Source organism: Falco peregrinus, chromosome 8, assembly GCF_023634155.1.
Source record: "Falco peregrinus isolate bFalPer1 chromosome 8, bFalPer1.pri, whole genome shotgun sequence".
NCBI classification, from domain to species: domain Eukaryota; kingdom Metazoa; phylum Chordata; class Aves; order Falconiformes; family Falconidae; genus Falco; species Falco peregrinus.
In genome coordinates, this window is record NC_073728.1 from 63846749 (window position 1) to 63903269 (window position 56521).

General features: G+C 49.6%; 1 protein-coding gene across 1 annotated transcript; it reads left to right on the forward strand.

Annotated features, from left to right (window-relative positions):
• Positions 1–1327: 1327 nt before the first annotated feature.
• Positions 1328–55491, forward strand: PDLIM4 (PDZ and LIM domain 4). Its single transcript, XM_055812816.1, has 7 exons — positions 1328–1519; positions 16338–16489; positions 27580–27664; positions 43726–43904; positions 46327–46484; positions 50531–50651; positions 51612–55491. The coding sequence occupies exons 1-7, from the start codon at positions 1427–1429 to the stop codon at positions 51814–51816; spliced, it is 993 nt and encodes a 330-aa protein (XP_055668791.1). The 5' UTR covers positions 1328–1426; the 3' UTR covers positions 51817–55491.
• Positions 55492–56521: the final 1030 nt, after the last annotated feature.

The following is a 56521-nucleotide window of genomic DNA, read 5'->3' on the forward strand; positions in this document are numbered from 1 at the left end:
AAGGATGCTCTGCCATGCCTGGTGCTGCCCCAGAGACCGCTGCAAAGCCGCAGTGATGCTGGGGTGCATTGGCCAAGTGATTTCCAAACTGCTTTAAACCCAACTTGATTATGTTCTTGAAATATTGTCTTTTGTCCTTCAGCATACTGCTTGTGATGAATAAAAGAGTCATGACTACATGTGTACCAACCTATAGCATCACCTTCCTCCCACTCCAGAGGATGAAGGTGCAGTAAACAGAGGCTTTGGTCACACCAAATGCATATACTTTACTACTGGGAGCAGTCAGAATCACAGAGTCACAGCAAGGCCAGGGCGGCAAGGGGCCGCTGGAGCTCACCCCGTCCCCCCCGCTGCAGCAGCTCTCCTAGAGCAGGACCCACCACGTCCAGGCGGGTTTGAATGTCTCCAGAGAAGGAGACCCCCCCGCCTCGCTGGGCAGCCTGTGCCAGGGCTCCGTCACCCGCAGGGCAGGGAAGTTCTTCCTCACGTGGAGCTGGAACTTCTCGTGGTGCGGTTTGTGCCCGTTGCCCCTTGTCCTGTCGCTGGGCGCCACTGGAAGGGGCCTGGCCCCATCCTGCTGGCACTTGCCCTGAAGATATTTGTATGGGTGGATAAGATCCTCTCTCAGCCTTCTCCTCTCCAGGCTAAACAGGTGTAAATTTGTAAAAATGTGTTAGTGCTAAGCAGATGCATTGTCTCCATGTTAGTTATCTTTGCTATAGATTCTGAAGATTCTGAACTTTGCAATCCCTCTATTTCACCTAAACAATATACGCTTGTGAAAACACACCACCCGGGGGCATGCTGGGTGTGTAGCGACAGGGTATGGTATAAAAGCCTTAGTTTTGCTCCCAAACCGTTAAAAGGCAACAGCTCTATCCTTAAGGACAAGCCGCCTGCCAAAGTTCATCGACAGGGTGACGTTCTCTGCTGTGCACGCTGAGCTGTGCCCAGGTGCCACCCCAGTCCCAGTCCCCTGCCGCCAGAGCCACCCTGGTGGTGCCACCGTCGAGCGCCCGCGGTGGCTCCCAGGAAGGGTCTGGAAGAGCGAGGGGACGTTCCAAGCTCGACAGCGCGTCGCCTTGGCGCTTGTCGCACCCCGACCCCTCCCCAGCCTGCAGAGCAGGGGTCCGCGTGCAGGCCCAGCTCGGCCCCGCTCACCCCCCAGCCCCAGCCCCAGCCCCAGCCCCAGCCCCAGGCAGGACTTGCCCGAGGCGGCCGCTCCGGACCCCACTGCTGACCGCGCCGGGGAAAACCCCAGCTCAGGCTCCCCCCGCGCCGGCCGGGCGGCTCGGTCCCGCCCCCGCCCCGCCCCTGTGCCGAGCCGAGCCGTGCCGTGCCGAGGAGAAGGGGTTCGGCCGGCGGTGGCGAGTGGGAGCCGGAGCCGCAGCCGCCCGCGGGCAGGGAGCGTCGCGCCGCCGCCATGTCCCACTCGGTGGTCCTGCGCGGCCCCTCGCCGTGGGGCTTTCGCCTGGTGGGCGGCAAAGACTTCAGCGCCCCGCTGACCATCTCCAGGGTGAGCCGGAGCGGGGCCGGAGCGGGGCGCGGCGGCAGGTGATGGGCGGCAGGGCCGGAGCGAGGGGCAGCGCTGGGGGTCCCCCCCCCTAACACCCGGGTTCCCCCCTAACACCCGGGTTCCCCCCCTTACACCCGGGTCCCCGCACCCGCCCCGCTCCCGGCCGGTGCCCCCCACGGCGGGCAGCGCCGGCTGCTCCTCCCCGCGCTAGTGCGGAGCCTGCTCCGTGCGGGATTTCTCTGGATGTTAATTCATAAAGATCTGCTCTCCGAGTTCTCAGTGCTCAGCGCTGCAGAACGCTTGGACTCGTGCCCTGGACTGAGTTCACAGGCTGCTGGGTCTGGGGTTTTTGTAGGAAGGCATAAGTAAAGTCAGCAAGAAGTTTCTCCGCACGGGCTGCTGTGTTATGGGGTCCCTGTGGGCTGGTAGTAATTACCGTGAAAGTGTGCTCACACTTGCATTTAATCTCACAACGATATTTTCTGGAAACTTCTTTGGTAAGACAGCGCAGCTAGTTTGGGATCAGCTTTGTGGGTAGACCTATGTGAAAACAAACCCGTTGGCTGTGCGGGAGGGAGTGGGGCGAGGGGTGCGATGGGCTGCGTGATGGATGAGGCGCTGGGCACGTTCCTGTGGGTGCTGGTGGTCCCGTCACCGTCGGGCTGCCCTGGGGAGGCTGCTCTGCTTCCCCGGCATGTCGAGGCCATGTGGGATGCTGGGCTTTCCTGGGCTGCGGCTGCCGGAGCACTGGAGCAAGCGCCGAGGGTATTGATAGAGCTATAACTTCAAAATATTGTCGTAACACATACAAGCTGTTTGCTATCTTCTCTTCTTCTCTTCGTTCTTCTGCCAAAGCCATGACAGAAAAGGGAAAACATGTGCCCTGAGTTTTAAATATGGAAGAGAGCATGTTTTAAAGAGATTCGGTTTGTATTTCAGTTTGAACACGCCTGTTACGCAGCTTTATGTCTCTGTTTTTCTTTTGGACTGTCCCTTACCAAGTGTGCCAGCAAGGGCTCATTTTTGGAGGCGCAGCAGGAGGTGGATGGTGAGGGAAGCCCCACAGCAGGGAGGCCGGGGCCGTACGCAGCAGCCAGGGGGTCTGCGCTGCAGGGGGAGGCGCTCGGCTTTGTGGGCTCAGCGGCACCTCCCGGGCGCGGGGAAGTCCTCTTTCTCCCCCAGTAACATGGATCTACTGCAGCAAAACACAAAACCGCCTCTTGGTGACTGTAAAAATGTTCCTGTTGTGAAAATGAACATTTGAATTTAGCGCAGGGAGCCTGTTTTCCTGTTACTTTGGGGAAAAAAAATGGTTTAATTTTAAACAAGAAAAAACAAAGTCTGCTTTTGCCTAGACAGGTGGCCTGCCAAATTCCTTGTTTGATTCAGCGAACCTGGGAGGTGTGAGGATAATTCTCATCAGGCCAGTCTGGCTTTGGATCACAACTAGCTGTAACACAAGGAGCAGCTGTAGGATGATACTTTGTATTACTGAGTGTTGCAGCCTTTTAAATTGGATACTTTTAAAATTCTGCTCTCCCTGAAGAGAGGGGTGATGCTCTGATGTGCTGTATGCCAACCGCTGCTCCCAAAGGGTGATAAACAACTTGCTGGGATGTAAATATGGGTGTAGGGTGCTCTGCTTGGGCTCTAGTCTCTTAACGCAGGAAAAGACCTCACTGGCTCCGCCAATAGCACCTGGAAATGTTAAAACTGGGGAAGAATTAGCTTCTGCGGCAGCTTTCAGCCATGGGGTGTGGGAAGGGGCTGCTGGAGGGCTTCCCAGGGAGCTGGGGCTTTGCTTGGTGGTGGGTCTGTTCAACCCTGTCTGTTTGCAGAAGACTGAACGTGGCCAGTGTGGTGCCATATTTGCTTTTATTCTGTAATTAGTTTAATTGTCTCACCAGGAAATCTGTTCTTTTGAGCTTGAAGCCCGGGCAAGGGGGCTGGATTGCTGCAGGAGGGAGGGAGCCTCTTGCTATAGCCTAATTGTGGAGTCTCTTGGCTGACTTCTGCTTCCTTCAAAGTGCTTTGCGCTTTTTTTGCCTTTTTTTTTTAAAAAAAAAGACTTATTTGTTTTTATACCGAAATGCCATTAAATTACAAACATATTTTTACAAGCAGAAATTCTGCTGGGAGGTGGGACCAGACTCTGAGACTGCCACATCCAGCTGTGAGCCCAAGATGCTGACATGCCCTGGGTGTGATGGACTGTCCGAAGGATGCGGGTTTGCCCTGTTTCTGTGCCTGAGGGGGGCTGAGAACCGATATGCTACCAGGGGTTTGGGCTGTACAGCTCTACAAGCATCCTTCCTGGATTGGTTAGATTGGGAATTCATAGATCTGGGATTTGAGGCACCCAAAGGCCACCCACATTCAGTTCTGGGTGCCAGAGGTTGGCTGCCTACTTATAAAACACAAATTCATCTGCATAGGGATTGAAAAAAAATTATTCAGTCATTAACATGTTGGTTTTCTCTACTCTTTGCTAAGCTACTGCAGGAAACATTTTCTCCCCAGACCTCTCACCAGCTGTAACAGAGCAGATGTGTCGTTGCCACAGCAAGCGATGCTTTGCCATCTGCTGGGGCAACCCTGTAAAGGTGCGGCTCCTTCTCTGAAGCTTGTCTGAGTGTTGTTGCTTCAGGTTCAGTGAAGGCAGAATTCCTTGATGTTGCATTAGTGGGACCTGAAGTCAAAGTGCCACTGCTAGAGCAGAAATAATGAAGCAGCTGGTGTGAGAGAAGCTGCCGGACCAGGCTGAGCGGCACAGCAGTGTGGCCCAACACCAGGCAGGGAGAGGTGCCTGGCGTCGGGCAGGGAGGAAGGCTGAAGGTAGTCACCAAAAGTGGCTTGTGACAGTATTGTCAAGGGATAACCTTGAAAAAACAGGGATTCTTCAGCAAGGAAAACAACGATCACACAGTCCTGCTTTGCAATAGAACTGGACTCGCTCACCAGGGCTTGCCTTAGCCTGCAGCCCCCTGCAAGGCCACTGCATTTGTGCAGGTGCAGCTGATGGTGTTGAGCCCATCCTTGCAGCTCTTTCAAACATGCTGCTGAAATCAAGCGAAGATCTTTTTTTTTTTTTTTTTTTTTTTTTTTGAGAGAGAGCAGGTCACTTCCTTCTGTGGTTTGAGATCTGATCGCTGAAGTGACCAGTAACAGCTGATGCTGAGCACTACCCTAGAGAGGCCAGGGCTCCAGTTGGGATGTTAAGTTCTTTGGTATTAAAGGTAAGGAAAGATAAATGCAAGTCCAGATGGGTGTGCTTAGGGCATCTTTCTTAGGTGGTCGTGTAAAAAGCCAAGTGTGCTAGCCACCTTTTTTCCCCCTTGTTTCATCTTGCATTTTCTGCAGGACCCAGATGAGCAAGGCTGGTGCTTGCTGGCTGGTTTGGGTGCCGCAGCAGCTATGCGCTGTCAGCGTGGTGCTGAGAAGGGAACTGTAGCCCAGGGCTGTGCTCTGGGGAAGAAACCTGGCTGGGTTTGTACCCACACTTATAGCAAGTGAAGGCCGGGGGTATTACATCATGTAATTAATGGTTCCCCTTCCTAATGATGTTTATAGGGGTATGGGAGTGACCCCAAACATCTTTTAGACTTGGCCTTAATGACTTGATGGAAAGTCGTTTTAAGGCTTAATTAAGTTTCTGGTAGCGCATAGCTGCTTTTTCTTGGTTGAGCAGGTCAGTAAGTGGATGCTGTGTTCGCCCTTGGTGGGAAGGGGAGCCTACTGAGCCTTTACTCAGGGTAGCAACCAGATTGCCTTTGACCAGCAGCCATGGCTCAGGAACAGGAATGGAATAACTTACTCGGCTGCTCCCAGTGTTGTGCTTGTAACCACATCAGTGAGTGCTGCAGTTCTCTGTGGGATCACAGCTGATCTACCCCTTGCCTGGGATTAAAAGATAATCGGTCATTAGCGTAACTAGAGGAGCTGAATGCATTTAATCACTTGAACTTGCTTGTCCAGCTTCTAGAGCAGTCAATGTCATCGTCTACCAACTCTGCTGGTGTTAATCCACTTGCTGCTCTTAGAATCATAGAAAAATTACTTGGCTGAACAGATAATTGACAAATGGACCCATTCCAGTATCTTTTAAAAGAAGTTTTTAATACAACTTTTCCTTTATCTGCTGGCTTCAGCATCCATTTACCCACTAGTCTCTAACAAAGCAGCAAAAATGCATTTTTCAGTGTTGGCTTGGAACTGTAATACAAGAAGGGTGGGAAATAATTGGTCTGCAATCCATTATCCAGGTATTGTTTGAGTTAAGGTTGACTTTTAAACTTAAGCAGCTTTTGTATTTGAGCAAATACGTGCCCTGTTAAAGTATAGGATACGCAAGAAGGAATTCTGCTGAGGGAGGAATTCCACTAAAAGTCATCTTGTTGACTCCATCGGGGCAGCAGCAAATGCCCGAGTGCTTCACTGTGATTCCACTTGAACAGAGAGTATCCACTCATAGTAGTAACTTCTGGGGTGGCCTGTGAGGCTTGCTCGGGGATGTCGGAGCACAAAGGGCTTGGCAGACCTCTGGCTGGGGCGTCCGGGTTTGGTTACCCCAGGAACTCCGTGTATGTTGGTGGGGAAGGCAGGAACCAGAGATGCCAGCAAAGGGAAACGGGGCTTTTTTCTTTGCATTCCATAAGGCTTTTTTCCTGGTTTTACATGTAACTTCTTAAGTATTTGATTGTTTATTAAACGGGAATGATGTACTTTCGGTTTAGAGCTCCCAAATGGACTGAAGTTGTTGCTCTGTGTTGATGAATCCCAAAACTAGGACCCCGGCTGATTTCTGCTGACCCTTGGTGTTTTCATTGCCTGCACAAGCCAAGCCATGCTAACAGTTCCTCAGTTGGTTACATATTAATGTTTGCTATAACATAATAGTTCAAGTGGGTTGATTTTTTTTTTTTTCTTCTTCTTCCGATGACTGTTTGTTGTAAGGGCTGGAGTAAGAGACCTGGGCAGTTACGCTTGAAGCCGTAGTGGTACTTAACGGTTAATCTGAACTCAGATGAGAGCTAATGAAAGTATGTAACAAATATATTTGCTGCTGAAGTTATTTTATCACTGAGGCTTTATTAAATAAACTGAGAGAGAAGACTAAATGCTTGTGCTGATTCAGGAGACAGTAATGGTGTGGAATGAAAGCCTAATGTTAATTACCGTAATCAAGCACACTGATAATCCAGAGTGGGAAAGCAGGCGGAAAGAATGATTCATGTAGGTCCATTCGTGCAAGGTCTGACCTTGGGGCGAGTTTAGCAAAATAAACCCAGCACACCCTTGAAAACACTCCCGGCCTCTGCCAGGCTGAACAAAGCAGAATGGGTTGGAGTGAGGGGGTTTGTGGGTTTGGGGTGGGGTTTTTCCCCTTTTTTTTTTTTTTTTTTTTTTCTTCTCTTCTCTTTAAATGATGGTGATGTCAATTTTCTGACTTGAAGATTGAAAGATTGCCTGTTGGGACAGGTATTCAGAGTTACTTTGGAAAAGTGCATGGTTGTAGCCCACTTGATAAAGGGATAAAAGAGAATGAGGTTAGATAGCAGACTCAATAACATGACTCTGTTAGTGTAGGAAGCATACAAGGGGAAATATGTGGAATTATTCTTTTTTTCTTAAACACTTTGCTGCTGTATAGCAGAATAGATGGTCCTGGTCCTGCTGAGGGTAGATCAGTTCTTTAATTTTAATACACAATTCTTAATGGTGTATTTGTGGAATTAGTGCAGACTACTGCAATCTAATTTTTTTTTTTTTGGTAGTAGGGGAAAATGCATATCACAAGTCTGCAGAAGTTACATAGCAAACCCTATAAGGCACAAGTTCTCTTAAATACAGTATTTCTAACCTAATTTGTTGTTTGATTTCTGAGCTCTTTAAAATGCATTGACTCATGGTTCTTAGATACCCAAACACTTAGCGAAAACGTTTTTATTTTTTTAAGTCATCTGTGACCACAGGTGCTAGAGTGTGAAAGAAAACAGTAGATCTCTCAAGATCTGGTAGTGTTGATAAAAAAGCTAAACCAAACATGTTCACAGAAAATACTCTGCTTGATTTGTTGTCAGTGCAGCACTGCCAGATGTGTACCGAAGCAAAAGGCAGCGTATCTAGCCAGAGCTTGTTAATGTAGTGGATTTGTAGGCAGCCGTTAACACCCCACTTGCCCCCAAGCCCTGGAAGATAAGGTTATGTTTGGTTTCTACTTCAGGACTTACACAAAAACTTCAAGCAAAACCAGGATTCATTGGGTTACAGGGAGGAATTGCAAAGATGTCGAGGCACAGCGTGGCATTTAAGGAGCTTGTACAGCCAGCAGAGACCTAAAATAAACCCCGCACTCTCACTGTGGAGAGCAGAGCTCTATTTAAAAAAAAACAACAAACCCACAACACAATTTGCTGTGCAAGAGTATTGCAGCCAATGAATTTTCCAAACATCGTAAAGATGCCTCAAAGCCCATGCCACACTCAATCTTTCTTGTCAACCAGGGCAACTTAAATTTATGCTCATTAAACCTGAGGTTGTTTTATGTGTTGTGTGGACTGATACCAGAGTACGTGCGAATGACATTTTACAGTACAAGCTTCAGAAGGCAAAATACACCAGATCATAGAAGATTATTAAGAGTAATTACGTTAAAAAATCAGGTATGGGCAATGCACAGCTGAAAGAGAAACTGTCTTGAACAACTGAATCCAGGACTGTTCAGCAACAGGCACCACAGAGTAGATGCTCAGCTGGGAAGTTTACAGGACATTGGCTCTGAATGCTGTCCTTCACCGGGAGCCACAAAACGCTTCCCAGAAGCCTTTAGCACACATCAAGTTTCTGGTACAGAAGACCAAGCCCCACAAAATACCTGGTGTTCACAACTGAACTTGGGGAAAGCAGCCACGCTGCAAAGGCAGAGAACCCTGCAGGCTGCGCGAGACCCACACGTTTCTTGAGAGTGAAGCTTCAGGTTTGCTCAGCAGCTGGATTCAAACATTTTGTGTTGGAGAATTATCTTCTGTTTGGAGATACCTTTGTGGCTACTTTCCTTTTTGATAGGAAAGAAAGTATTGACCCATCTTCCCAGCCAAGAAGGCTGGGGATTTGGAAGGGAGAGCTCCAGGCAGCTCCCGTGTGTCTTCTGCCAAGCACCCAGGGCTTTCTCCGAACAAGAGAGCTGGGAGAGGAGGCTTCACAGGAGAGCTGAGCACTAAACCTCTAAACAGATGAACCAGTGGTGATCACAAACACTTTCTCTGATGCTGCTGAATCCAGTTTGCCATGTGGTGTGCAGCTATGTCTGGAGGACCGCAGTGATGCTCCAAGCGCACCTACACCAAGGTTAGTCAGTGTCGCCCAGGGCAGGCTGTCCTACCCTGGCCTTGCTCCCTGGCATAGCAAAGGATAAAGCAGATGTAAGTGTAGTAGCAGCCGTAGTGGTTAACAGTGGGTCACTCCGTGTAGTAAAGCAGCATATCTGCAACTTGTGCTCGGAGGAAGGGGTGACTGTGGGCACAGGAGGCAGCATGGCATGCTGCTGCGAGTGCTGCTGGAGTCTGGGTGCCCTTGGGCTGGGCAGGGCAAGCTTTCCGCAAAACAAGCCAGATGGGAGCGTTTGAACGACCTGTGTCTTTCTCCATCAGCCTTTTGAGGTTTGCACGCAGGTTGTGTGGTTGGTCGCTCTAAAATTTGTGTCTGGTTTCATTGATTCTCAGCCCTTTCTTTGTACAAAGACCTCAGCCCTTGAGGTGAATTGGGATCTGCACCACAAATCTGATTCTAAATTTGGATTTGGATCCATCAGTATTTGGATTCAAAAGGATTTTCAAGTGTCTTGCCTTTTGTAATACTCATACTCTGGTTCTTTCCCTTTTATGCTCTTAAGCTTCTTATTTTCTTCAGTAGTTAAATGAATTAATGTTGCATAAAAAGTGCTCTTCATTCACTGGCCTGTGCAGCATACCTAAATAATGTCCTGATATTTTGGACTTTTATATAACCGTTTAGCAAAATGCAAATGGATTGGCGAGAAATGTATGTCAGTTCAAGGCACAATGCTTTGAAAAGCTGGAGAGAATCCCTGGAAGGAGTGCTTAAAGGATTTGGGGAATTTATCTTCATTAGTTAGTCATTTAACTCTCAGTTCTTCCTGTTTTAAAAGATATTGCTACCTCAAGATCCTCTGCTGCCTCGTAGCATGCCTTCTGATAATAGAATAGGCTTCCTTTGTTTAAAAGCTGAGAATTTTGTCACGCTATCTTGAAAGCCTCTCAAAGACTTTAATCAGACCCTTTTGATCATGCTTGCAGAACCGAAAATTTCCCCAGACTTGCCTGCAACAAACTGCTATTGATTTAAGAGAAGAGTGGTGTGGTCTGTGTAGGCTTGGATGGGCTCACACGTTTTAACCCATTACATTCTGGGAAGATGGCCTCATTAATTGGTGATGCATTTTATTCCGGTCGTTTTGGGGGTGTGTGGGTGTGTTTGTTTTTTAAAGACAGAGAGAAAGCTGCCTTTATTATGTAGGGGTGATTGGCCTGAAATTGACCTTTTTTAATTTGAATAACAACTACTGGGAGAATAAATAGTAAGTTCTTCTTTCCAATGGCTGTACTGAGACTGTGCAGGCAGCAAGGAGGAACCTCATCCCTGGGCTCTGACACAGGTGACATTACAGAGGCAGGTTTCTGGGGAAAAGAATTTTTTTTAAAAAAAAGGTGGTTGAGTTAATATAACAAATTAACCTTTCACTGAAGTGTTCATCATTTCAGCTTGTGGTGTTGGCCCAATTCTGGCTTGATCAAAGCTGCTTGTGAGCTGAGCCGTCCCCGCGGCGTGCAGGACTACCCCCACGTGGGCAGGGGGATGCATACAGCGATGCACGGGGGGCTTTGCCCTGTCAGACCTGCTCTGCCCTGCCTGGTCTCACAGCCCTGGCACGCTCCTGTAGTTGATCTCCAGGGGGGAAAGTGTAATGCTGTGTGCGTTTCAAGAGTAAACCCCTCTCGGTGCAAATAATCTTACTTTACTAAATTAGGCTGCACAGCTTCCAACACCAACTGGCTTAGTACAACAGTTGCCTTAATGTGCTTTATTTTATTGGCCTGATGTCAGATGCTAGCACTTAGTAAATCCTAACGAGGCTCCAGTGGCCAGATAAGATAGCTGCTGCCGGCTTGGGGATTTTTCCAATCTATTCCATAGCATCAGAGTATCCACTTGGCTGGGGAGGCAGCTGCTTGAGGCTGGTCCCCTTGGAGAGGCGAGTGGCAGTCTTGGGAAAGGTGATGGGGAAAATAATTGGAAAAGCTTTTCGAAAAAGGTGGTTTGTAATCGTGCAGATCCAGTTCACTGGTTGACAACTTGGCAAAAGGAGAGGTGAACCTGCAGGGTGTTGGCCTGGTGCTACAGATGTGGGTCACGTTTCCCCTCATCATCCTCAGCATGGGGGTGATGCTCGCAGTGCTGTGACTGAGCCTCCTGTAGTGGCAGAGGACAGTGAGAGAGGGGCTACTTACTGGAGTCTTGTCTTTAAAATTCCCCTTGTCCTGCTGGAATAATACAAAAGGGCTGACACAGGCAGTGATATTGGACCTCTCATGTTTTTTGAAGCACAGTGCTATGTGGAGGACATACAAAGGCATCACAAATGAGACTTGTCCTGAGGGGTTTAGGGACAATAATATACTTTGTAGAAAAGGGGAAAAGAAATATGTTCTGGTGTCCTACTGGAGTGAATCCCTGCAGGAGGCATGGTCTGCAGGCATTGCTGCACAGCGAGGCCGATCTCAGAGCCTGGAGCTACTTACCAGGGCCACTTACACTGCAAACCTCCACGTGCCCTGCTGCTACAATATTGTTAGCTGCGCATGTTTTTTGTTTCTTTTACTAGTTTCTGTTTATAAATATTCTTCTGCATCTGCACTTTTTGGAAAGAAGTGAAGCAGCTTTTGCTTGTTTTTGTGGGGGGGTTAAATGCAGAACATTCTCTTGGCTTTAATTTTGGGAAAGCACTAAAACCGACACGTGTTTATGCTGTGTTCCCAGAGCAGATGCTGTGCTGTGCGTGCGCGATCACCTCCGGCAGAGTGTGCATGAATGTGCTTCTGTGGGCATAAAAGGAGCTGTGAAAACATGAGTGCCAGTGACCTCCCCAGCATGCTGGCTGATCCTGCACCCATTTCATGCTCAGTTCCTTCCTGCTGAAGATGCAGCAGTGATTAGGTGATGGCTAGTAGGTAGTACACCCATAGCGCTGTGTGGGATCTGCTTAATCATCTCATGAAGAGCTCATCACCAGCTAACTCCATCCCTGCCTGGCTCACAGATTACAGGTCCAGTGCAGTGGACCCATTACTCAGAGTTGCTTTGATTCACTCTTAGAAAACCACACCAGGGGAGGTTTAGATGGGATATTGGGAAAAATTTCTTCACAGAAAGGATGGTCAAGCATTGGAACAGGCTGCCCAGGGAGGTGGTGGAGTCACCATCCCTGGAGGTGTTTAAAAAACACACAGGTGCAGTGCTTGGGGCCGTGGGTTAGTGGCGGGCTTGGCAGTGCTGGGTTAGTGGCTGGACTGATCTCAAAGGTCTTTTCCAACCTCAATGATTCTGTGATTCTATTGCATTCCAGGCTGTGCTTCAACCTGCTGAGCACCAGGGCTGGCACCCAGGAGCAGGAAGGTGCAGAAAGTCCTCTACCCTCTCGTGGGCAAGCTATGGGGTTGCCTAGGCTGTCTTGTGCAACTTCACCCCAAGTCTCCCATCAGCTGGCTTTGAATTTATATTGGTGTGAAAGTATCTTCAAGTGCAGGGCAACAATAACTAGCAGTGTAAGTTAGCTGATGGCCAGGAGTTCACATCAGTGCTGCTTCGTTGCTGTGTAAATTTGTAGCTTTGCGAGCTCAGAGCTTCCAAATGAGGCAGGATTCTTGTCTAGTTGAAAAAAGAAAAACCTTTAGGGGAACCTTAATAAAAATATTTATGTTTCTTCAAGCCTGTGGTGTTTGCGGTGGGTTTGGCTCTCAGTGCTATACGCTTGACTGCTCTGAACGTGTACTGAGGTTGCTGTCACCCCACAGCATGAGCAGGGCCCTTTGGGAGCTGCGTGGCCTCACAGGGAGTGATATCTGTAGGGGCTCAGACCACCCCATCCACCCATGTAATTCTCCACCAGCACCTTGCTCCATCCCTGAAACACCGGCAGCCGCGTGGGGTTAGCCCCCGGGGTTAGCAGGGTGTGAGGGACCGGGCTGGCTCCTTGCTAGCATGTAATTGCCCCACTTGAGCTCTTCACTGGAGAAAAGCAAACAAACAGCCCAGATCCTGGCAGGTGCCCAGCGTGGGCAAGACGAGGCATGGCACATGCAGGGTGCAGCAGGAGCCCGTGTTCAGCCCCAGCGCGTGAGCTGGGACACTGCTTTAGGGTACTCGGCATTGCCCGTAGAAAGAAAGTGTGGCGTGGGGAGACAAGGCTTGTCCTTGTCCCGGGGAGATCGCTCGCACCACCCTGGGTTACGTATCCCTTGGTCTGGTCTTGGTCTATGTTCATTCAGCCTTGATTTTTAAAACTGTTTGTTCCTAGTGCTGATGGCTAATGTCAAAACCAAGCAAACAAAAAATCTTATGGCTGTTTTTCTTAAGCCTATCCTATCCTCAAACCTCAGTGCCTTTGGAGGCCCCTTTCAAGAACCCAGGGGTCCAGTGCCTCGGCACAGGTTTTCTTTGCAGCATTTTTAACTTCATAACATGTCCAGCTACACTCAAATCCGTGTGCGCTTCATTCACACCGTGCACGTGGCAGTTATTGCTCACGGCAGCCCCCCGGCCCCTCTGGAGGGGAGTGAGCAGGAGTGCCTCCGGTAAAACCTCTGTGCACTGCTGGCCTTTAAAGTCACTGCCCTGGAGAGACCTGGCACCCATGGGCAACGCACGCAGCTGTAATTACATTGCATAGAGCCATAGCCCTGGAGAACGGACTAATATTCAAACAAGGCTTATCGCTTGAACAAAAAATTCTGTATTTGTTTATAATGGTAGATGCTCAGCAGCCCTTGGGCAGTAGCTGGCCTTTGTAGAGAAGAGAGGCTGGTTGAGGAGCATTCTGGGTTGAGTTGATTGCTGCTGGGCACGAGTGCTGCCTGAACAAGACACCGAGATCCCTCCAGCTCCTTCCTTGCGTATTTGTTCATTTCCATGGACAGTAGAGAGTTATCTGTCTTGGATATTTTGCTCCAAGCATAGACAGGGTCATTTTTCTTGGATGTTTCACTCCAAGCATAGACACTCTTACAAAACATGCTATATTTAAAATTGCATCCTTGTTCTTATGGAGATGCTGGTTTTGTAGTAGGCTGTCTGCATGGATCTGCATGGTGCGAAGCAGGTAGGACCCTTGCATGAGGATTCATGCACAGCCCTGACCCATAACCAAGTTCGTAGGGCTTTCTGTGGCATGTTTGGTGTCAATGGCTTTGCACAGCTGTGAGTTAGGAAAACTCGCTTTGCAGTGTTTTAAACACTATTCATGAAAATACAAACTTGGGACCTGACAGACACTGTAATACTGACTCCCAAGCTGCCATGACACTGGTGCTGTATCTCAAATTAATGAGCTCTTGGAGTACAGCTCTATTTCAAACCCTCAGTCATCTCCACGGCTAGCATGAAATGCTAATATGAAGATACTGCCAAAACAATTTGAAATAAACCAGAATCTAAAAATAGGAAACAGCTAAGAGCTCCATTTATGATCAGCTTATTCTCCAAGGACGCTACAATCTGGTGAAGATCAGTGCAGGGGGGAAACAAATCCATCGGACATTTAGACAGCATTGGATAGGCAAGAACAAAATACAGCTGTCCTGGGTCAAACTGAAGGTCGGTTATTCCAAGAGCCCGCTGGCAGCCAGAGCTGCAGGGCGAGCACCGAGGGAAGCAGTTAATAACAGGCAAACGCATGGAGATGCCTCCTTGGAGGTGGTGGTTGAGCTTCTGGTTGACTTTCTGGTGGGTCTGGCAGCTTTGGTGGCTGTAGGAGGACCCTGATGCTCTGTGAATGCCACATCTTCTTATACAGATTCAAAAGTACCCAACAGGACAAATGCATGCCAGGGAAAAAATGAACCTTTCTGGGGTTGAAGCATCCCGTGTCAGGGCTCTACAGCTAACGTGTACCCTGTTCAGAAAGGCCTCCTGTGTCTGCTCTGAGCCGAGCTGCAGGGAAGCCCAGGAGCAGGGAAGGAGTTGGCCTGGCAGGTTTTTTAGAGCGAAAAAGCCTGGCTGAAACTATTGAAGAGCAAATGGCAAATGCTGATTCACTCTGACAATGCAACAAAAGCCTTAATTCAGGCTGCCAGTTCTACTTAAATGTAAGAAGTGGTTTGGAGCTCCCCACACACCTTCAGGTTCGTGTTTCGGTGGTTTTGGTGGCTGTAGTCACGCGGGGAGCGGTGCAGCAGGTCTGTGTTACACCTCTCACAGCCCTGTGAGCAGCTGCGGTGCGATCCATGAAGGGCTTTGGTGGTAGGACTAAATCCTCTTCAAATTTCCTATGAAAACAGATGTGGAGAAAGCAAATCAAGATGGAAACAGGGATGCGTGCATGCCTTTTTTCTAAAAGACTGCCAGTTTAATGGTGGCCTGCGGTGGGCGGGGGCGGGGGGGGGGGGGGGCTTGTGGGCACCGCTTGGTCTCAAACTGTCCAAAAAACCCTACCTGGTTTGTCAGCATCTGGTTGCCACTGTGGACCCATGTAAGCCACGTCCAAGGGGAGAGGCAGCACAGAGCAGTTGCTCAGATCTTTCAAGCGGGGTGTGACAGAGCAGATGCATTGCCAGAGACGGGATTATAGCCCTGTAAGTCATGAGCAAGCAGAATCAAAGCACCATCACACTCTAAATGTGGGGGGACAGGAGTAACCAAAGTCAGACTCACTGTACTTTCTCACTCGATAAACCATGTGGTTGGTTAGCGGAGCGTTAGCAGATCCTCTGAATGACTGAAGAGGAAATTAGAGGGCAAGCACATAGCTATTAAGAGTTTAAACAGACACATTTACCTGTCCTGCCTATGCCTTGCATCATTTTTATATTATTGCAAAAATTAAAACCACATTTGGGCTGATGTAAACGAAATGGTAATTTCTCGAGGAACTCTTTTTTATGGGTGGCAGGATTGGTCTTATGGCTGGCCACAAACAGTACCTGGATCTGTCATTAGTTCCTCAGGAAAGAAGTTACGAGTTTTATAAGGTTCTGGCGTTCCTACAAAACCAAAAGGAAAGAGCTGTGGAGACTTAACGAGCAGCATGATATTCCATGCAGGGCTAGAAGGAGACAAGTCAGTTGAACAACAGTCAGGAAAAACTGATGTCAAATATAACCTCTTTGCAGGAAGCAATTAGGGTGACTGTGCTCATCTTCTAATTACATAGTTATCCAAAGAGGAAGGTTTCACGTGCTCTTTAGGGACTGATTCTTGTAGCGTGATTTAAGGCCTGCAAGCCAAAGGAGTGTAAAGGATCCCTCTGGAAAGAGGGTATCGCATTATTTCAAGCAAGAGGCGAATCTGAAGAGAGGATCTGGTCACACACTGACTGGGGTTGACAGAAATCTCTATTTAAGAGCACTGTTGTAGGCGATGGCCCGAGTGCCCTGGCTCTGACATCCAACATCTGGTAGATGCCATCGGTGTAGGCAAAACACCTATCTTCTCCAGAAATAACTGTTCCTTTTATCTGCTGCTTATTCCAAGAAACTCTTTAAAAACTGATCACTTTTAAGTAACCCTTTTCTTTTTCCTTGCCTAGATTAACCCCGGCAGTAAAGCAGCCATGGCAAACCTGTGCGCAGGAGATATTATTCTGGCAATTAATGGAGAGAGCACGGAGAACATGACACACCTGGAAGCTCAAAACAAGATCAAAGCATGCATGGACCAACTGCTGCTTTCCCTGAACAGGTAGGTCCTCTTCTGTTTGAGGTGCTTTGGGGTCAGCTTTGCTTGGCCTCCGCAGAAGGCTTGCAGCTGGCCCTGGCGTGGTTGCGCCCTTAGGCTCAGTTCTTGGTGCATGCCCATGGTCTCTGTAATTGTTCTGCATTTTTAAGTACAGTAAAACAAAATTATTTTTAAAATGTCATTGACACAAAAAAACGGGTTCAGTTCATGTATATGTGTGTATTATCATTCGTACCTTGCAAGGCTTATCCAGGCTGTGAGCTGGGTCAGATCCTTCAACCCAAGGGAGGTTTTATTGACTCAAGCAAGAATAGTACTGGGATTGAAATCTCCTTTAGGCAAAGCCTCCCACTTAGTTAACATCCACTTATCGTTTTCCTAAACATCTGTTCAATGAATAGGCATTTGAAGGTCCTGCGAAATTAACATTTTTAGAATATTTCAGAGCAAAATGAAAGCTTGGCCTTTTTTTGCTTTCCATTGGAATGAATTCTGTAGCTGAAGGTTCCTAGCATGAACCACAGGTTATCCAGGCAGAATGAGTGCTCCTTATAAGGCTCACAAATGCCCAGTGCTATCTGTAATAGGTTTAAATAAGTGTATACAATTTTTGACTTCAGATTAAAAAGGCATTTCCTGCTATAAAGAGCTATCACTTACTGTTTATACTTCTCTTGGAAAACATGTAGTTTCTGACTGGAAGCCTGGGCAGCGGGGAAGGAGCGCTGCTGTAAATGGAGCACAGGCTCGCTGGCTCCTCATGGCTCATCAGTGGTGGCCGAGCCACCCGGCTGATGCAGAGTCCCCGAGCTCAGCCTGTGCCATAGGGATGATGTGGCTTCAGCATTAGGAAAGAAAGAAAAAAAGAAAAACAAGAAAACCCTTCGTGCAGGCAGAATTTCCCATAGCCAAGTAGGGTGGTCATTTGGCTTGCCATTTGGAGCAGCTTTAGGGAGATGTGGATGGTCTTCCACCCCAGATGGGGCTGTACCCAGGGCAGGACCAGGGTTCCCTTCCTGGCTGTCCACAGGCTGGTGGAGCTCTCCTTGGAAGAGGTGGAAATCCTCGTGTAGTGATGGAAGCTTTCAGTGAGCAGAACAGCTTCATCAGGAGTTAGAATAAAGTTTTGCTGAAAAGAGCTTCCACCTGCAGCATGGTAGCGCTTTGCTTTCACGTACGAGTGTTTCCACTGTGTGAATTCACGGGCTGAATTCCCACTTTTACACCTCATTTTAGCCACCAGTATTAACTGGCATTTGGTTTGTTTTGTGGCTGAGGTGGGACCCTTGAGTGCTCCCCCTCTGTGGGTGGCACACTGTACGTGCCCGGCTTTCTGCCGGTGTCCAGCTGGTCCTCACACTTAGGAAGAGGTGCTTGGATCCTGCTGGAAGCAGCTGTGACCGTACTGGTGGTGGTAGCTGCCAGGTCAGTGTATGTGGTGTCAGCAGTATCTCTGTGAAAGCGCATCTCCTCTCCTAAGAGGTGACCTTGCACGGACACAGGGCAGGGGTTGCGTCACACTGGCACGGCAGGGCTCCACCGCGAGAGGAGCGGGCAGAGGTCCCAGCAGTGCTGGTATGTGCCTTGGTGGGATTACGGATGTTCTGTCTAGTTTCCCTCAGGCACAGAAATGGTCATTAACGACTTCGTGGTGATATGGAAGCTGCTGTGTGGAAGACTTCTGGCAGCAGGAGGGTCTGTGGCTTCAGGCTGGGTTTGCCTAAGGACACCTAGTGAGGGTGGCATTTCTAACTGTGAGACCGTGCAACGTGCCCGGAGGGGCAGTGGGCTCTCTGTAGCAGCGGTCGCTGGTGGTGGCCCACAGCCTTGCAGCGGTGCAGGGTTCATGGGTGAGGTGGCCTGGGCTTTGCTAGGCAAGAGGGTTGCAGCAGTTTTGTCAGGACTTAGCCTTCAGAAATGCAGATTTTGAAGGCTCTTGTATCTGACAGGCAAAAATAAATGTGCAGGCTTCTGCAAGACTGGAGCAGACAGGAGCTGGTGATGGAGGGGAGCTGTTGGGAAGGAGTGGCTCCTCTCGGGAGGAAATTGCACTGTTGGGTCGGTGAGGTGGCTCCTCCAAGAGAAAAACAGACGTTGGCTGTGCCCAGAGAAGCCCATGAGAGTGGCCTTTCTCTCAATAGGGAAAACTGAATCGTTTATTTTTTTGACACTAAGGACAGCAGCTCCAGTAATGCTTTATTAGTCTGTTCTTAGTTCAGCCCAAAGCTACATGGTTCTTGGATCTCTCTCCTCTTTCCCGAGTGACCTGTTGGATCCAGACAGCTCTGCCCAGCTGTTTGTCATCCTCGGTGTGAGCAGATCCCTGTGCCGGGAGCTGCTGGCAAGGGAGCCGTGTCCCGGGGCAGCGGTGGGGGATTGCACTGTCTCTGCGCACGTCCAGCAGCTGCGGTTTGCAATAGCTGCGGGTCACTGGCCTGGGCTCCCTGCGAGGCTGAGCTCCAGGAAAGCCCCACGCAGAGGTGTGGATTAGCATCATCTCCCTCGGGCAAGAGCATGCTCTCCAAGCAGTGTCTGTCTCTGTAAGCTGCCTTCAACAAAACATAGCTTGCAAATCAATGTAAGGAAATTTTTTCTTAAAGTGCGTTTGTCTGGAATATATTTGAAATAACGAGCTTGTTTGTTTTATTTCTCTTAGTGAAGACGTATGAAATTTGATGTTAATTCTGTTCTGCTGAAGCTGGCTCCCTCCAGCTGGGCGTGTGTGCCAAGGGAGGGCAGTGAGCCTGGCAGCGAAGGGCTTCCAGCCCTTGGTGCCCTCTGGGCTTCTTCCGTCCCGTGCCCTTTCTCTGTGAACCCTTGACATTATGCGTTACCATGACAGAGAACAAGATTGTTTTTGTTTTCAAACTGTGGTCGGTAAATGCTCTTTGACTGGAAAGTTCAGTAGGAAAATCGAAATGGGGGGAACACAAGGAGAGGGAGTTGCTGTGTGGTCTGACAGGATGTCCTGAGACCAGCATGGCCCGTCTGGGTTTCGGAGGTGTCAGGGATGCAGAGTACCCATGGCATTTGATGGGAAGAGATGCTAATTATCCCATTTACAAAATTTGCCTCATTAAGACATTTGGATGCACCGGTGGAGAAACAAGTAAGGAGCCAGGAGGACTGTGGGTCTTTGTGGGTAGAATAAACAATGGGAGCGTAAAACTTTCCCATGAAGTGCAGGCAATTTCTCTCCCCAATACTCGGGGAGGAAACAACTGAAGTAAGTGGGATTTCTGTTGCGATGCAAACTTTGGCCACAGTCAGGCGTGATGATGTGGATGGACTGCAAATAGATCAGCATGTTGGTCATTAGCACAGTCTGTCATTAGGAACGTCACACTGGGTCTGATGGTTTTTCTTTTACCCGGCTGCATGGTAGAATCTGTTCATTTAAGCCAATCTGGAAGGAGAAAAGCTTGAGTTTGAGATCAAACGTGAACATGTAATTTCCAAACACTGTAATGGAAAGCAGCACCCAGAGCACTCCTCCTTGTGGCTCTGCTGGCCAGAGGACCATGCCAGCTGTTGGGAAGCACATCTGCTATGGTTTTGCTTGCCGGGACCTGCACTGAGCTCCAGAGGGAGCTGGGGGGGGGCAACTGGGATGTCTGGAGAAGTGATTTTTTGAGGCAGCAGAAAGATCCATGGTGCAAGGAGTATGGCTGTGTTGGCAGAAAGAAGCCACATCATTCCCTGATGTATCTGGCACCGTTGCACGACAGCTCCTGGGAAACTGGAGAAGCATCTGTTTTCTCTCCTTGGGGCACTCCAGTTCCCTGGACTGGTTATGATCGCTAGGGCTGGGCATGCGGTGCTGAGGAGGTAGCTCTGGGAAAGCTCTGCATCTGGTCTTTGATGTAATTCTGGGGTGGCTGAGAGAGGCGGTGTCTGGAGGGCATCAGCAGCAAAGCACACAGCATGGTGAGAAGCTGGCAGAGCCTGGGCGTTCTGCCTCCCAGCAGTGGTCACCTTGGATGGAAAAGCTGGTTTGTTTCCTAACAGTAGCAAAGGATCCAGCAACACGGGCTTGATAAATTGCATCTGGATTCTCTCTAGCAATGTATGTTCATGTGAACAAGTACTTGTGCATTAAAATCAGTATTTTTTTCTTGCAATCAACCCTTTCTTGCCCTGGAAGACAGTCAGTGTCCAGTCAAGTGCACACAACGAGCCTAGGGCTCAGAGATAACCAGCGTGGCAGTGCAGCTTGCCCTGCTCTTGCTTACATATTACTGTGTATTTTCTTAACTCTTTTAAAGAAAGCCTTCCCAGCTCCTTTGAATATTAACATCTCTTGTGGTTACGCTGCAGCCCTAAAATTGGGTTGGAGCTGTGCTCTGCTGAAGCCACTGCTTGAGAACTGAGAGTTGAGCACCCAAAGGACCTCAGGTGCTGGACAGGAGACCTTGTGGCACCACTGATGCTGTTCCCACTGACGCACACTGCTGGAAAGCCCTTGGCAGCACTGTCCAGACCTGCCCATCTGTGCCAGAGGGGGAAGGCAAGTCTGAAAGCTTTTTTTCCTGAAGCTTTTGTCATCTGCCAGCTGGGAGCATGAAAGTTTGTGCTGCATCCTTCCTGGAGGAGCTGGCCCCAAGCCCCCCCCCCCCCCCCCCCCCCCCCCCCCGGGAAAACTGCTGGGAAGGGGATGTTACAGCTTTTCAGGTGTGCTGGGCTCTGTGGCTCTCCCATGTCCCCTGCAGCCCCAGAGTCGGTGTTGGTGTCTGGGAGGCTGCCTCTGCTCTCAGGCTGTACTAACATGCATTTCTTTAAAAAAAAAAAAAAAAAAAAAAAAAATCTCTACTCTGTCCTTTATCAAGGACTTAAAGCGCTCTTGGGGTGGTTCTCCCTCCTTCTTCACACCCCTGTTCTCTTGATGCCTTTCTGGGCTGGACCCCTATGCCCCCTGACGTTAATGGGAGTTTTGTCCCCAGCTTTGCTAGGTCCCGTTTTGCCCAGAGATGTGCAGGGCTGTTTCTGGGCAGTGGTGCTGTGGAAGGCAGAGCAGCACAGTAGCTTTACTGTTCCAAAAGGGAGTAGAGGAAAATCCTCATCAGCTCATGAAAGGAGTCGATTTATGTAACCAATGCTCGTGTGGGTACTGGTGTAACGTGTGAGGAATTACCTCCGCATCCCTGTAACAAGGGGGTGGGCGGTCAGGTCGTGGCTAACAGCTCCAAGATGTGAGGCCAGGAGTTCAGCTGAGCTTAGTAAGGCTGGAGCAGTGCCTGGCACCTGGGCTGTGGGGGGAGGCGGCGGTGGCGCTGATGGAGATTTGAGTGGGATGGTCTGGGATGCCCTGCTGATAAATCAGGCAGCCTGTTCCAGCATCGTCTTCCCAGCTGCTGAATCCCAAGCCAAGGTAGCGCAGGGTCTGCTTCGCCTGCCTTACTGGTACCGGCAAGGGCAGGTGGGTGGCAGCTGGGTGGAGAGGATCCCGGCTGTCAAGCAACCCTGTGAATTATTGCTCACAGAGACGTGGTGTGGAGATCTTGGTAGTTAGTCACTAAATGTATGTATTTGACTGGTGGCCAAGGGTTTCAGAGTTTTGAATAATTTAAATGTGTGGTTAAGGTTGATCCCATGGTAAAACTTGTTCTTTTTTATGACTGCAAAGTTGTCTCTAGGTTGCACAAATAAGGAATTTATTAATCAGGCACAAAGTGTGCTGGGGAGCAAGAGGTCCCTGGCTCGAGTAACATGTTCATACTCCTGTGATTTGCAGGGAGGAATTAATGCATGTTGTGAGACTTTTTTTTTTTTTAAATAATAATCGTAATTATTTTGATGCTGTTCTTCTCAGTCCAATCCAACTACGGCCCTTTCTTTGGGTAATAATACAGGCTGTTTGTGCATGGGGCCAGATGGGTGCTGGGGGGCTGACAGCACCTGCCTGGCCCCAGGCACAACCAAGGACCCCTGGCTAGCTGCATTGTATTTATTTTCTGACTGTGGTGTCAAAGCATCTCTATCCTCAAAGGTTCAGCTTCGGTTCCTTCCATCTAAAGCAAATCCTGGAAGTGGTTTCTTCCCCCTCCATCTGGTGTGCGGGCTGCAGGAATGGCCTTTGCCTACGGAGGGAAGGTGTTTCAGAGATGGTAACTCTTCTTTCTAAAGAGCAGCTGTGGAACCCCCTGCCCAGCTCTAGGGGCTGTTTTGCTCTGGGCAACCCTGGCAGAGGGAGGACGAGGGGCTGACAAGGAAGCAAGGCAGCATGCATGGGCTGGGAAACCCACATTGCTTTACAGACAGCAGTGATGTGCAGCACTGCACTCGCAGTGTGGATCAAATTTGTTCTCGTTTGCTTGAGACCGAGTGACAAAAGCCAAGTGCAGAAGGGCAGTGAGGCTTGCAGCCGTGTGCTGTGCCCTGCTGCAGGATGGATAACCAAAACCCCCTTCCCAGGGGATGAGCAGCGTGCAGGGAGCCCTCATGGACCGATGCACCGTTACAGTTTTGCTGAGTCTACTTGGAAAATTTGCATATAAAAGTTTTCAATTTTCTCCTGCTTTCTGTACAGAGATAGAGCTTCTCTGGAAGTTTCTATGGGAGAAAGCCCAGTAATGAGTCTGCTGGACATATAGCCCCAAAAGTCCCTGGAACCTCACGTAGTTAGTGTTCTTCTGACCCCCTCTCCTGCCTCCCACAGCCCATGGAGGTTTTGTGGGGTCCGTTTGCTGCGAGCAGCACAGGCACGCTGCTGGAAGATGGGAAGGATGACAATGTATGATGTTCTCAAGTTTCCAGTAAAAGTACAACTGGAAAAGTGAATCACAGCTTCCCCTCCAGAGCTCCTCAAGGACTAATAGAGAGGAAAACCGGCATCTTTCCAGAGCCTCGATACACAGCAATGGTTTCAGCCAAGAGGAATGAAGGAGAAAACCTGCAGCTGCTCTTTCACATAGCCTGGATGAGCTGGGTCCATCAGGGTGTCAGCAGAGCTCAGCTACATCAGCCCCTGCCTGCATCACTGCAGGGATGCATCCAATGCCGTGCAGTTGTCACGGCGAGGTTCACAATCCTGGGGAGCTGCAAACCGAAAGAGGGGAGGTTTAGACGAGATGTTAGGAAGAAATCCTTCCCTGTGAGGGTGGTGAGGCGCTGGCACGGGCTGCCCAGAGCAGCTGTGGGTGCCCCATCCCTGGCAGTGCCCAAGGCCAGGCTGGACGGGGCTGGGGGCAACCTGGGCTGGTGGCCGGTGTCCCTGCCTGTGGCAGGGGGTTGGGCTGGGTGGTCTTCAAGGTCCCTTCCAGCCCAAACTATTCAATGAATTAGAAGCATCAGCTGTCACAGCACTCTCCAAACCAGCCGGCTGCAACAAGGTCTTTTACCATCTCATACCAACATACTCTTCATGCCAGTCCCTCTGCTGCCTTCTCCTAGTACTCCTCACCCCAGGCACACGTTCTCTCTCTCTTCTCTCTGCTTCTTCCTCCTCTCTCTTCACTGGCTACCCAACCTCTTCACAGAACCAGCCACAGCTGCACCTTATCTACATCAGCCAACCCACCGCCCCTGAAGCCAACCACAGCTGGATATTATCAATGCTAATTAACGCAGCTTCAGCCCTCTACAATCAGCTGTAGCTGCTTCTAGACTGAGTTCAGCTGCTAGAAGGCTAATGGGCGTACCGATGATAAAGATCAGTTGTGACCATAGTGCTGTGCCATGATGGGAGGCGGATAGCATTCTGGAGATGGAAGGAACCTGGAGTCACCCCCCACCTCAGAAGGGACCGTACAGACTGGTGTGAAGTACAGGGATGTGGTTGTTCTGGAGGGTCGCATCGCTGTCACCGCTCATACCTGCATGGCTGCACAATGGCAGGCGGCAGCGTCCTGGGTCGGGTCTGGCACTTTGCCAAGTGCTAAATGTTAGTTTATAAGGGGATGGAGAAATTAGAAATTCAGTAAGACCCTGGAAATCTTGCAACTTAAAAGCACCTCTACAAATGTAAAGAGCAAGACTTGCAGATCATTACCAGGTGAAAAAACACTCTGGTAAAATATGTGAGCATATGCAAGTAATCTTTTGAGAATGATGTTGAGACTTTTAGAAAACAAATGGTGGGATAAAAGGTGTCTGCAACTTTTTTTTTTTTTTTTTTTTTTTAGTTCTGTCTTGTTAACAGGTCTGTTTCCCACGAAGCCCCATGTTGAAGGCCCAGCACTGACCTCGGTCAAGTTATTTTTCTTAGGATTGTCCTAGCAGCCATTAAAATATGGCAGAGTGTTGCTAGCACAGGGTAATGATTTCCACATAGCTGACTTTAATCCCCTACAACACATCTGAAAACACTTTTCCTGTCCTTGAGCAGTAAGTTAAACGACTTGGAACATTTGAGCGTGATGTCTGATCTCACACCCATTACGTTAGAAAAGTGTGATTAGTTTTTGCTGTTGCCTAAACACAAAGCTCTGACTGTTGGCAGCGTGAACCTGCTGCCAGAGTGGGTTGGGGTGGCCGTGCTGAGCCCATGGTCCCCACTGCTCCAGGGCTGGCTCGGCTCCCCTGTCCTGGGGGGCTGCAGGGGACCCCCTGTGCTGCTGGTCCTGCCAGGGGCACAGGGGTGTCAGCTCCTCGGAGCATCAGCCCCTTCTCCAGTAGCTGCCCATGGCATCGTACTCAGAGTCATCTCTTAATTATTTCTGATTACCTCATATTCTGCTGTTCCTGCAGAAAAGGAGTCTCCTTGTGTAAGCAGAAATCTCATCAAACTTACAACTTGCATTTCTATTTGCTGAGGCTCCTGTTTCTTCCGTACCCCTTTGCTTTGCCTTTAGAAGGACCAAACAGAACCTAAATTGTGCTTAATTTCAGAGTATTCAAGTGGAAGCTGTGGCTGAGGTGAGTCTGGCATTGCTCCGGCCATCGCTGGGAGCTGTATGAGGCTGCCTGGCTCATACCAAGAACTTCTGTTTGCTCTAAAGAATTGATGGTGAAGCCTACTGACTATGAATGGGCTTCCAGGCCAGGCTGGACAGGGCTAGGGGCAGCCTGGGCTAGTGGCCAGTGTCCCTGTCCGTGGCAGGGGGGTGAAACTAGGTGATCTTTAAAGTCCCTTCCAACCCAAACCGTTCTGTCATTCTATACGCAAACCTAAGTCTGGCCATGTCTTTCATTAAGTGTAAAGGCACCTATAATGGCTCTTTGAAAACACAAGTTTAGCTGCTTTCTGGCACAGATGGTGTGATTTTTGTTTGTCAGGGATGTGGGGACCTGGGAAATTCCAACTAGAATGTGCTGGCAGTACCGGTGAATGAACGCCGTAGCTTCATGCAGAGCAAATTTACTGCTATCGCTCTTATCTTCTGCAATCAGAATCACTTTCTGAATCTCAGTTCTTGTTTACTGGCAAATTGAAGTCTTCAGGGATCCTTTAAGCTGTGTTTGGCATGCGGGCTCCAGAGCTGAGCAAAGAGGAATGTCGTAACTGCCCCTTCTCAGCGGCAGCGTGAGCACACATCGGGCTGATTCAGTGCACGGGGAAAAAAAGCACGGAAATAATAATGATGCTTGCTGCCAATGTAATTAGGCATTTTCATTGTTCTGGGCCTCCAGATGAAACTTTCAATGTGGAAGTGATATACACAGCACTGGATCATGGCACAAAGCAAGTCGGGATTGCTAGGAAGGCTGCCATTCCTGGGAAGGGCGGCTTCTTTTGTCCCACCGAAAACAGCTGGAAAGACCATCTTAAAGTGAATTCCCCCACTTAAAATCAAATAATTACAGTAAAGATAACTTATCAGAACAAGACATCTAGCTATGAGAAAGAGTATGTTATCCCCTGTTGAAAAAGCTGTGATGGTAGTACTGAATAGTGGTTTGGAACAAAAAAAGCTGAACTCCTCAGGGGATGGATCCGAAGTGCGTTACAGACGGTGGGAGCCTTTGCTTTTGAGAGGGTTTGGGTTGGACCCTGAGTTTGGAAAGGTAGGTCTGTACACTGACCGGTTTAGAGGCAAAATAGCAAAGGTAAAATATCACCTCAGGAGTTCCTGGTTTAAAACCACGCTCCTTATTTTTCAAACTTGGACTCTGCAGATCATTAAACTAGAGCTGAACGTGGTGTGTGGCAGGGGCCAGAGTCCAGCAGAGGACACCTGGCCGCAGCCAGCGATCTGTGCCTATCAAACAAGAGCTGTTTTCATTAAGTGGTACATATGCGGATTGTGATGGTAAACAGAACAGTTTGCATGTGAAGAATTTATCTTATACTTTGCGTAGTTTCCATCTCCTCAGTCAACCTCTCAGCACCCAGAGAAGCCTGTGTATGTCCCTGCTGGACCTCACCTGAGCCCCGCAGCTCCCTCGTGCCCTGAGTGCTGGAGAGGACAGCCACGCTGGAGATCTTGTCCCGGCCGTGCCCCACGTACCTTTGTGGGGAAAAAATGATCAGGCACATGGAAAAATCTTTGGATAGTGGTAGCATCCTGCTCTGGCTTGGCAGGACTGAAGATGCATTTGTGAATGGAAACTGTATTTGTAGGGCTTCCTCTATCTGGCACCTGCTGAAAGGGTCAAGATGATTCATACAGGGTTGCATAAGCCTTCTCCCTGAAAGGCATTTGTACGATTTCTGCTGTGGTCTAGTATACGGGCCTGCCAGGGATTACATGCATACATATATATATACATACACACATGCACGCATTCGGAGTATATTTCAGGATTCAGGGCCAGAATAAAGGGGCAAAGCCAGCAGTATGTAAAACAAGAACCACCACAAGCCTGTCTACTGATTTCTTGAACTGAAATAAATTTGTATCTTAAACTCCACACTAAGCAGGAGCCTGTAGTTCAAGAATAGTTTTGCGCTTCATGGTTTTAATAACACAGAATTGGCATTTTCTGTTTACCACTGTAGTATTTCTGAGGATAATTTTAGGCAAACACATGTATACATTAATTCTTTGGCAAGCCTATATACTACATGTATGGTTTGGTGGGTTTTTGTCAGTTGTTGTTTGGGTTTTTTTAAGAAGTCTGGATTTTTTTGTTGTTTGGTGTGTTGCTGCTTTGATTTTGGGTTTGGGGTTTTTTTAAACTAATGTAAGTTGAGTTTACTTAATTTCCCATTGCAGAACTGAAGGGAAGACCTGGTCACCCCCTGTTCTGGAAGATGGCAAGGCTCAAGCGTACCGGATCAACGTAGAGCCGGAGCCACAGGTATGGCAGCAGCCCGGCACACAGGCTGCCCTTCCAGCCTGGCTTTTCTGGAGGAAAGAGATCCATATCTGGAAACCTCTCTGCTCTGCCTGCAGTCCTTCCAGAGCTTAAGGAGTTTCTATGCATGGTTTTAAAGCATCACGTTGGTTAGGTGTTTCCATGCAGGTCTTGTTGTGCTTTGCTTGGGCTGGTAAAGCCCAGGCTTCTGTGAACCAGATCCCTGACCTGATCTGGCTTAAACCCAGCTCCATAATTGCCCTCTGCACAAGCTGGGCTTTGTGGAATCAGCTTGCTGGTGGCATGAGGAGGCTGGGCAGTGCCACGGGGCGGGCAGCACCCAGCACCAGATCTCCCAAGCCCAGTGACCAAGCTCGTGGTCAGCATTATTTTTGATGGAGCCTTCCTAATGGAGCTGCCAGATGCCTGCCCTTCCTGGAGCCACAGCATGCCCAGGGTCTGTTTGCACCTGCCTTTGCTGACGTGCCTTCCTCTCGGCTGCTTGCAAAATCCACCGCACCCTCCTTGTCCCGTGACTGTGATTCAGTTCACATGGTGGATATATTTTTGGGGGGTAATGGTTTCCTCTTCCCTCCCGTCTTGCTCCTTTCTCTCCCTTCTCTCTGTTTTGCAGCTGGCCTCTTCCCTCTGTCTTCAACCCTTTTCCCCAGACCCTCCTGCCAGCACCCTGCCTGCAGCCTGCCCTGCCTTTCCACCCGCCGGGGCTGTCTCCAGCAGCACCCTGCTGCTGGGAGGTGGGTGGACCTGAGTAGATCTTCATCTTCCATACCCAGCTCTTGAGTAACAGCTTGTTAGTGAGGTCAAAGATGACTCTAATTCTCCTTTGGTTCCTCAAAGGGAAGAGGAACCATATCTCACTCCTCCCTTTCTGCCTGAGTTACCCAGCTGTTGGGTTTTTGGATGTGCTGGTCCATGATGGGTGCAGTAGGGATAGCCAGAGAATGAGGAGGAGCCCAGGAGGAGGGGATGGGGCAGAGGGGACCTCCTGATGTCTTGCTCCCCCTCGGATAGGTGCAGGGCAGATGCGCATGGGTTGGAGTTGTTTTCTTCTGTCCAGCTTTCCCAGGGCACACGAGGGAATGCATGGCAGGACTGAAGCCTGCTGAGCCTTCTCAGTGCTGCAGGTTGGCCAACTCCTCCCAGAGCAGGGGCAGGGGCACCAGAGCTGCCTGCAGGTTTCAGAAAACAAAAGTACATCAGGCTGACAAAGAAACCAAGACCATGACTGCTGCAGCGAGGCAGGAGTGCTTGTGTGCTGATGCCAAGTATTCACATACTGCTGGTGCGGCTTCCTTCTCCGCAAAGGTGGCTTCTGGCCTGGGCTGGTTCAGGAGAGCTTTTTCTCCAGCACCTGCAAAGTGCCCACATGAGGATGCTACTGGCTTAGTTCTGCTGCTGGTTTCTAGAGGTGGCTTTTTGAGTGTCCTGATGAGGGTCCCAAGGTCCCCCCACAGCCCTCCCAGGAAAAGAGCCTTGGCAGCAGTAACTCCATCAAGTGACAAGGATGGGAGTGAGATTCTCCATACCCCACGAAGAGCAGACCTGTATAGTCACGCCTGTGAATCTGTTGGCCAGTGCATGTGGGATTTGCAAATATTTTGCGTTCCTGCCCAGGACCAGAGGGCAGAGGGGCTGGCAGCTGCCGGCACTGCAGAGCGGCAGCACTGGCAAACCCACCCCACTATCACACACGAGCGACTCATGGGTCTGCTCATCTTTCCTGCACTGACTGACGGGGCAGGGTGATCTGTGTGCTTGAGCCTTGAGTTCTGGCCACGTTTGCTTCATCAATCAATTATGGCAATCTTTTCTGACAGATATTTTTTCTTAATAGACTTTGATGTACCCAAAACTCTATGAATAATATTAAATGAGGAACAAATGTGCAGCAGTCACACTGCCAGATACAACATTTCTGAGGTTTAATGCAGATTGGATTTGAATCTGACTATTAATATATGCTACATATGGATCTTTTTAAAAATTAGACAGTTACATAGACTGTAACGAGGAGGTAGAGATGGATTTTCCTGAATTCAGACCTATACTGAGAATGTGTAAATCTGGGGAGTATTCGGTGGGTAAAGCTGATGTGTTTGTGGCGAGGCACTGAGAGAGGCATGCGAACAAGTGTTCACAGGTACAGATGGCAGGTTCCAGCTCTTGCTGTCTTTTTCAGTGGCTCTATCCCCACGTCATCTTGCTTAATGGCTTTTTGGGTTTCCCAGAGAGGCAGTAAGGGAGCTGCCATGCGCGCGTTAGAGTGCTCCTGCTGTGGGTGCACCCTCGGCGTGCCGGTTGTTTTGTCTCCCTCCCCAAACCGACTGTGCCTTGAGTGTGGCTGAGGCTTCAGCATGGTTCACGCTGACTGCTGGGTGCATGTGCCAGTAGCTGTCCTAAGCCCTGTGTTATTGCAGGTGTCTTCTTATTTGCTTGATGCTAGGGGTGATCGTCAGCACTCAGGAGTGCAGACCCTTGCAGCAGGCATCCTGTCCCCCAGGAGCAGAGATTCGGATCGTGGCTGGAGTCCCTGGTGGAGCGATGCCATATGACCCGGGGCTGTATTTGCTCAGCCCCTGTGAGCAAAGGCACTTATTAGATCGTGAGAAAGAAAAGGTTCATTGTAAAGTAATAGCTTGGCTCAAAATGCACAACCTTTAGGTGCACTTCCTCGCATCTGGAAAAAAGCAATCTGCTTTGAAACACGGGGAAAGGGGAGGAATCTGCTGGAATTCTGCCCTCAAATCACAAAAATAGGTTTGGGGTTGTCCTTGAAAAGGGTTTTGAGAGTTTTACCCCAAGTGGCCTTTCCAGTAATGTGGAGCACATGTCTTTCCTTCCTCCAGGTTTTACTCTGTCAACTTTTCCATCATAATGGGCAAAGATGTCTAAAAAGTCTTTTGACTTGTGACTACAGTAATTCTTGCTAGAGGCCCCAAAATGTGTGAGCATAAGCAGAATGCCTAAATCTGTGCAATTTCTAGGAAAGCATATACCCTATAATTAAATTTGATTTATTTAGGTGCAGTCTTTGTCTTGAAGGCAGCGAGGCTTGCAGTTATCTTTTGTGCGAGAGAATTTGGAAGGTATGGACCAGCTGATGAGCTTTCCTCTCTTTCTAAATCTGTTGTGGTTTGTCATTTGAGCTTTGTGGAAAACCCCTATGCAAAGACCAAGAATGTAATCAGTCCTTCTTATTAAAACTGATTAATGCCATGACTGCAGGGAATAACTGCCCTCACAACTGCAGAAGCTGGAAGTGGAGAGAGCTGCTTGTTCACAGCAGAAATTACATGGAACAGGATGCTAGTGGGTCACCTTCGTGAAATACCATTTGTTTTAAAAAAGCAGGCTTCGGTTATCAGTTGGTTACACTATACAAGTCTGCCCTTAACAGCAGGAGTCTATAGAGGAGGTCACAAATTCAGTGACTTTCAAACTTGCATCCTAAATAACGAAAAGATTCGTGTCTGCCGGACCTGGTTGTGGGTGACGGTGGGACCCACGGGGATGCTGAGGGCGGCTCGGTGCTCTCCAGCAGCACCGTTGCATGAAGTCAGGATCCCGTCACGCAGACATGAAATCATTGCTGATGTGTTGGGATCTCCGGTCTGGCTTTGCCACCGGCTGTGCGCCCTGTGTCGGCATCGCTGCAGGCACTGGCCCTGGCTGTCCCGCCTCAGCAAGGCAGAGAGAGCAGAGCCTGGTCCATCAGTTTCTGGGGATCCCGCTGTCTTCGGCTTCTTGTAGCGTGAACTCGCTAGTCAAAATACTGCCATGTGGTGCTAATAAAAGGAGAGGATGTTTGTTTTCTTGACCGTTCCCATACTGCCAGAATTGGCAGGTTTCTGGCCCAGGAGGGCTGGAAACACGGGCTTCAGGCTGTGGGGCAGAGCCTCATCAGCACTAATTGACAGTAGATCAAGTGTCTGGGTGGGAGAATAATTGCAGCAGAAATTGAATTGGCAGCACATAGCCAGAGCTGGAATAGGATGCAAGCCCTCCCAGACCTGGACACTTGGCTGAGGTAAGCTGTGTGGGGTGACAGGCTGGGTTTCCTCCGGCTGCCCGGAGAGGGAGTGGTACTTCCCGCAGGCGGTCCATTCGCCCTGTCCCACGGGAATGGCATCCCAGTGCCAGCGAGCCAGCGCAGCAGCACCCGTGTCGCTCCTGGAGGAGGGATGGGGCCGGTGGGTCAGTGCTCCCGCTCCCCCTTGCCGTGGTCCCCTCTTGTGCTGCGTGTGCCCCGGGAGCGGCAGCTTTCCAGCCTGACCCTCTGACTGAGGGCTGAGCTCTGGGAAGTGGAGAAGGCCTGGGCTTTTTTTATTCAGGATTAATTACTCCTCATTTGATTAATTAGCTTTGCGTATTGCATTAAGTTCTCAGCAGGCTGGTGGTGTGCATGAAATTTCCATATACAACTTTGTGAAAGCATGGTATAGCCCAGACTTATTTCTGTGAACTGGGGGTTAAAGCCTTGTTGTTGGGGAGGTAGAATTCCCGTTCTGGAGGTGACCGACCTTCCTTCCTCCCCTGGCCGGTGGGATGGGCTATGTCTGCTCTCGTCAGGACCCCTGCCCCCCCCGTGCACCCAGCCCTCGCGCGGGCATCGGCCGGTGCTCTCGGGGCGGCAGGAGAGGGAAAATGTCTGCCTCATACTTTGGGGAAAACAAAGGATGAGATAATGCCCTGGCACAAGCCCGGGTTCCCGTCGCATGGGAACTCCCAGCTTGTTGTTTGAGGGCTGATTTAATAGCAGAAACATGCTGAATCCTGACGGCGGCTGCAAGCGGCGTCAGCCTGGAGCTGTGAACACTCACACAGCGCTTCGCACTCGAGTCAGGGGTATATGTACCACCAACACCACTGGTCTAATATACTGGGTGAAGAGGTTGCACACAAGTCTGTTTTTATTTGTAGCTCTGATATAATATTAAATCATTTGAAAGCAAAGGCATTTTCTCAGAACCACTTTGACGCGTCAGACTGTTGTAGCTGTAACTTTCATGTGAAATCCTCTATGTATCTCTTACATGAATCGGCATCTTCAAGTGAGCTTGAACAATCCTGGTATTTGAAAGGGGAAAACCCAATCTTAGGATGAAGGGAAAAAATGGGAATGGAAACTTCAAAATGGTGTTTTCTTCTGCCCTTGAATAACTTGGTTTTGTTGAAGGTAAATAGGTGCTATACTGAAATAGCAACAATGTGGGTTGATTTAAGACAAAACAGAAAATGCTGTTGGATAAAGAAGTAAGGTAGATACACACCGTGTTATTTTACTTGATAACATCGGTTTCAGTGATGATTCTGTTGACACAGGTTCAGAAACAGCCTGCTTGTGTATTCAGAAATACCAGGTGTTTGCTTGGAAGCAGAGGGAGGCATAGTTCAGTGTTTGTGTTCTTATCCATCGGGGAAAAATAACTTACCCCATTCCATTTTCACTTGTTGCTCACTTAAGATAAATTAATTGCTCTTGGCAGTTGCTTGTGTGACCTGCTGGGGTGAGAGTGTGCAGAGAGAGCACCGTCCCAGGCAGCTGGGTGCAGGGGGTGGTGATGCTGGGTGCAGGGATGGGGTGCTGGATGCAGGGGATGGCAATGCTGGTGCAAGGATGGGGTGCTGGGGCAGGGGATGGCAATGCTGATACAGGGATGGGGTGATGGGGGCAGGAGGGATGCTTACTGTGGTCCCCTAGGTTCCTTGCAGCCAGATGAGTGGCACAGGGCAGACCGGCTGCCAGCACGGCGGGTGAAGGGGATGCGTCAAGTGCAGGGAGCTGCTCCCAAACCTCTCTTTGGCCGGAGGGGTGGGTAAGTGGCAGCCAGGGAGAGCGGAGAGCCTGGGACAGCCAGGCTGCAGTAGCTGCCTCCCATCCCCTGGAACAGCCTGCTCCTGCCATGCAGGGCTCGGATGTCCCACAGGCACTGCCAGTGCTTGTTTGTTAGCAGGAAAACCCAAGACATGTTATAATTCGAGCTGAGTTTATCTTCTTTATTAATGAGTAAAAGCAAAAGGTTGGGGAATTCCAAAATGAAAACAAAAAATATTATCCTACTGCTTTCATTGTGTTTTCCTGTGTACCTTACCCTGGCTTTCACAGAGAGAGACGTTCAGATAAGCCACACTGATGAAGTAGGCATCTTTGGGGTTTAAGCAGGTAATATTTCTCTAGTCTGAAGATTAGCTTGTTGCCAGTGATGCTTTTGTCTTTCAATTAGCTGCTGAAGGCACTTATGGGAAAAAAAAAAAACCACAAACCAGGAAGTATGATATGATAACACTTGGAAATGCAGCAATTCCCACAACTGGGAGTAGAGGAGAGAGACAGTAAGCTGGCAAGGATGGAATAGGGACATTGCCTGCATTAAGCTCACTAGGTTTCTTCCTTAAGCCAAACACCAGATGGTGAGAAAAGTGATTTAATAGCAGCATTAAATGGTGGCTCAGTCAGGTGTCACTGAAATGGGACCAGCAGCATCTTCCCTAAGAGGAGGGGGAGCAGGCAGGAGGCTGGGCTGGATACTTGTGATGGTTTGGGGTTTTTTTCCCCTCTGTAGTAGACATTATTTTCTATCAGTGGGGAGTCTGATCCAACGCATGCAGCAGCCCATGCACAGCAGGGCAGCTTGAGGCTGAGCACTGGCAGGAGCATCAGCCTGGTGCCTGCACTGAGTAATGCTCTCCTACACCATGGCTGTCTGCTGCTGGGCTGGGAAGGTGACCCTGAACACCGGAAAGCAGAGGGAAAATCCTTCCTGGGGTTTAGACTGTCGTTGAGTTTAGCTAAGGTCAGATAATCATCTGGCAGGAGGGCACTGCTGCCGCTGGAGAGAGGAGAGAATTTTGAGGCTCTTCTACCTTTGTTTTTCAGGGTTATTATATTGCAAAAAATACCTTGATGTTTCACTGATGTTTATTTTCTATTAATGGTCATTAGACTTTCCTGTATGGCTGAAAATTAAATACTATGTATAGGATACATAGAAATTCTTTTATTCTTAGGCTTCTTCACCTACTCTAATTTCTTCTAAAATTACTTATTACAAATATTAGTTCTGTGCACATATGAACCAGACTGAGGCTGGCTGAGGACTATGAGAGCTGGAGATACACCAAGCCTGAGCCTTGACGCAAGTGTGTTGTGTTACTGCAGTGCAGTAGTTGCTGCCCTGTCCAGATGTATTCACGTTGCCTGGCTGCAGAGCTGTGCCCAAAGGTGTTTGGCAAATGCAGCTGGTGTGCCCTGTGACCTCCAGCTCAGCGCAGCGCATGCTCCCCAGCTATCTTGCTTTTTGTATGAAAGTGTTAATAAAACCGACATGTTTGTACAAAGCCCTCCTCTGTCTGCTTGCTAAACACTCCCTTGCATGCACCCTTGATATTAAAAACATGCCCTCTGCACTGGAGCAGGCGAGATAAATGGAAACACATTTTAATCGTTCTTGCTGGTCTTGGGGAACTTTTTTCCATCGCTGTGGATTTTTAAGAGGCCGCTGGGGAGCCAGGTAGCTTAAGGGATAAAGTCGTGGCATTGCACTCCAGTCCCTCTTGATCTCCTTAATTCGCACGGGGGGGTGAAGCTGTTTGCTGCACCGCTGGGAGCTGGCAACCATCACACCCTTGCTGGTGGCCATCAGCGTGACTGCACCAAGGGGAGAGGTGTTTGCTCCTTCAGAAGGGTCGGTGTAGTTTGCTTCTCTAATTGTGAGAGATTGTCCCTGGGTTAGATATATGCTGTCCTTGTGCTATGTAATGTATAGTGCTGACAATGTGCATGTGCAAATACAGACCTGGAGTATTTTCCCAGCTTACCCTAAAACCAGTTTATTTTAAAAATACCTCATTTTATATTGCAGAGCTGCTTCTCGTGAGAGCATTCCTTCAGAAAGGCATAGATGTCTTCCTCCTGGAAGTTAAGAAATTCCCAACCATTGTTTACAAATGGTTTAGAAACTTTCCCGTCCATGCAAATACATTTTGGGTGACTCTCGTCAAGGCTGCTATAATGCTGTCAAACGTGACACATCATTTAGAGCTGGTAGGAAATGTTCAGCTTTTGCCCCTTTGGTGCGAACCTCAGCCTGGCACCTGCCTTGGCAGCTCTGCAGTGCCCGGGGCGAGGGCAGCCGGGGCTTTGGGTCAAGCCCCAGCTCCTGGAGTCATGTGTTTAGGGAATTACTCCTGAAAAACAAAGGCAGGCTTCTGTATGTAGAGGTGTGTGGGTTTTACCTGTGGAAATGGGGGTTTGTGGCTGGAAATTTGCAGTGACGGGAGGTGATGGGGCTGACCTCAGCCAGCTCCCTGCCAGAACAGCAGTTAAATAGAAGGCAATGGAGACTTTCACACAATGTTTTTGCTGTTGCTTGCAGGGGTTTCAGCAGAAATTGCAGCATGTAATACAGAAATAAGTGCTTTAAAATGAACCTGACTGCCAGGTCCAACACCACGAAGCTGAGCAAACCTTAGCAATGCTCACAGGGGCTGCACTCTGCCTACCGGAACGTGACCCAGCGATGTTTTTCAGCACGTCCAAGACCCAGCAAGAAGCCATGGGGTTCGTTTTGAGCCCCTGTCCTGAGACGTGACTTGCCATGTGCTAACAGCCGTGCCTTCTCAGGGCACAGACTGTCCTGGGGACGCGGGCAGGCTGGGGCTCAGCCAGGCTCTGCGTTGAGTCATGTTTCATGTGAACGTTGTCTGCAGCCTTTTAACTAAAAGACCATCTGATTTTAAGGGTTTGGTCTCTTACTTAGAGAGATCTGAAAAATTAATTTGGTGTTTAGCTGATGACTGTGAAAGGAGCGTAGTAGGAAGGACATGATGGATAAAGTTCTTCAGATCATGGTATATGCTGAAAGAGGAACTTGGCAAAATCTTTGAAATCTATCTCGTAAAATAACCCACACACTCTGTTCATCCAGCTTCAGCAAACTATGCTCAGCCTTTTTTCTTATCTGTTAATCTTCTGAGCTGAGCTAAATAGTGGGATCATACTTACTAGAGCTTTTTAAAGTTAGACTGAAGCCTGCTTAGGCTATAAAAACAGCATCTCAACAGGACATCTGAACTGTGCTTATAGGGACATATGTGTCAAAACGTATGCAGCTTTTAAAATTTATCCTTTTTCCCCCAGCTTTGGGGGCAGCCTTTGTCATAAGGGTTTGCCACAGGACTTCTGAGGCAGCGAGCTGGAGAATCAATCCCACTCCTGCAGATGCTGGCCACGGCGTAAGTCTGTTATTTGCATTCGAGCGAAAACTGTGCTGTCTGTCCTGTACACCACCTCTGTGGGGTAATAATAAGATTTCCATTTCTGGGACTTTTGAACCAGTTTATCAGAGACAAAGCACTGTCTTTGCTGTTGAAAAGCTGGGGGGAATGAGGGGAAGGGATTGCTACATTGCAGTTGTCCTTTGTGCAGAGGCTGAATTTCAGTCTTGAGGGTGTCGGAATATGCTACGGTATGTCTTCAGGCTTAATTGCTTGTCACATTTGCATGAAATAGTACCTGCAGTGATGAAGGCAGTAAAACTTCACCCACAAAAAGCCCTCTGCCAGGAGAGGTCAGAATCACGTCATCAAAGTCCGACTGTGTCAGAAGAAAAGGCAGCCAGGGCAGGAATTACACCTTTGCTTTAGAGAGACCCTTGCTCGTATTCTACCCTTTTCTCTCGCTGCCAGGTCTGAGCTGGTCCCGTCGAGCCCTGGGCAGCCAGTGGTGCCAGGCGTCTGCTGGAGAAGCCGCGGAGGCCATCACCGGGTTGTCTGGGGATGTTGGACAGCAGGCACGGTGGGGACTGGTCTCAAACCACTGCTCAGCCTTGCAGGAGCTGCGATGGGTTTGCTCTAAGCTGACCTTCCTTCAGGTGTAGCTAATGGGCATGGTCTGATGGTCTCCTAATAACAGTAATAGTGACATACAAGCATTACCCGGTTCCGCAGGAAGGTCCTTTTGCCCACTTCACTTCTGTGGTGGGCAGCTGGAGACCAATGCCAGGGACACATCTTTTAGCCCTACATTGCAGAGAGTCAGAGAATCACTGGTGGATGCTGCAGAGCGCAGCTGGGCTCGACTACCCAAGCTGGGAGAGAGAAGTTGAATGCTGATGAGGAGCCAGAGCACTTGGGCTTGTCCTGCTGCCACTGGAGAATGGACACAAGTCACCAAGCGTGGTCACAAGAGGTACCTCTTCCAGGTGACCCCACAGCTAAGGGATGCTTTGACCTCCTGGGGCACAAGTAGCACCGCTCACGTCTCTAATTCAGCTTGTTGGCAGCAAAATGTCTAGCTGACCCTGACTGACTGCGTTCGGTTTTAGGAAGTGAGTGGATCTGAAGTACATCGAAGCCATTAATGACCTTCAGCTCTGTCTAAGGCTGATGCAGCATGTGTTTATAGCAGAGAGCAGGACTGGCTCCCCTGGGCTCAGGGCAGGTGACCCCTGCAGTGGCTGGGCACCAGAGCTGCAGCCCGTCCTCTCCTTGCAGATCCTCTCCCACCGCTGCCCAAGTGGCTCCGGGATGGATTTGGGGTTCGAGGGTGTCATTTGGGAGGTGTGTTTGGCTCTGCAGCTGGTGGGTCCTCTCCCAAGGAAGGTTTCTCAGATATGCTGAAGCCAACTGTTGCTCAAAGCCCTTCCAAATCAGGCCACGGGTGTAGGTGCTTCCATGGAGCTGCTAGGAGCCAACGCTGGCTTCTCAAATTAGCAATCTTCGGGTTTGATGTCTGATAGTCTGAAAAATGAGATTAGTTATTTTGTTTGCACTTCTGGCCTCTTAAGGGTGTAATTTCAAATACTGCAAAAGAAATGAATGAACTTTAAGTGCTTTGGATCAGAACATGAAGTCTGAAGTTCTCTTAAGCTGTGTCTAAAACCTGTGGCCTCTAGAGCTAAAGACTCACAGTTGAAAAAGGCTGGAAGGGCAAATAGGGCGTTTTGTGAAATGTCAAAAAAATTCCTTTTTGGTTGGGATTGGTTTTTTTTTTCTTAAGAGTAAGAAAAATTGAGGCATCAAAGTGGTCAAACTTGAGGAAAGTTGAGGTCAGATTTTACCAAAGTGTATCAGAATACAAATGCAAGTTCCCAAAACTCTGAAAAGAATTGTGTCTACTGTAGCATCTTCTCTGGGTGCCAAGGCCAGGTAACTCCTGCAGCTCTGCAAAACGCAGCCCTGAAGCTCCGGGCTGAGATCAGCTGGAACCAAGAGCGGCCGAGGCGGCGAGCACGGGGGACTTCTGCTTGCCAGGAGATGGGTTATGTTTAAATCCATGAGTTTAACTTTTAATAAGTTAAATCCTCTTCCCAGCTCTGGATCCCAGCATTACTCCTGTTAAGTAGGTAGTTGAAAGAGTGTGCTCGCCTTGGCGTATTTTAAAAATCCATAGAAATTTCTGCTTTTTATTGTCTTTACAAAAGGTGGATTCACAATATGATAAACTCGCTCCCAGAGAGAGAGGGACTGAGGCTAATTTTCAAAACCTTTCCAAAATTCTAGGTTGGCAGCATGTTTTCCTACTTAGGGGAACACTTCTTTTAGCAGTGATTAGCTTGATAGAAGTACTTAATTTTTTGAGTCTTCTGTCCTATGACAGGTTCAACTAAAAGCCCTAAGGGATGAAAGTGCCTCGGTTCAGCTATTCCAGCAGAGTCAGCGCCACAGCTGTAATGAGCAGGCAAAGCCCGTCTTCTGACCCGTTACCTAGAGCACGCATTAGCTCTGCTTGGTGAAGCCACAGAGTAGATTTGTATTTCTGTTGGAATGTCCAGCTTGCTTCTTTTAATGCTCCCCTATATGTTTCCTGACATTGGAAACCATGTGTCCTGTGAAAAGCATTTGAGCTTCATTACCTCACTGATTGTGCACATTGCTCCACCAGCTATGTCCAGGCATCGTGCTGTAGCTGAACGAAATACCTGATACAGGGGAAGAGAGCATCACTAATAAGCAGGCATAGAACAGAGGGACTACTAGAAATTGAACTGAAGTGCTTGTAGAAGAAGAAGGCATAAAAGCTCTCCGTATTTCTGGCTCTTTTTGGAATTTCCATGACTAAATCCAAGCAACCTGTCATTCAGCATCCTTCCCTTAAATATAAAAGGAAAATCATTCCTTTCATTCTCTCGATGTTGCATTGTATGGTGGGGACAAGAGCCAGGCATCCCAAACCCAGCTACATTTCTCTTTTCTCTTATCTGAATAAAGAGTAGCACCCAAGAATGTGCCAGAGACACTGCAGGCAGGGAGGTGCAGCTCAGTGCAAGCCAAGTTGATGGCATCTGGCCGGCGGTGTCCAAGGCTCAGCGTGCAGAGATGCGGTAGCTCAGGTGCAATAGCCGACCCACCGCGCCTCATCGGCACTTGTAGCCCTACGGCAACTCCGGGCAAGGCGCTACGTGCTGTCAGCACTGCTCCTGCCAGCACTGCTCCTGCTGCAGCTACCTGTGTACCGCTGCCCCAGCTTCCTGCGCCTCCTGCCAAGGTATGGGAAACACTCCCATACCCTGTGTCACCCTTTCCTTCTGCTGGAAATAGTTCCTCAGAATATAAATACTGTATTGGTAAAGGCAGCTCTTACCTGTGCTTGATAAGGCAGAGGCTGCATTCGTGCAATGCTGATAAATGCATCTTGAGGAGGAGGAGGAGGAGGAGGCAGCATTCTGGCAAGGCCGTGCATGGAATGGCTGGGGCAGGTGGTTGCTGCAAGTCATCTTTTTTGTTTGCTGTGGCTTATTCTCCTCCAAATAATTCCTTTTCCTCTGCTCATTCCTTCCCCTGGTGGGGAGGGACAGGCTGGGTGTCCCCAGCAAGGTGGTGCCCAGCAAAGGTGGGTCCAGCTGGGTGCTGGCCGAGGGCATTCACTGCACATTGTGCTGCAGCAGCACTGCAGCTGCACACAAAACCACCCCAAACCCCACCAGCTCCCTGGGACCGGGACTTCAAACAGCTCCTTTCCAGCCCTGCCTTGGATTTATCTGGTGTGGGACAGCTGCGCAGATCGTGTTTGCCAGGAGCAGGGCAGCCTGGGCTCCAGCAGCTCCAAGCGCTGTGTGTCGGGGGGGGGCTTCGCTTCGTCATTGATGGTCCGGGAAGGCAAGCGTGAGGGAACGGCTTGTGGGTTTCTTGTCTGTAGGCTAAAAGAGTTCTTCTCTGTGAAACTTCTCAGGCCAGCTGTTAGGAAAGGTTTGCAAACCCTCTTAATTTAAGAGAGACCATAAAAAGCAGGAAGAAAAAGCCAGCAGAGAGAAGCAAATTAGGTCCCAAAGGAGGGGAAATTTTAACTGATCTTGAATTTGAGAACTGGAAAGAAATCCATTTGGTTCTAGGTTTCCGAGAGCGAGTGCATGAGTGTTTTGCACAATGCGAAGCCTTTTGAAGGTCTCCCAGCCTTTGAGATGAGGAAAAGGAGACTGAGCTCAGTCCCAGGAACAGCTTTTTGTGCAACGGGGGGGTCGCGTAGCAGAGAAACTGAGAGCATCGAGGAAGGCAAGGACCAGTGAGCTCTCAGCGGGGTACACACCTTCTGCCTGTTTCCCACAGAGCCCTGAGCTGCCCCCAGCACACAGCACAGCTCTCCAAAGCCTGCAAAGGACTTGGTGGAAAAGGCTGAGGCACATCCAGTGCCTCACCTCTGTGGTCTCGGTCTGATGGGTGCTAGGGTAGCGGGAGCTCTCCGGTGTCTATTGGGAGGAGGCTGTTGATCCCTATGGATGCTGTTGGGTCATGGCTGAGCAGAAGTAGAGGTTGAGCTGCCACCACCATGAGCATCCCCCTCCTGCAGGGACAGGGAGCTGGTGGCACCAGGGGCACCGAGCAGCTCAGCAGTGCAGGGAGGGCTCTGAAACGCTCTATTTCCATCACCGGGCTTCCATGCCTTTGCAGAGCAGGCAGGCTGTACGCTGTACCTTATAGCAACATTCGCTGTCGATGTACAAATTGCTGAGCTTAATGGGGATGAAAGGGCAATGCTTTTCAAGCCACCTTGGATTAAAGGGGGTCTGTGGTGATGATGGTCTCTAGGCCCCTTGATGGAGGAGGTTTTCATTCCAGAAATAGCTGCCATGCTCTGTGGGAAAGGGTCTGGATGTCCCTGGTGTGGAGGAGCCAGAGGATGACCCTGCCCTGTGCCCGGCAGGCAGAGCTCCAGCTGCCCTCGCACGGGCTCCCACGCACGGGGAATTCATGGTCGTGGTTTCTAAAAGCATAACTCTGTAGCTCGTGATGGCTGGCCAGCCAGCATGGGCCATTGCATTTTTCCCCGAAACATTTATGATCCTTCTTTTCCTTTCTGTGTCATGGTTGAAAGGGCTTTCTTTATTTTCCTTGAAATAATAATGTCAATCTGGGAATTGGAAACCAATAGCCTGGTTGTATTTATACTTTTTTTAAGAACATAAATTGGGGAACAGTTAAAATTATATTATTCCTGGCAGCTAAATTCCTTTTTTTAATAGATAATTTGAAGTTATTTTGTTGGAAGCAGTTCTCCCCACATGTGTGTGCATGCACAGTGTGGAAGGAGTGGGGACCAGAGGGCTCGGAGCGGCTGCTGAAGCTTTCGAGGCACTGGAAGTGCCAGGAGCTTGCCAGAATCTGCAGGTTTTCAGCTGAGAGCAGAAGAAAAACTCAAAGGCACCATCTTGCAGTTCTTAATTAAGCCCAGTTTTTATCAATGGGAGTTTTGCCTTGGAAAGAACTGAAGAACTGGACTTTCAAGATCTTTTGCTGGCAGGATCTGGTTTTTATTTCTCTTTGCTGCTCATTTTTACAAGGCTTGGGAGCGCCAGTGTTTTCTGCTATGCACCAGTGATAGACATTTGTTTCCAATTAGTATTTATTGGATTATTTCAGTCAAAAGTAAGCTTTGTATTAGAGCCCAGTAACATGCACTTTGTTATTTGTTCACAGGACGGTGTTTTCTTTTTCTGCTTGGTTTTGCATCAGCTCCAGTCTACTGAAAAGCTGGTGCAAGGCAGCATCTCTGGGGATCTGCCCTGAAACAGATTAAACCAGATTAAACAGATTACAGCATCTTATAAAGCATCTATTTCTTCCATTGGTATGGGCACATTTCTGACTCACGTGACTGGGCATAGCAGCAGCCGGTGTGCATCCTTAGGCTGTGTCTGGCTTTCTGCTGCCTTTCCTGATGGCTGGAATTAGCCCCTCCACTGGGAAGGGGCTGCTGGCCGCTCCCCCACGCCTGACTCAGGTGGTTTGTGGCCAGATTAGCAGTAGGTACAGCGGGATTTATGGGTGTGCGCAGGGCTGACTAGCAAAGCTTTGGAAAAACACATAGGTAATGTTTTATGTAGGTAAAATAACATGGAAAACTTGTGTTTTAATGGCATCTGAGTTCCTAACTTAAGGTCATATGGCAAAAAGATTTCTGCAGTTTGCCTTGGGAATTAAAATGCAAATGAAAATATGAATACTGAGCTAAACCCTTGACCGGTGCCTTTCTCACACTGTGAATGACTGATCTGGGGAGAAAACCTCCCAAAATGAACACGGATCTTTGTGGACAAGAGTAGCTGCAAATAAGTGAAAATACCAAGCCTGGCCCCTTGGCTTCAGGTCTTGCCCGACCTGTGCGCACAGGCAGAGCTCAGGTTTTATCGTGCCTTGCTTCTATCATGCTTTGCTAATGTAAATCAGAGCGATTGCCCCGAAGTCAGAAGAGCGGTAAGTGCTCTCAGAGTGATGTAACGCAAAATGAGAAGCAGACTCGCAGCCTTTCTTTTGCGGAAATAACAAATATGCTTTTACAGGAGGATAAATGCAGGATACTTGGCAGTGGCTCACACTGGAGAAACAGGCGAGTTCATTTGGTTGGAGACCAAGGAAAGCTGCATAGATTCAGCAAGATTTAACTGCAGGTCAAGCCTGCATTTTCCTTTTCCTGCTGCATATCTCTGCTTTCCACAGCACGTATAAAAAATCATTACTGCAAACTGCAAGTCCCAGGGCAGCCTCTCCGTGTATATCAAATCAAGAACTATAAATCTCAGGTTTTTCTGCTTTTTCTTCTCTTCCAGGACAACGGGCCTGCCCAGAGCAGGAGGCCAGTGCCCCACGGGGCTGGTGGCAGCCCTATGGACAACAAGCAGATGTTGAATGTGCAGCATCACCACCCAACCCGGCTCTACGCTAACAGCAGCTCCGAGTCAGCTCTGCCAGGCCAGCTGAGCGGGCTGCACATCACCCCGGCCCAGAGGTAGGACGAGAGCATGGCCCAGACGCTGGGTCCCACTGCTGTTCCTGCAAGCTCAATTTCAGGGGTGTGCACTGAAGCTGTTTTGCTCCTGGAGCTCCAGAGGTGCTGGGTTCAGCTCCTGCTCCATTGGGCTGGGCAAGTGTAGGTGGGAGAAAAAACGGGGGAAAAAAACTCTAAACAACCAAAGCCCCCCAAAACTCAAAAAAAAGGATGGTTGGAGATGCCAAGTTCTGAACAAAATGACCATGTCTACGTATGTAGTAACTGCTACACTGAATTTAAGCTTGTGATGCTGCAGCAATGTTCAATCGCTTCTCTCTGAGAGGGGTGAAGGGGCTGGTGTTCCAGATCTGTGAAAGTTCCTTCTGTTGACAGCGGGGGTAGGTAGATGGGCATCTTCAGGTCCAGTCCCCAGGCTGGGATTAATTGCAGGGAGTGTCACAGACATTAGTATCCCATTTTTTCAAAGGATACATTCAAGGCGGGATGGAGGGCTGTCCTAGGAGTGGGGATTGCACCGCCACAAAGCCAGGAGCCAGCACCTGGGTTGGGAGCTGGAGATATCATGGAGAAAATTAACCCCAGTAAACTGGGAGTTTTATCAATGTACGATCTGCTCAGTGTGGCTGTCTGGGAGGCTGAGAAATAAATAATGCTCGTAGGAAAGAAAAAGCTTTTGTGTAGCCAAGAATGGTTTGGGTGGATAACTCGGACTTTGAGATAGGCCAGGTTGTGGACGGTGATGCTTTCGCATGGCTTACGCCACTGCTGATTTATGCTTCTCCGGACTGGCAAGATATTCTGCAAGAAAGTAATGTCTGTATCAAGTACAAAGAGCAGAGAGAGTTTCTTTTCAGCTCAGGAACTCTGTGGCTGCACAAATTCCTATTTCAGTGATGCTGCGAGCCAGCTTATTCCCTGTGCTGCTCCAGGGAAGTTAATGAAGTTGGAAAGAAGAGAACTGCACAAAAAATACAGAGAGCAAAATCTGCTGTTATCTGTGTGTGAGCCAAAAGCCAGATCAGCTTGGGCGTTGGAGCAGGACGGGGGCAGGAGGGCGATCTCTTTGAGTTGTGCTTGATCAGGCTGGACTGGTCAAAACCTGCCCTTTTTCACTGGAAGCGTGTGCACTGGTGCACAAGAGGGCTGTAGGCAGGCAGGTCGGCACTCGGGGCACACGGGGGTTTGGGCTGGCCGGGAGTCGCAGCAACGGGTCTTCAGCTGCCTCGGCAGCCCCGAGCCCCAGCAGCGGCACTTCTGCTCTGCCCGCCGGCACCGGCACTGCTGGGTGGGTCGCTTCCCAAAAATGGAGCTTTGGCTCTTCTTTGAGAATGAATTTTCTTTTGTTTTGGGGTGGGTTTTGTTGGTTTTTCTGTTTGTTTGTAAGTGAATTTTATTTTTCTCTCTCTCTTTTTTTTTTTTTTTTAGCATGAATGTATTGCTGATGGAGAACATGAGTCAGATGATGGCTAAAATATGTTAAGCTGTCTGGTGGCGTTCAGGGCTCATGCTGTATTTATTGGTTTTATAAAGACCTTGATGACCTTCTCCTTAAAAAGGAAAAGGAGCCCCTTTTGCTGGAGCTGTGCTGTGCTTTTGGGCCTCAGTGAAGCTCAACAGCACTTCAGTTCCCCCCTACTCAGCAGGACACTTAAACATGTACCCAAAATATTTTTTTTTTAATTCCTAACTATGCTTTTCATGTTTTGATGTATCGACTGAACTGGAATAATGGTTTAAATGACTATTTGTTGTCTGTTATGCCACATACAGACAAGGAGCAGCTCCAGGTCTGGATGCCGAAGGTGGGCATGTGGGCATGTGGCTGGGGGGGCAGGTACGGGGCTGCTCTCGTTCCCTGAGTGCTGAGCAGCCCCGCAGGGTGCTGTTCTCATTTAAGCTGTGGGCTCTGTCTGACCAATGGATCCTTTAATGCAGTCACCTACAGAAACGCTCACTTCAAAAGAGGCGCTGGTGGCTGGCCAGGGGATTTGCTTCCGTGCCGGTGCTGGGCAGCAGCACACGCTCTCCCTGTGCCGGATGCCCTCACAGTGGTACAAGGGGCCGTGGACCCCCTGGCCCTGTGTAATTAATGAAATGCAGTGGTTTACCCATTTTTTTCAATAAATTCCATGTGTGGCCAAGCAAGTTACAGTGCTTGTGGCAGCCGTCCTCTTCCCTGCGGGTACCTGGGCCAGCCCCAGCTACATTGCTCAATTGGAGCCCAACAGGGAACAAGTTTAACTTCCCTGGTTCGGTGGCTGCTCCTGGGACAGGCATACCTCCAGGCAGAGAAACCCATGGGAACAGAGAGGTGTTTGAGTTTGATTGAATCTGTGGGAATGTGGAGGTTTCAGTACCTCCCTGACGAGCTGACAGTTGCTGTTTATATTTGACTTGAGCTTTTCCTTCTTTAAAACAGCGTTGACCCCATGAAGTCTCTCCCACGGAACAGAAACGGGATTGATGTGGAGTCGGATGTCTACAAGATGCTTCAGGATTATGAAAAGCCCGTTTCAGAGCCTAAGCAGTCTGGATCCTTCCGATACTTGCAGGGCATGTTGGAGGCTGGCGAGAACGGTAAGGAGGGTTGGCACCCACAGCGTGTCCCCACCAGTCCCTACACCTCCCTGCCACTGGGGCTGTGGCACTGTGCTGCTGCGGGGCTTGAACCATCATTTGGTCCCTCTGCACCCCGTTCCATGGCCTGAAGCCCACCAAGATGCTGTTGCAGGCTGAGTTCTTTCTTCCTTTGCTGAGGTCCAGAAGCTTGAAAAGCCTCTAAAGGACCTGGCTGCAAGAGCTGATGGGGGGGGCGGTTTGCAGATTCCTCTGCACCATCATTTTACTGCACATCACTCAGTGCTGGGGCAGCTCAGCTTGACACGGCAGGGTCCAAGCACTCTGTGAAGGGCAACACGTGGACAGCAGGTTTCAAATCAGGGTTTCAGGGACTTAGGCCAGCAACTGGGGGCTTGCCAGATTCGATGGCTGACTTGAGCATCGTGTGAAAGCTGGAATTGCAAAAAGCTTCTGCATGGCAGCTGTTTTCCTGAGATCATTTATGAAAGTAATGGCCTAGAGCAGTTGTGTAAGATCACCAGTGGAGAACTGTAGGCCTGTTTAAGTAAATGGCATTTGCATAAGGATGTGGGATGGTCCTCAGCAAGGCAGGGATAGAGATCAGGAACTCTTGGCTCACTTCTCAGGTCTGTCACAGCTTCCTGCCTGCAAGGTTAATGCAGGCAGGGGCCAATGCTGAGCATTATATAATAAGATCCCCAAACTATATATTTCAGCTTCTTTTTACTTGCCTTTCAACCTTAAGTCCATTGGGGCCTTTAAGTTCAAACTTCCAGGCTTCGCTTTACAACCATTAGGGCAAGACTTTTCTTTCTGCTTCCTTCCAAGAGCCTCGCACTCCAGTCATGTGAGTCCAGGAACTTAGATTTTATGGGAAAATACCCACTACTGCAAATCTCATCATGAATCCATGAGAGGTAGCGAGTCGGGCTGTGGTGCTCCAGGTCCGGTGTATATAGAACGATGGAGAACCCTGTTCTTTGACTAGAAGGAAATTGCTTCTTGCTTCACAAGAAGGACGATCACAGGTAACTTCTGAGCATCAAGAGTTTCCACCAGTTTCAGTTTTCTCAGTGGTACTGAGGCATGTCTGCAAAGCGTAAGATAGGATCAGCCTTGGAAGCAGCGGGTATAAATGTTGCAGCCCCTCCCAGGCTGGCAGGAAAACCGATGCTAATTACGGGCTTCAGTTGTGCCTGCAAGTCCTTCACCGAGAGCAAGCACGGGCAGCTTCCCTGTGCGGCATCTGCTGCACCCCCAAGTCTCCTCATTAGGAAAAAGTAAATAGGAAGCGACTGTGTTAATTGCAATTAGTAATGCTGCTGCCTTCCTCCCTTCTCTGTGCCAGGCAAAGGGAACAAAATAGAAGCTTTGCTGGTTTGCTTCTGCCTCCCCTCACATCCTGCAGCCTTGGGGTGGCAGAAACCCATCACTGCCTTTGGGAGAAAGGGAGAATGGAAAAGGTGTGGGCTGCGGAGGGGGGGCGGGGGTGACAGAGAGGTGCCAGGATAGTCCCCAGACCCCCAGGGCTCTGCCACCGACCCTCTCCCTCCTGGCTGTGCTGTGCAGCGGGCAGAGGGGATGTGCGACCGACTGCCGGCGCAGTTTCACTCGTGCCTCCATTGTTACAACGCTGTTTATTTCATGGGGAATGAGAAATTAAGTGAAAAGCATCTCTCCTGGCATAAAGCTCTGTGATGTTTCAGCATGGTTTAAATCCCCAGGGGTGTTCTTGCTAGGTTGTTTTACAGCTTCCACCCCTGCTCCTTTTTTCTTAAGCCTACAATTACACATTTTGGCCCAAGCCTGCTGTGCATTGTCCTTTTAAAGGCAAGATCTCCTCTCCTGAGGAGCCAAGTGTCCCATATAAAACAAGTCATTGTCTGAAAGGTGTTTCTACTGGAAGCCGTGTTTTCTTCAGCACCACCAGCCCCGTGCCGCACCCTTAAGCAGCAATGCTTCGTGCTGAGGATCTGGTGGTGGCTGGAGGAATCATTGCAGTTGCCTCCGTAAGCACCTTTGGCATGTGAAGGATGAGCACTGCAGCCACAAACGGGGATGTGATGGTTAAGGTTGTGGGATTAAAGCATCTCACTGCCTTGCTGAGGACCATAAATTACGGTGGGATTGTGGGCTGGCGCATAGAAGGAAATGATCCATCGTTTGGGAAGATGGAAGCAGCCCTCTCAGCAAGGCTCATTTTGCTGTAAAATCTTTTTTCCCTCCACCCGTCTCTCTTTCAAACAGCGTACCCAATCGCTCTATCTGAGAGACAGTGACAGCTTAACTGTTAAATGCTGGCTGATGAGCGTGCCTAGTCCAAGCACACCGTATCTCATGCTGGGGGAAGCCAACAACTCGAGCAGTTGGTTCGGTTGATTCCCAGCAAGGCAGCAGAAGGACTCGACAAGGGAGCTCGGCTGGAGCCAGCTAAGCGCTCGGAGCGCCCTGGGGTGGAGCAGCCCCAGTGCGCTCCTGCACAGGCAGTCTGGCACGGACCAAAGCTCTCAGCATCTCCAAACACTGTATCTTGGGAAAGTGGGGTTTGGTGGGAAATTAGTCCTTTGGGTTTTACTTGCTTGGCTAGAACCGTTGGTCTCTAGATCAGAGCCACGGCTGGAGACAGGATCAGCCGTACAAGGGTGCCTGCGCACCCCGAGGGTAGCCGGGGGGTTTGTCAGGCTGCTCCCTCCTCCCCAGCTGAGCCCAGGACAGAGGGTGCTCCTGAGATGTGCCAGCCGGGGGAGCGGGGGTCTCTCCGTGGAAGGAAGCTTTGCCGAGCAATGCCATTCAAAACAGACCGTGTGAACCTGCATGGGATCAGCGAGCGACCGCCAGCGATGATGCAACGGCCTCAGGTTTAGGAAAGGCAGAGATGTTCCTGGAGCTGTGGAGGGCACTTCAGAGAAAAATCCAAGTGGAAGGTTCCAAAATGAGCTCAGAGTGTAGACACTTGGGTTAGAAAGGGCCTGTGCCCCAGCCGAGACCTCCTAGGCATCGTGGTTTAAGTTTGACCGTGGACTGAAATACCCTGGCAGCTCATGGAGCGTGGGAAGTCTGAATGCTGCAGGATGGCATGCTCATCCGAGAGCTCCTCTGCTGCTTTTCCAGACTGTGTCCACTGATGGAGTAAAATACGTTGTCCTTTTTCAGGAGCTTTTCCTTTCTATAACCTTAGGCCACCACCAAGGAGCCACGGATCAATATATACCCGAAAGACCAGTTAGCTGTGAGCCATGAAAAAACAGGCAGTGAATACTCGAGGCTTTGAAGTATCCCAGTGGCTGGCAACAAGGACGTGTGTATTGCCCCAAGCCCAAGGGCAGCTGACAGACAATGTGGAGGGAGAGGGCTGCAACACGGAAAACTTTGCCGTGATATTGTTCGTATGCACAAACTTTTCATTGTTTCCTTTCCCGTCGTTGGACCTTTACGAAAGGAGGCTTGGTGCCCAGAAGATGTTATCTTCTATCACAATGTTTTATTTGAGATTAGATGAGTGTTCTAGGAAGAAAAAATGCATGTAATGCTATTCTTGTTGAGTTTAATTTGCCTAATTTTCTAAAAGGCTTTCATCTTTGTCTCCTTGACTGATGGGGGATCTACCAGGTTCACCTGAAATGTTGGTGTGAGAAAAGCTCTTCTTTCTGGAGCTTTTCTGAGATTTTTGCTATTTATCTTTCTTAATTCACTAAATAGTATTGCAGCCAAATTCATCTCTCATCTCTAGATTAAGGCTGCTGTGCCTTTTGACAAGGTGTATGTACAGAGCTGGTGTATCACGGTAGGGGACAGATCATCTGCTGGCACAGCCGAGGGCTGCCACATCCCTGCTTCCTTCGGATGAACAGAGGGGCAGCGCGGTGTCCGTGTGACTCCTGAGGTAGTTGGTCTCACTCTTTGCTTTTTTAATTCCTTCCAAGCAAGTTGCAGGTTCTGTTGTGACAGGCAGAGACTCATCTGACTCCTTAAGAAAGAAAGAAAAAATAAATAAAAAGCCCTGAGAGGACATGTTCTCAATCTCTGTTTAAAATTCTTGGCAGGTGAAAAACTCGACAAACTGAGCAACCCTCGAAACATCAAGTCGCCGGTGTCAAAGCTTGGCGGTGCCATGTCCGGGCTGCAGATGCTTCCCGAGTGCACCCGCTGCGGGAATGGGATTGTGTAAGTGTCGCGTCTCGCTGGAGCCTCCAGTTCGGTGGGGACAGGGACGCAGGGATGCAACACGTGGGTTGGAATTTACAGTGAATACCTTTATTACAGAATAGCTTAAATCCCTTTCTGGGTTTTTTGCTAACCATATATAAACATGGAATTGAGGAATATGGTTTGGATTGCCCCTTTTAAGGGAATCTTGCAGCAAAATGGGAATGATTCATGGGATGGTTCCTGCCCTGCTTAGCACAGCAACTGCCTGGGGACTATGAATAGCGCTGGCAGCGTGGGCAGCACTGGCACTCTTCCACTGCCTTATGGAGGGGGAAACGCTTCAAGGGTTAAGTTGAAGAGGTCTGTGGATTGTTTTTGTTTGTTGAAGAGTTTACTCTCCACTGGATGGCTGCTGGGTTTGATTTCAGAGAATATAGGCATTTTTCTGCTTGTGATGTAACTTAGGTTCTGTTGTAATTTACGCTCTGCTCAAGGCACATTTGCTGGCTGGGCATCTGCTCTGCCAGTGCCTGTGACCGTGTTCCCACTGGTGCTGGGACCTGAGGGTCCCTGATCCAAAAGCTGAAGTGCCAGCGTGTGCGCAGCCCCGGCCCTGCCAGCAGTGCTCAGAAGATGCCAGCTCCTGATGTTCAGATCCAGGCTGATCGTAGATATTTACGGCTCTGTAGATATTTAAGGCTCTGCTTTGCATCGAGCCACAGAGCAGTACCACAGCGGGTGCAGGCGAACAGGAATGGAGCATCCCTTCCTGCAGCAGTACGGCGGAGCTGTGCCTGGAGCAGGGTGGCAGCTTTGGGTGGGCTGAAGTGTTGGGATGGGAACTGATAATAACCCCCTTAGGTGCCCCTGCGTGCCGCTTTCCTTTGCTTACTCTGCTTTGCTGGAGGCAGCAGGACAAGCTGTCTGTGCTCACTGTTCCTCCGCCTCACCCCAGCTCTCCCCATCTCTCACCAGCGGCACGATCGTCAAAGCTCGGGACAAGCTCTACCACCCCGAGTGCTTCATGTGTGACGACTGCGGCCTCAACCTGAAGCAGAGAGGGTATTTCTTCATCGAAGAGCAGCTGTACTGCGAGACGCACGCGAAGGAGAGGGTGAAGCCCCCTGAGGGATATGACGTGGTGGCTGTTTATCCCAACGCTAAAGTTGAACTTGTCTGAGCCCGGGCTGTGCTCCGGAGAGGGCGGGCGGCCACGCGCCCACCCACGTCCTCCCCGCCGGCTGCGCAGTGCGGCTGTAATCAACCCCGATTACCAAAGCCCAAGTTAAAATGCCTTTTCCTAGATAAATCCGTTTACACTTGGGATCTCCAGGGGGATGGTGTTGAAAGCATACGAACAGGTTTTTCCCTTCTTTTTGACACTCTGCTTTTTGGGTTGCTGTGTTGGGTTATTATTAGTCTGTACCATAACCTTATCCAAGATCTGTGTAAATATTGATTAATTCTCTACTCTATTTCATATAAAACCAGTATTCTTTTTTTTGCCCCTCTCTCCTGAAAAAGCAAGGAAGATGTTTTAAAAACAAAGAAGATAAGGCACTTTCAGAAAAGAAGCTGACTCCCGTATCCTGACCTTAATCTCCTGCCCTCTGGCTGCCCTGGTGATTAAAAGCTGACTCCCTGAGGAGTCTGGGGTGCGGTACCAGTGGGTTGGGGTCCCCAGCTCAGCCCCACCCCAGCAGATGCACCAAGGAAGGGTGATCTCTTAGAACAGTAATTGCTGTGAAACTGTATGGATCGGGGCACTGTAGTCTGAGCCTGACCTGGACCCATCCGAGTTCCCCGAGAGATCTCTACACTGAGTGTGCAGTGACACTTTTTTCTTCCTTCTGCCACTCCTAATTCAGTTGTTCTCTGTCATGTAATCACCTGAGCCCACCTACAAGAGGCACTGAAATAGCACAGAGCCCACCTTTGCTATTCTCACCTCCCATGCTCCTGCCCCACAGCTGTCCTTGCTTCAGCTGTTCTGAATCTTCCCCAGCTTTTGCTATGTTTTTGTAGTCCTTTATTTCTAGATCCCCAGACTGCTGCCATCTGGCTCTGCCTCCCAGCAGGGTGGTGGGGAGAAAATCTCTCCAGGCACTTAGGCAGTGGCTGGAGCCGCAGTGAGCCCCAAGTCCAGAGGCAGCAGGTTCAGATTTATACCCGTATCCCAAGGCTGCGCCATCAGCCAGGTCTGTCATCCACTCTATTTGACAGGAAAAAGTTCTTGAGGATCTCAGGATGTTGCTTTCTGGAGAAATGTTTTTTTCATGTTAGTGTTTGGAGGAGAGTTCAGTCACCCAGCTGCTGGGTGCCCCTGAGGGTGGCAATCAGAGGCATGCGTTTGGTACCATGGTTGCAACAGCGTCCTTCCTCCTCCTCGCTTGAGAGAGAGAGGATGTGCGGGAGAAGTGTCTGCTCACTTCCCTTCCATGGAGAAGGAAAATAAGATCAATGGGGCCAAAGCCCTCCTTCCCCTTCTGGCTCTCCATAACAGGGATGTGAGGAATCCAGGGCTGGAGGAGGGGCGGCAGCATTATCCCAGTCGGGGCTGAGCATGCAAATTCTTCCTACAGGTTTTACACCCTAGAAGGGAGTAAGGATTTTAGGGTGTTACTGGGCCACACCTAGACCTCTTCGTGAGGTGCCTTATAGGTATTGAAGCAGCTCCTGCCCCGTCCCGGCAGCCTCCTTAGCCAGCCTGGGCTCCCAAGCATGCAGCTTCCTGCAGCTGGGTACTACCTTGCAGCCACAGGGATGCTGGCCACACGCGGTCCTGCTGACAGCAGCACATCCACCTCCTCCTCCTCCTGCCACCAGGATTTTTAATAATTAAGCACAAGAAACACGTGGAGATTTTTATCACAGTGGTGAGCCTCATTTTTCATAGCTTTGCTTGGTAGGTTGGACCATCTGAAAGGAAATACTTGGGACAACTGTACATGATGAGAAGACTGACAGTAATTGGGTGGGAAGCGTTGCTGCCCCTGCCTGCGGGTGTCTGCTTGGAGCTTGTTACTTTGCTGTGTCAGAAACATTTGTTCTGAATTCCTCCGTCAACCTTGGGCATAGCTGGGCTGAGCTCTGGTGCTTGTAGCTTGACAAGTTTAGGCTTTACCCAAACCCAGGACCAAATCCGGCTCAGCTGAGCCATGAAAAACTCACAACATGAATGGCACAGGGGGCTTTTTCCATTTTCCCGGTCGCAGCTGCCTGTCCATCTGGTTGTCCCCAGCTCCTGACCCCTGTTTGACTCCATCTGTGCAGTGGCTGTGTCCTGCGGGGATGCCAGGAGTCTTGCAGCCCTGGCACAGGGAATGCCTGAGAAGTTCATAGATTGTTTCATTGTCCTTAGTTGAACGCCCAACTGAGCTGGCTGCTGGTGGGGCATCCTTGGTGGTCTCACCTGGCTGCTGCACCAGTACAGCACTGGGAGCGCTGGGCACAGGGCTTTCCTTTTAATTTGAAACCAGGTTCCCACAAATCAATTTTTCCAAGTGGTTGTCTCGTGATACCATTTCTTAGGAGTAATCATCTCATTTGATCCCCCCTGCGTTGAAACTGAAACACAACCCCATCCCAGAGCACGTCAACTCCTGGCTTCAGGCCACCTCCCTCACATTATGGAGTTTTCTAAGAGGTGCCACAAGCAAACCTGCATCACCACATGGAACACAATTTAACTCTGTAAAACACAGCAAGGGATCCGTTTGTATGAAATACAAAATAAAACTGTACTGTTGGTTTTCTGCCCACATTACTTAGCTTGGCCGTTGGCTGGTCCCCAGCTGGGTCTCTCCCTGGCATTACCATACATGCGGGGCTTTGTCAGCATCCAGATAAGGGGAAGTCTGGATACACTTTAAAAAGCATCTCTGAGACTGGGAGCTGCACTTCTCATGGCATTGTGCATTGAGAGCCTCGGTTGAGGCTTGGCTTGTGTTTTGGTGGAACGTTGGTTGGCTTTGACTTAACTTACGAGACCCTCCTGAGACCCTGAATCCCATTGGGCTCAGAGGTGGGAAGGGCCATCATGTCTCTGCCTGTTACGCGAACACCCATGGGTGCCCGGCTCCTCTCCATCGGTGTGACCCAGCCCATCCTGCGATGGTCCAGGGCTTTACTGCATCTGCCCCTGTGTAAGTGAAGTCAATTCAGTTTTTTAGCAGCAGCAGCCAGCCGCGGTGCTGCTGCCAGGTACCTTCTGCCCGATGGCCCAGGCTCTGACCGGAGCAGAAGGCGCAGCTCTGCAGGGCTGGGCATGGCACCTGCCCCATCGCTGGCAGAGCGATCCAGGCAGCACCCAGGCTTGAAAGCGCCCTTCTCCCTAAAGGTGATGTAAACCATGGTACAGCCATAAGCAATGAGTGCTCCTGAAAATCCCCGTGCACGGCATCGGCTGCGGTGCTGCTCAGGCTCTTTCCCTAAGTGCTGCAGCCCCGGCAGGGAGCCCAGAGCTGTGGCACTGGCACAGTGGGGGCAAAACCAGCCCCAAAAGCCCTGTCCCAGCCTGTCATTGCTGACATTGAACCACAGAAATCCACTGGGTGGTAGGAGCATGGGCATCAGCAGGCAGAGGGTGCGTTCATCAGGGTTTAGCAGCTGTACCATTGCCTGCGCCGCTGGGTCTCAACAGGTCTGGGTTTAATGGTTGATGGGTGTTCAATTCACTGCCACACGGGGAAGTCAGAAGCAGCATGAGTTAGGTGCCTCCAATAGATATTTAATCTAAAAGGTTTTATTTGGAAAGCATTCATATCTGGAAATTGTTGCTTGTACGCGCCTAAAATAACTGAAAAGACAAAGCCTCTGAGGATCCGCATGTGGCATTAAAGATTTCTGTACAGTTTGGGTCTGTCTAACTCCATCTCTAATTAGCGCACATATTCAAATCATTAGCATATCTATGACTCTCCAATTAGCAATTTCTCTGTTCACCCTTGAATACATACATGTCAGGTGTGGGTTTATGTTACAGCCACCATGACCCCAGCCTCTCTGCCCTGGGCACTGCAGCCCCAAGCTGAGCTCCATGGGGCAATCCCCAGGGGTGAGACCCAGCGGGGAGTGCAGGGTGCCTGGGCAGCCCTGGGACCCCTGCGAGACCCCTCGCTGTGCACATCGCAGCCCCAGCCCACGCAGCAGCCGCTGTCTGACCTGCCCAGCCCTGGGAGCCTCCTCCAGGCTCCTTGCTGCTTGGGAAAAAAAACACACGTAAGATCCAACGTGGCAAAGGACACCATTTATTAACTAAATGAGCTGGGACCAGGGCCAAACTGATTCAAGTTCTAATGGTTTAATTTTTTCTATGTATCTTCATTAAAGTTTCCTAGTTAGCTGGGCATTATTTCCACCACCACACCCCTTTTCTTCTGCTGCTTTTGTTCAGAGTTGTTTAACTTTGCTTTTGTTACTAGTTGGCTGCCCCAGGGACCTTAAAAAAAAATCTCGGCTGGTCCATTTGTATTAGGATAAAAGTCCTTGTGCCACAGGAGGGGAGGCAGAGGGAAAGAGGCTCTTTGGAAAAGTTCCCTCTCCTCCCTTTCTCATGTGTGAAAGAGGGTATTTTAATTACTTGAGGGAAACAAAATCTTCCCCACACATATAATGAAACACACAAAACTGCTCCTGAATGTAAAGGAACTTATCTGCAAGTTATTTTGCCTCTCTGTTTCTCCCCAGGAAAGCACAGGCTATCAGGAAACACCCACAGAGCTCCCCCAGCCCAGGAACAGCTTCTCACACCAGGACATTTAAATGTTTAGAATTTTTATGTAGTCCTAAAGCCGTTCCTTCACGCAGGGCAAGCTGGTGGGGAGGGCCTGGGCTGCGGCCAGCACTGCTGCTTTGGGCAGTTAATGTGCTCGGGGTCGCTCTCA

Coding starts and splice junctions, on each gene's coding strand:
- PDLIM4 (XM_055812816.1), top strand. CDS start 1,427: ATGTCCCACTCGGTGGTCCTGCGCGGCCCCTCGCCGTGGGGCTTTCGC. Junction 1,520..16,337: donor CCCCGCTGACCATCTCCAGG/GTGAGCCGGAGC, acceptor TTCCTTGCCTAG/ATTAACCCCGGCAGTAAAGC. Junction 50,652..51,611: donor CGCTGCGGGAATGGGATTGT/GTAAGTGTCGCG, acceptor ATCTCTCACCAG/CGGCACGATCGTCAAAGCTC.